Source organism: Salvelinus fontinalis, chromosome 7 (genome assembly GCF_029448725.1).
Source record: "Salvelinus fontinalis isolate EN_2023a chromosome 7, ASM2944872v1, whole genome shotgun sequence".
NCBI lineage: Eukaryota > Metazoa > Chordata > Actinopteri > Salmoniformes > Salmonidae > Salvelinus > Salvelinus fontinalis.
In genome coordinates this window covers 33794344-33866432 of record NC_074671.1, presented here as the reverse complement: position 1 = coordinate 33866432, position 72089 = coordinate 33794344, and the positions used below count along the sequence as shown (strand labels likewise).

At 43.0% G+C, this 72089-nt stretch overlaps 2 protein-coding genes across 5 annotated transcripts; both read left to right on the top strand.

The window, feature by feature from the left end:
* The first annotated feature begins 26591 nt into the window (after nt 1–26591).
* Nucleotides 26592–53662, top strand: maf1b (MAF1 homolog, negative regulator of RNA polymerase III b). 3 transcript variants are annotated; one of them, XR_008760160.1, is made up of 10 exons: nt 26592–27135; nt 28527–28615; nt 35109–35237; nt 35516–35678; nt 36820–36941; nt 37033–37152; nt 37597–37692; nt 37850–37914; nt 50425–50506; nt 52389–53662. XR_008760160.1 is itself a non-coding variant. In XM_055929245.1 (8 exons), the coding sequence occupies exons 2-8, from the start codon at nt 28533–28535 to the stop codon at nt 37872–37874; spliced, it is 738 nt and encodes a 245-aa protein (XP_055785220.1). In that variant the 5' UTR covers nt 26593–27135; nt 28527–28532; the 3' UTR covers nt 37875–39824. The 3 variants fall into 3 exon arrangements, 1 of the variants encoding a protein (XP_055785220.1); XR_008760161.1 differs by having other exon boundaries at nt 50395–50506; XM_055929245.1 differs by lacking the exons at nt 50425–50506; nt 52389–53662 and having other exon boundaries at nt 26593–27135; nt 37850–39824.
* Nucleotides 53663–67697: 14035 nt separating this feature from the next.
* Nucleotides 67698–71787, top strand: si:ch73-174h16.4 (leucine-rich repeat-containing protein 14). 2 transcript variants are annotated; one of them, XM_055929244.1, is made up of 4 exons: nt 67701–67792; nt 68106–68395; nt 68623–69474; nt 69625–71787. In XM_055929244.1, exons 2-4 carry the CDS (start codon nt 68121–68123, stop codon nt 70196–70198), a joined length of 1701 nt encoding a protein of 566 aa, XP_055785219.1. In that variant the 5' UTR covers nt 67701–67792; nt 68106–68120; the 3' UTR covers nt 70199–71787. The 2 variants fall into 2 exon arrangements, with proteins under 2 accessions (XP_055785218.1, XP_055785219.1); XM_055929243.1 differs by having other exon boundaries at nt 67698–68395.
* Nucleotides 71788–72089: the final 302 nt, after the last annotated feature.

Genomic DNA, 72089 nt, shown 5'->3' with positions numbered 1-72089 from the left:
ATGAAACAGTGTTGTTTGATGAAGGAATTGTCTGTATAGTTGTTTGGGCCTTTTCCCCCAGCATTGCCCCAGCCATATCCGCAGCCGTAGGAATAATTAAGTCCTCCACAATAGTATGGGGCTTGCCTGTCCTAGCCACTCATAGCTCACCATATAAGACGCTTCTAGCCCCTTCTTATTAATGGTATCTGTTGCTTTTATACACTACCGTTCAAAAGTTTGGGGTCACTTAGAAATGTCCTTGTTTTTTAAAGAAAAGCAAATGTTTTGTACATTAAACTGGTGTTTTGTGGGTAATATTTAATGAAGCAGCCAGTTGAGGACGTGTGAGGCATCTGTTTCTCAAACTAGATACTCTAATGTACTTGTCCTCTTGCTCAGTTGTGCACCGGGGCCTCCCACTCCTATTTCTATTCTGGTTAGCGCCAGTTTGCGTTGTTCTGTGAAGGGAGTAGTACACAGTGTTGTACAAGATCTTCAGTTTCTTGACAATTTCTCACATGGAATAGCCTTCGTTTCTCATAACAAGAATAGACTAACGAGTTTCAGAAGAAAGGTCTTTGTTTCTGGCTATTTTGAGCCTGTAATCAAACATACAAATGCTGATGCTCCAGATTCTCAACTAGTCTAAAGAAGGCCAGTTTAATTGCTTCTTTAATAAGCACAGCAGTTTTCACCTGTGCTAACATAATTGAAAAGGGTTTTCTAATGATCAATTAGTCTTTTAAAATGATAAACTTGGATTAGCTAGCACAACGTGTGTAACGATCTGGGTGTCGTGGGTGTGAAGTCAGGCGCAGGAAACAGAGAGTTCAAAATGGTGCTCTTTAATGCACAAATGGCGGACATAGGCCACCTCACGAAAACACTGGGTGCCGAAAAACAAACGCCCCAAACACAGGGACTGAAACAGTACAGCAAAACCCACGAACAGGAACAAACACGTTTGTCTCCAACATACACAAATGTTACCACAAACAATCCCGCTCAAAGAAACAGGCGGGCTGGCTGACTAATAAAGCCCTACTAATCACCTACAAACTCATAACAGGTGTAATCAATAAACATACAAGGAGGGGGAGAAAGAAACCGTGGCAGCTAGTAGGCCGGCGACGACGACCGCCAAGCGCCACCCGAACAGGAAGGGGAGCCACCTTCGGTCGGAGTCGTGACAACGTGCCATTGGAACACAGGAGTGATGGTTGCTGATAATGGGCCTCTGTATGCCTATGTAGTTAATTGTCGCTCAAAAAACTCCCCAGGCTTATTTTACAAATTGGCATGTTTTGTTTCTAAATGTCTGCGCAAGAGTGAAGGTGTCATCAAGTTGTGAGAGTACTTTTGCACATATAACACACCGTGACTGAGGAAAGGCACTACTCCCAATATAAGTGAACCCCAAATCAATGTTGTTCTCATCATATTTGCACCTCTTCGATGGTCCAACGTCCCTGTCTGTTGTTCGGTGCTTTCCCGGTTAAGGAGGCAGTAGCTCTTCGGCTGCATCAGATTCACACCTGTCAGTGTCCATACTCGCTGGGCTAACAACAAATGTAGAGTTACTGATGCTAGCATTTGGATGTGTTCATGGAAGCAGAACAACTTGTGTCGTCGACAGGTGCAGGTGTAGTATTGCTGGTAGTAGCAGTACTACCAGTAGAGCGGTTATGTGTCTCTATGGACACGGACCTTACTTTTTTTAACCATTTATACATTTTCGAGAAAATGGAATGAGCAGCAGCTACGTTTGGCTACTTACAGACCGTTAGTGGAATTCCTACGAGAGTGTAACGGTTAATGTGATTGGATGTTAATTATTTGACTAGGCTACCTGCATTTGACATTGTGTTGTTATTTCACTGAACACTAGATAGTTTTATTTTTGGCAGTGAAATGAGGCTACTCAGGCGAGAAAAAAACCTTGTACCCAAGTTTGAGAATACCTGCCCTACAGGGTCAATATCGGTTTGAGTACTGACTAGCAAATCACTTTAAGTAACTGTACTCAGATATATTAAGTGCAATGAGTTTCCTCAAATGTTTTGAGTAATGACAGCACATTGGGGTTTACTGTGTACGAATGATCTAACAATGAATTTAGCCTTAAGACGTTTTTGGACAGTAAGTACATAATTAAGTATGGATGGATGGATGGATGGATGGATGGATGGATGGAAGAAGCGTGCGAGCGAGCGAGAGCGAGCCTAAGTAAGTATATAAGTCAGTGACAGTTGCTGAGCGAGAAACCAAAATGTTGGCTATTTTTTGTTTTTTAAACAACTAATTGACCAATGTCGGTTCAATTATTTGAATTCGATTTCATTAGTTTTTTTTCTGTGAACTCAAAGCTCACATTTGGCAGTTTCTCTAAAGATACAGTGGCTTTAGAAATTAGTTATACCCCTATTCCATATTTTCTTGTGTTAGCCAGAATTCAAAATGGATTATATATATGTTTTTCTCACCCATCTACACACTGTTACCCCATAATGACAAAGTGAAAACGTATTAATACAGAAATAAATAAATATGTAATTTACTTAAATATTCACAGAACCCTTTGCAATGATACTCCAAATTGAGCTCAGGTGCAACTAATTTAATCATCCTTGAGCCACTACAACTTGATTGGAGTCCACCTGTGGCCATTTCAATTGTTTGGACCTGATTTAGAAAGAAACAAATCTGTTTATATAAGGTCCCACAGTGCACGTCAGAGCAGAAACTATACCAAGTCCAAAGAACTGGTTGTAGTGATCTGTGAATGAGGCATATACAGTGCATTTCAAGTCCAGGCTCTGGCTGGGCCACTCAAGGACATTCAGAGACTTGTCCTGAAGCCATTCCTGCATTGTCTTGGCTGTTTGCTTAGGGTCGTTGACCTGTTGGAAGGTGAACCTTCACACCAGTCTGAGGTCCTGAGAACTCTGGAGCAGGTTTTCATCAAGGATCTCTATGTACTTTGCTCCATTCACCTTTCCCTCGATCCTGACTAGTCTCCGAATCTCTGCCGCTGAAAACATCCCAACAGCATGATGCTGCCACCACCATGCTTCACGGTAGGGATGGTGCCAGGTTTCTTCCAGACATGGCACTTGGCATTCAGGCCAAAGAGTTTAATCTTGGTGTCATCAGACCAGAAAATCTTGGTCTGAGAGTCCTGTTGGCACCTTTGTTATCATACTTGAGTAAACGTAAAGATACCTTAATAGAAAATGACTCAAGTAAAAGTGTGTCACCCAGTAAAGTCCTCCTTGAGTAAAAGTCTAAAAGTATTTGGTTTTAAATATACTTAAGAATGAAAAGTAAATGTAATTGCAAAAATATACATAAGTATCAAAGTAAAGTCAAAACAAATCATTTCAAATTCCTTATATTAAGCTAAATGTTTGCACCATGATTTTAAAAGAGACTGTAACAGCGCGGCTAGTGTTCAAAATGATTTAATAAAGAATATAATTGAACACTACAAACAACAAAACAAGAAATGTGAAAACCGAAACAGTCCTATCTGGTGCAGAACACAAAGACAGAAGACAACCACCCACAATCCCCAACACAAAACAAGCCACCTATATATGATTCTCAATCAGGGACAACGATTGACAGCTGCCTCTGATTGAGAACCATATTAGGCTGAACACAGAAACAGACAAACTAGACACACAACATAGAATGCCCACCCAGCTCACGTCCTGACCAGCACTAAAACAAGCAACACACATAAGAACTATGGTCAGGATGTGACAGAGACTCACAATTATCATGGAATCTCTCCATCAAATCAGATAAATATAGGCTAATGGATATTTTGTGTGACGTGGTCTGTCTGCTTTGTTTTACTTGCCCTATTATCAAAACCTTTTTTACACAGTAGACTTTTAGAATTTCACAGCAGATGTAACCGGAGCACACCACATTCGTAGAGACACAAATATCTCGAGCATGAAAGCCTTTTCAAGACTTAAGGGAAAGGGTAAAGTCTTTTGAAGATAAAAATAATGTAATTCTTCCCGATCCCACTTCTTAAGCAGTCACTCTGCTGTCATCCCAGCTTTGTTTATACGTAATCTGCATATTTCAGTTTTGTTGCTGAAACTAAAACCTAGTGGCAACTCTCAATTACCCTCTGAGCATAATTGATGTGAGCATATTTTAGGTGTGTCTTCTAACACTGGGCATTACATGCGGTTAATTATCTGATGGTGAAATTGCTCGTTGTGCGATTTGGTTTCCTGCTCTTGATCATCCTAATTGGAAGTGTTTGATTTGCTGTTTAACATCCAAGGGCAGGCACTCGTCAAAGAGCACTCTCTTCTCCCGAAGTGTGCACTTGCAAAATCCCTATTATGAATTTAACAATAGTGTAAACGCCCTAAATCCACAACGGGAAGTGTGCAAGTGCATATTTGGTGTGAAGTGTGGAGGCAGGTTACAGATGTTAAGATGCACTGTCACTGAAAACTATAATTTATACGGTCATTTCAGGCATTATCAACAGTAAAAGAAAACTCTGAAACATTTTACTGCAAGAGACTGTATAGTGCATTGTGAGAAAATTGCTGTATTTTGAATGGTACTGCAATTTCAAATCAACCGAATACAGTATCCTACCGGATTTCAGGAGCGCCACAAACCGTTTGACCACTGTTGGGTGAATGGTATTGTTTTTTTGGGGTCATTAAAATATTTTGAGACCTGCCTTATAAGAGGCCGTATTGTTGCACCCGTGAGTGAATGCTTTACCAGTTTAACTCGTATGTTTATGGTGCCCTATTAATTTAAAATGTATAGGGAACAGCCCAGACTCCACCTCTTCCCCAACACAAAGACACAAACACGCTATCAACCACTCCACCAGACCAACTAATTAGGGAAGACTCCAAACCTATCTACACCCACTCCTAAAAAAATGAACTAATTGATGGACTGATTGTCCCATTTAAATTTTTGTTATTTAGCAGTCGCTCTTATCCAGAGCGGCTTACAGTTAGTGCATTCATCTTAAGATAGATCGGTGGGACAGCCACATATCAGTGGCATAGCTACGTTATTGAGGAAAAATGTTCTTTCTATCAGTAGAGGCTAGAAGGGGGGGGGGGGTCAACTGCAAGTGCTGGTTAAGCGTTATTTTTATTTTGTTCAAAACATTTTTATGGGGAAGGGTTTAGGTGAAGAGGAAAACTATTATTTAAGATACTGTTTGAAGAGGTAGGGTTTCAGATATTTTCGGAAGATGGGCACGGACTCTGCCTAATTTCAGGGGCAAGCTGGTTCCATCATTGGGGTGCCAGGACAGAGAAGAGCAGAATCGAGTGCTCGGGTTGGGGTCTAGGGTTAGAGCGTTGCCTGAAGGTAGGGAGGGGCGGTTCCTCTTGCTGTTCCGTAGGTAAGCTCCATGGTCTTGCAGTGGACGCGAGCTTTGACTGGAAGCCAGTGGAGTGCGCAGAGAAGCGGGGTGACGTGAGAGAACTCGGGAAGGTTGAAAACCAGGCGGGCTGCTGCATTCTGGATAAGTTGCAGGGGTTTGATGGAACAAGTGGGGAGCCCAGCCAACAGCAAGTTTCAGTAGTCCAGACAGGAGAGGAAAAGTGCCTGGATTAGGACCTGCGCCTCTTCCTGTGTGAGGTAGGGTCGTACTCTGCGGATGTTGTGGAGCATGCACCTGCAGGAGCGGGTCACTGCTTTGACATTTGCAGAGAACAAGAGGGTGTTGTCCAGGGTCACGCCAAGGTTCTTTGGGAGATGACACTTTGCAGTTGTTCCTCCCCAGGCCTTCCCCGGTTTGGAAGAGCAGTTCTGTCTTGTCGAGGTTGAAGTGATGGTCCGACATCTAATTTGAGATATCTACCAGGCACACAGAGATGCATGTCGCCACCTGGGTGTCAGATTGGGGAAGGAGAAAAGTAGTTGAGTGTCATCTGCATAGAAATGACAGGAGAGACCATGTGAGGATATGACGGAGCAGAGGGACATGGTGTATAGAGAGAAAAGGAGAGCCCTGGGGGACACCAGTAGTGTCTGTTCACCCATGACTGTGTGGCCACGCACGCCTGCAACTCAATCATCACGTTTGCAGACGACACAACAGTAGTAGGCCTGACTACCAAAAGAAACTGCTACTAAAGGACGCCAAAAAGAAGAGACTTGCCTGGGCCAAGAAACACAAGCAATGGACACTAGACCGGAGGAGATCTGTCCAATGGTCTGATGAGACCAAATTTGAGATTTTTGGTACCAACCGCCTTGTCTTTCTGAGATGCAGAGTAAGTGAACGGATGATCTCTGCATGTGTGGTTCCCACCGTGAAGCATGGAGGAGGGGGTGTGGTGGTGCTTTGCTGGTGACACTGTCTGTAATTTATTTAGGATTCAAGGCACACTTAACCAGCATGGCTAACACAGCATTCTGCAGCGATACACCATCCCATCTGGTTTGCCCTTAGTGGGACTATCATTTGTTTTTCAACAGGACAATGACCTAATGCACCTTCGGACTGTGTAAGGGCTATTTGATCAGGAAAGTGATGGAGAGCTGCATCAGATGACCTGGCCTCCACAATCACCCAGCCTCAACCCGATTGAGATGGTTTGGGATGAGTTGAACTGCAGAGTGAAGGAAAAGCAGCCTACAAGTGCTCAGCATATGTGGGAACTCCTTCAAGACTGTTGGAAAATCATTCCAGGTGAAGCTAGTTGAGAGAATGCCAAGAGTGTGCAAAGCTGTTATCAAGGCAAAGAGTGGCTAACTTGAAGAATCTAAAATATATGTTGATTTGTTTATTTTTTGGTTACTACATGATTCCATATGTGTTATTTCATAGTTTTGATGTCTTCAATATTATTCTACAATGTAGAAAATCGTAAAAATAAAGAAAATCCTTGAATGAGTAGGTGTGTCCAAACTTTTGACTGGTACTGTATCTAGGAGGATGAGAACCGAGGAGAGAGAGTCAGCTTTGGCAGTGTGGAGAGCCTCTGTTAAACAGAGAAGAGCAGTCTTGGTTATGGTCAAGAAAATCATTCTGAGAGAGAAAGAGAAATTTGATCAGATACAGCACACTCAAGTGTCTTGGAAAGAAAACAAAGAAGAGATACAGGTCTATAGTTTTTGATGTCAGATGAGTCGAGTGTTGGTTTCTTGAGGAGGGGAGTAACTCAGGCCATTTTGAAGTCAGAGGGGATGCAGCCAGTGGTCAGGGATGAGTTGATGAGGGAAGTGAGGAATGAGAAAAGGTCTGGAGAAGGGAGGAGGGGATAGGGTCGAGTGGGCAGGTTGCCAGGTGGCCAGACCTCACTATTCACAGGATGTCATCTGGAGATAGAGGGGAGAAAGAGGTCAAGGTTTAGGGTGGTTCTGTGTGAGTGAGACCAGTGGACTCAATATGCTGAGTGAATGAGTAGCGGATGTCGTCAACCTTTTTTTCAACGTGGTTGACAAAGTTATCCGCAGAGAGAGAGGAGGAAAAGAGTTTCCTAGGGTTAGAGGCAGAAGATTGAAATTTAGAGTGGTAGAAAGTGGCTTTAGCAGCAGATACAGAGGAAGAGAAGATGGAGAGGAGGGAGTGAAAGAATGATAGGTCCTCTGGAAGTTTAGTTTTCCTCCATTTTTGCTGCCTGCAGCCCTGTTCTGCAAGCTTGCAATGAGTCACTAAGCCACAGAGCAGGAGGGGAGGGCCGATCCGTCCGGGAGGAAAGGGGACATAGGACGCGGAAAGGGAGGAGAGTAGGGTCGAAGAGGCAGAATCGGGAGACAGGAGGGACCAGGATTTAGCAGAAGGAGAGATGATAGGAGAGGAGAGAGTAGTGCAGAACTAAAAACATTCATTAATTCCGATTACGGTAGCATTTCTTTTTCCCCAGTATAATACAGTCAATTGTAAGGTATTATACTGTGAGTCATTACACAGTACTTGCTTTGATACATATTTATATTACAGTAGGTGTACTGTAATATTACCGTTTTTTACAATCGCTAAAAGTGGTACTTGAGGCACACTCAGTGAAACCATTAACTCATGTACCTCATCTTTAGACCAAGTCTGCAAAACTGCAAGCACATTATCTGCTTTACACTCAGTTTGCAATCATAAAACACACTTTTTGCAAAACACTAAACACAGTTCTCTACATTAGACACATCATTCAAAACAAACAGGTCTTGTGTTTTGTTTGGAAAACACTGCCATTCAAAATACCACACTCATTTACTGATTACCTACACCCAGTGTCACGTTCTGACCTTAGTTCCTTTTTTATGTCTTTATTTAATTGGGGGGAAAAGGTAGCCCAGCTTAAACAAAAAAGGGGGATCAGGTGCGCGACAGAGGGACTTGAAAAATCCCAAGAACATTCCTTACCCCAGGATACTTAAACTGGTGACTATCTGGGAGAATAAAGAAAAAGGAGAACTCTGTTGCTGCATAAATCTGATAGATTTATTGACAAACAAACAATAATATGCTTAGATTTCGACATGAATCGCCTTCATCAGAGCCTTTAGTAGGAAAAATGTGGGAGGCACCTATATACCCTCGCAGGGGAGTGTCCCACTTGTAATGTCAAACAAACATGCCAATAATGTCAATACTGTCAGGAGTAGCAACTAAACAGGTTATTCAAACAAGAGTATGACCATCGTTCCAGATTCCTACACATACATTCCACTTGAATAACAAAATAGAGAGAAATAAACAAAGAAAAACGTATTTACAAAAAAGATTAGAAAGAGAGCTGTTGATTCAGACCTTTTGGCTTGCCTCAATCTAAGCAGTTGATCCAAAGTGCCTGTCACGCCCTGACCTTAGAGATCTTTTTTATGTCTCTATTTTGGTTGGTCAGGGCGTGAGTTTGGGTGGGCATTCTATGTCTGGTGTTCTATGTTGTCCTTGTTTTGTATTTCTATGTGTTTGGCCTGGTATGGTTCCCAATCAGAGGCAGCTGTCTATCGTTGTCTCTGATTGAGAACCATACTTAGGTAGCCTGTTCCCACCTGTGTTTGTGGGTAGTTGTTTTCTGTTTTGTGTGTTCACCTTCCAGAACTGTTCGTTTGTCGTTTTTGTTGTTTTGTTCGGTGTTCAGTTGTTTAATTAAAATAATGAACACTTACCACGCTGCACCTTGGTCCTCTTCTACTTCTCCCGACGACGTTTGTTACAGTGCCTCTCTCTGTAACCATTTCCTCACTATATTGCCACTTCTGGAGAAAAAATAAACTTTCTCAATTCCCCAGAATTTCAAGGTAGAGGCTGAGCCATGATTGCCAGGTATAGGGCGCAGGTGTAGCAATCGGGAGCACACTGTGCACGACGCAGTTTCTGATATTGCGAACCCTCCTAAAGCCTATCAGGGGAGGATTAGACGCAAAGTCTTTGAGCGATGGTGTAGATTATATAAAATACAGTATATTCATGTGAGATGAGTGATGCAAGATACAGTGCCTTGCAAAGTATTCACCGCCCTTGGCGTTTATTCCTATTTTGTTGCATTACAACCTGTAATTTAAATGTTTTTTATTTGGATTTCATGTAATGGACATACACAAAATAGTCCAAATTGGTGAAGTGAAATGCAAAAAATAACTTGTTTCAAAAAATTCTAAAGAATTTAAAATGGAAAAGTGGTGCGTGCATATGTATTCACCCCCTTTGCTATGAAGCCCCTAAATAAGATCTGGTGCAACCAATTACCTTCAGAAGTCACATAATTAATTAAATAAAGTCCACCTGTGTGCAATCTAAGTGTCACATGATCTGTCACATGATCTCAGTATATATGCACCTGTTCTGAAAGACCCCAGAGTCTGCAACACCACTAAGCAAGCGGGCACCACCAAGCAAGCAGCACCATGAAGATCAAGGAGCTCTCCATTTCATCAGACAACTCCAGAATTTGAGCTAACTTTTCAACTACTTTGTACTTTTTTGCTACTTTGCAACTATTTACCATGTTAGTTAACCCTTCCCATAACCCTAACCTTTTTAGCTAACCCTCCCGATAACCTTAACCTTTTTAACTAACCCTTCCTCTAACCCTTTAACCTAATTCCTGAACAGAACTTTAACCCTAACCTCTAACCCTAAACTAGCATACGTTAGCCAGCTAGCTAACGTTAGCCACCTAGCTAGAATTCATAACATATTATACATTTTTATATTTCATTGTGTGTAAACATTTACAAACATATAAAAGCATTGATAAGCATAATAGCCATTCCAGTTCATTAGCATTTACACATGTTTATACATAATTTTATCATTGATTATTCATGTAGGTTATTATAAAGTGTAATGCAAGGTCTTTGGAGCTAGGTTTCCGACCTTTTGTTACCCCTATTTTCATGGCAGGGATTCATTGACGTGTGTGGGCTGGCCTAGCCCTTGAATGAAGTGCTCTGCAATGATGTTATGTGGGAGTGCTGGAGAGAAAAGATGCATTATGGAGATGCTTGAACTAAGTTGAAAGTCCAGAGATTGATATTGAGTATGAAGAGTAGTAGTTTTGATCTCATGTACAGGTCATTTGAATGTCAAAAATGATCACATATCGTATACCATAAGATGCTGTTAATCTTTTTCCAAACCTTGCTCCATCACATTACCACTAGAGGGTGTGAGAGCACAAGAAAAGGGTAACTGTGTTTAAGACAGAACATAATTAGAAATAACAAAACATACAGTTTACATTTTGATATTTGCATCATTAGTTACAAGTTACATTAGATATAGCTTATGAAGCAAATAGTGTATAAGCAACCAATGTTTTAAAGTGAACAACACCCTCACAACTCCTGAACCTACTCTATCCCTAGTACATTAAATTGTACTGTATTTACTATGAGTTGTCTGTACTGTGCTACATTGTTGTATGAGGCGTTATATGTGCCTCACTAGCCTATCTAGACAAGGGGTGTTACACTACCCCCTCCATCTTGGTAGGCTTAAAACCCTGTCCCCATGCTTCACTGTATGGCAAACGACCCCTACACTCTTAGGGGAAAAAGGTGCTATCTAGAACCTAAAAGGGTTCTTTGGCAGTCCCCGGAAGAGAAAGATTTGAACAACCCTTTTTGGTTCCAGGTAGAACCCTTTTGGTTCCAGGTAGAACCCTTTACACAGAAGGTTGTACATGGAACCCAAAAGAATTCTACCTGGAACCAAAAAGGGGCCTCCAATGGAGACAGCTAAATAACCCTTTTTTCTAAGAATGTAGACTTGTCATTGAAGAAGTGGTTAGAAAGTTTGCTTCCAGGCTAGGTGACCTGGGTTCGAGACCTGAAAGGGGTTTTGCACTGCCTCGAAACGCTACAGTTACAATTAGAGAGGCATGTGTACATGTGTAAGGGACTTACTGAAATGTGGGGACACACTCTCGGGAACGGAGTGGATCGTGTAATGACCTGTGCTTTGGTAGGCTTAGTACGTTTGCCTATGGGCTGGGGTTGTATGATCTCATCTGGGATCAGCTTAAATCTTTGCCACTATGAAGAGGCAACACAGACAAAACTGATTATGCTAGCTAAGTTACCTTATCAAAGCAATATGGCCTGATAATGTGTCCATGCAAAAATGTCTGTATTGTGATAATCAGATTTTATGTAAAGCTCTGTTTGTTCATCAGGATTAGGCACGGAAAACGTTCTAAGAAAGAACACATTTTCAACAACTGTACAGTCAGATTTTAAAAATTTAAACAATCAATTTTGTTGGTCCAAAATTATGGAGTCAAATTGGATAAAAAATCGAACGGGCGTGAGAGCAAGATGAAACATCATTGCGGGAGCAAACACGAGTCGAGAGAGAAGAAATGTGGTTGAGCGAGCAGGGAACAGGTGATGTAAATTTGCGAGTGTGACTTTGAGCAAGCAGAACTGCATTGCCACACGCAGTAAACTAGTCGAAGAGCAGAGATGTTAATTCCACTGAAGAAATACTTACTACATGTCAACACTCAGAAATTACAGGGGGAAATTCTAGCCAATGAACATAGCCTGTAGCAGTCTACTGTAACGCAATTGCTCAGGTTTTTTGGAGCAATCCTGGCTTGACTGCTCTCAAACCAGATTTTTGACCACAGATGATGAAAGGTAGTGATGGCCATTCCGGCTCTTTTCAGTGAGCCGGCTCGTTCGGCTCAGCTCACCAAAAAGAGACGGCTCTTTTGGCTCCCAAACGGCTCTTTTAAAAAATATATGTTTAGAATTTTTTCAAGTCAAACAGTTTGCGAAAGTTTGACCATGGTTGGTGTCAAAACAATTCTAATTAAATTATTAAATGAAATCATACTCTACCTTCATCACAATGTATTTAAAATGCATTGGTTTGTTATGAAAAAGAATGCTATTAAACATTTGCATTTAAAATATAACTTTTTAATGTATATAAACAAAGTGCATATAAATCTAACCATTCAAAGCAAATACAATCTGAACAGCATAATAGAATATTGCACCATATCAAAGAAAAATACACAACAATTTGCAAAACTGCAGCATCCCACAAATTGAAATAAATGTACAAAAAGGATGCTATTACACATGTGCATTTCAAGTAAAACTTTTTTAATGTATATAAACAAAGTGCATATACATGTAACAATTAAAAATGAATACAATCTGAACAACATAATAATAGAATTTTACACCATATCAAAGAAAAATAAATAATGTGCAAAACTGCAGCATCCCACTTAAAACATTAAACTGGTCCCTCTTTTCTCTCTCTTCTTTATTGCCATGTTATAACCAGCAGCACACGGCAATGCTGACTATATTTTTTATATTCTATATTTTCTATATTCTATATATATTTGAATATTCTATATTCAGAAATGCAAGCTGCCTCACTTTTGAGAGGCTGATTCGGTTTCTTCTCTCAGTAATTATTTATCCAGTTTTCTAGAAGACCCTCTCAGAGGGAACAGATGTGGGCTCTATGCAGAATCTTCCTGTCATGACTTTAGTAAGCCGTGGGTAGACAGAGGCCTTGTCCTTCCAAAGATATACAGATCCTCTGAGCTGGTGGATCTGCTGATAGATTCCTTCGTACTGCATCCCCAGTTGCTCTCTTGTCAAAAAGCATCCAAACAGCAGACGTTTGTGGCACTACTGCTGGTGCTTCTGCTCCATCTGATCCCTCTTCTTCCTGTTGCCCTGGTGCCTTAGCCAGCTGATTGCTGGGGCTGTCCCTCCCTGCTGCTGAAGTTATTCTTTGAAGAGCCTCATCAATCGCTCTGGCATCACTGAAGGCTGACTTCTTAAACCTGCGGTCAAGTGCAGCGGTTTCTGATAGCACGCGATTATATTCCATTCTGTGGAACTTTCTGTCCATTGATGAACATAGGGTGTCCATCAACTCTGTCACATGTCCTCTGGTTACATTTGCTTCTCTCTGGTGGCTGGCTGTGATTCGATGCAGAGCCTTACACAGCAGTATCATTTCTGGGGCTGTCACATAGCTGAAAAGAGAGAACAGTAACTTATTAGTGCAGGTTCATGTTTTGTCTACTGATACTACATTCTCATCTACTGCTCATATACATATATAATACTGGATTAAATAATGATGTAGTAATAACTGCTTACTGTACCTCTCTCCACTGATTTCCACAGTGACCTGCTCAAAGGGTTCCAGGACTCTGCACACCTCCTCCACCACCTCTCATTCCTATTGGGTCAGAGCATCAACAGGTGCATTGACAATGGCCAGGGTAGAGATGATGGCCTCCTTAGACTCAAGAAACCACTTCAACATATAACATTTTGAATTCCACCTTGTAGTGCAGTCTTGTTTATGCCTCAGCTCAGGCGTTCCCATCTGGCATTGTGTAGACTTTAGGTTTTTCAGCACCTACTGTGCTCCTGTGGAAGTATTCCACAGCTGCTTTCACTTTGTCCACAGTGGGCTTCATCGCCTTCAGAGCATCTCTTACAATCAGGTTGATTGTGTGGGCAAGACATGGATGATGGGTCCATTTAAACATGTTCATGGCTTTGGTTATGTTAGCTGCATTGTCACTAACACAGCAGACCACTTTTCCATCTACTTGCCATTCTCTGGCCACTCTCAACAGTTCCTCTGCCACGTTCTCTGAGGTGTGTCTGTCGCTGAACTCAAAGCAGTCCAGAACAGCTAGACATCGAAAAATCTTCAATGAAGTGACATGTAAGAAGTGGTTACCCTTGATGTCCAGCAGTCAGTGGTAAGGCAAACTGCAGTAGCTTTTTGGACTCTTTCCCGCACTGAAGCCTGTGTGCTCTCGTACAGTTGTGGAATAAGTGATTTTTGAAAGGGTTTTCCTGCTTGGAATTGTGTACATTGGATTTAGACTATTGCTATCATTTCTAAAACCTCTGTCCTCCACGATCGAAAATGGCTGGAAATCAGTGGCAATCATTTTAGCCAATGCAATATCAATTTGGCCTTGTTTTGCTGCAGACAAAGACTTTGGCATAAACTGGTCCATAGAAGACTGCGTTGCTGTGGGTCGCGGAGTAGGCCTTGTGTGGAGATACTGGCTCCACCACCATCACTAGCAGGCCTGCTAGATTCTCGAAGCTCTGCTACAGCTAGCTTCCCAGTTGGGTGCACAGTTTGCATATAGCGGCATAGGTTGTGCGGAGAACCGGCTTTATATGAGATTTTGTTTTGGCAAATTCTACACTGTGCTCTAACATTGTCTACATTATTAAAATGCATCCAAATGCAACTGTGCTTTCGACTCATTTTCCAGCTGTTGTTTTCACAGCTGTCCTTCCTCTCTCTCCTTGGCTGCTAAGTGTGTGACTGTGAGTGAGTTGGCTCGGCCCTCCCTCACGCATCTTTGGTTCATTGGTTGACACTGCATGTCTGATTGATAGGAACAACAGGTGAGGCTGTTAGTCTGAGCAGACAGTCAGAACGAATGAGTGTGCGCTTGAGCATTTGGGCCTATATTATTTTATTTATTTTTTCATTCTTTGAATTAGTTAATTCTATTCATTTAAATCTTTTGATTATTCATATTTAAATAAATATATATTTTTATAAATAGATTCGGCTCTTCTGATATGCGAGCCGGCTCCCAACGTTCACCTACAAGACCCGGCTCCTAGAGCCGACTCGTTCCCGAACGACCCATCACCAATGAAAGAGGACTGTGAAAGGCAAACGATGGTTAACAATAAAGAGGTGAGTTTGATAGTTTTTCAGTAGAGAAACTAGCCAACCAACTAGCTAGCTAATAAACTATGATTTAAATATTAAAATTGAAGTAGGTAGTTATTTGGTTACTTATGTAATTAAAGAAGGATATTGATGAGGCAAGCTAGGTTAACGTCAGCTAGCTAGGAAGCTAACTAGCTAACATTAGCTAACTAGTTAGCTAGATAGCTAAAATTTAACCCTGTGGTTTGGTTGGTTGGTTTGGTTTCATGTTCTATACTGTCTCTGGTTTATTATAGCTAAGTCAAGGAGGGGTATAGGAGGGGTTTAGTAGAGGAGGAGGACTTGGAAGACCAGTATGACTGGGTGACAGAAGAGGGGAGAGAGGCAGGGTGAGAACAGACAGGGAAGCCCCTTTCTGGGGAAGAGGGCCATGGTCAAGGAGGGGAAGCCAAGAGAGGTCAGCCTCCAAACCAAATAAGAAAAAAGATGCTAACTAGAACCTAAAAGTATTCTTCGGCTGTCCCCATAGGAGAACCCTTTGAAGAACCCTTTTCGGTTCCAGGTAGAACACTTTCGGGTTCCATCTAGAACCCTTTCCACAGATTATTTGATTTATTAGGATCCCCATTAGCCGACACCAGAGGCGACTGCTAGTCTTACTGGGGTCCGACACATAACGAAAAAGACATTACAGCCATTTATCGCCGATACCGATATCCAATATTTTCCTTGCCCCCCAAAAAAACAATACAGATACCGATAACCAATATATATTTTTTTAAATGCAGCCTTTTAAGCATTCTAGTACAGTTAAATGGTTAACACACACACACATGGACACAGCGGTCTAAGGCACTGCATCTCAGTGCAAGATGCGTCACTACAGTCCCTAGTTCGAATCCAGGCTGTATCACATCAGGCCATGATTGGGAGTCCCTGGGGTGGCAGGTGGTTAGAGCGTTGGACTAGTAAACCGAAAGGTTGCAAGATCGAATCCCTGAGATGACAAGGTAGAAATCTGTCATTCTGCCCTTGAGCAAGGCAGTTAACCCACTGTTCCTAGGCCGTCATTGAAAATAAGAATTTGTTTTTAACTGACCTGCCTAGTTAAATAGGTTAAAAAAAAAGAAAAAATAGGGCGGCGCACAATTGGCCCAGCGTCGTCCGGGTTTGGCCAGGGAAAGGACGTCATTGTAAATAAGAATTTGTTCTTAACTGACTTGCCTAGTTAAATAAAGGTTACACACACACCACACTGACCAAAAAGTTATTTTGTTGGCATTTAAGTATGTCCCCATTACCAGTAAAACATAATCAAAACCTATTTCTTTCACTTACTTGCTGTGCTGTTTCTTTGATCATTCGTTTCATTCTCAACCAGGATTTCTATGGAACACCGTTTGGTTGTTTGATTGTCAAAAAAGATACATGTCAAATAGCATTATTTGGCGTTTCAAATAAGCTTGTTGACCAATCATGAACTGAATATGACTGCACGTCACATAATTTAACACGTTCATAAATTGTTTACGTAGTTATTACACATTGATTACACTATCACTCGTATTTCATATGTCACAACGATTCATCGATATGTATGCTATGATGCTGGTAAAGTTGTCGCACCTATAGTGCTGGTCATAATAAAAAGCTAGCTAGCTCATGGATGCAAACAATGTTCTTCCCCAAAAACATAGCAAAACGACATCTGTTTCAGTAGCTATAGTTAGCTAGCTAACTATATAGCTAGGTGTAATCATCTAAAATAACCCTAATTTATAAGACAGTTCTTATTTGATTAATGGTGATCGGACCCATCGATGTGAAGGTAGCCCCAATAAGGATTAACCACAATAGTGGACTTTGCGGACTTTAAAATAAAAGTATGTCATTGACAGTGATGCAAATTAATACAAATTGTAGAATTATGCCATAATTGAATAGATCATGCTAAACGAGGTTGGAATGTTGTTATATAAAATCAACAAAAGACAATAATTTGTTAATTTGACAAAAATCTGTTGAAATCACACTGGATGTATTATACACTGCTAAAAAAAATAAAGGGAACACTTAAACAACACAATGTAACTCCAAGTCAATCACACTTCTGTGAAATCAAACTGTCCACTTAGGAAGCAACACTGATTGACAATAAATTTCACATGCTGTTGTGCAAATGGAATAGACAAAAGATGGAAAGTATAGGCAATTAGCAAGACACCCCCAATAAAGGAGTGGTTCTGCAGGTGGTGACCACAGACCACTTCTCAGTTCCTATGCTTCCTGGCTGATGTTTTGGTCACTTTTGAATGCTGGCGGTGCTTTCACTCTAGTGGTAGCATGAGACGGAGTCTACAACCCACACAAGTGGCTCAGGTAGTGCAGCTCATCCAGGATGGCATATCAATGCGAGCTGTGGCAAGAAGTTTGCTGTGTCTGTCAGCGTAGTGTCCAGAGCATGGAGGCGCTACCAGGAGACAGGCCAGTACACCAGGAGACGTGGAGGAGGCCGTAGGAGGGCAACAACCCAGCAGCAGGACCGCTACCTCCGCTTTTGTGCAAGGAGGAGCAGGTGGAGCACTGCCAGAGCCCTGCAAAATGACCTCCAGCAGGCCACAAATGTGCATGTGTCTGCTCAAACGGTCAGAAACAGACTCCATGAGGGTGGTATGAGGGCCCGACGTCCACAGGTGGGGGTTGTGCTTACAGCCCAACACCGTGCAGGACGTTTGGCATTTGCCAGAGAACACCAAGATTGGCAAATTCGCCACTGGCGCCCTGTGCTCTTCACAGATGAAAGCAGGTTCACACTGAGCACATGTGACAGACGTGACAGAGTCTGGAGACGCCGTGGAGAACGTTCTGCTGCCTGCAACATCCTCCAGCATGACCGGTTTGGCGGTGGGTCAGTCATGGTGTGGGGTGGCATTTCTTTGGGGGGCCTCCATGTGCTCGCCAGAGGTAGCCTGACTGCCATTAGGTACCGAGATGCGATCCTCAGACCCCTTGTGAGACCATATGCTGGTGCGGTTGGCCCTGGGTTCCTCCTAATGCAAGACAATGCTAGACCTCATGTGGCTGGAGTGTGTCAGCAGTTCCTGCAAGAGGAAGGCATTGAGGCTATGGACTGGCCCGCCCGTTCCCCAGACCTGAATCCAATTGAGCACATCTGGGACATCATGTCTCGCTCCATCCACCAACGCCACTTTGCACCACAGACTGTCCAGGAGTTGGCGGATGCTTTAGTCCAGGTCTGGGAGGAGATCCCTCAGGAGACCATCCGCCACCTAATCAGGAGCATGCCCAGGCGTTGTAGGGAGGTCATACAGGCACGTGGAGGCCACACACACTACTGAGCCTCATTTTGACTTGTTTAAAGGACATTACAACAAAGTTGGATCAGCCTGTAGTGTGGTTTTCCACTTTAATTTTGAGTGTGACTCCAAATCCAGACCTCCATGGGTTGATAAACTTGATTTCCATTGATCATTTTTGTGTGATTTTGTTGTCAGCACATTCAACTATGTAAAGAAAAAAGTATTTAATAAGAATATTTCATTCATTCAGATCTAGGATGTGTTATTTTTGTGTTCCTTTTATTTTTTTGAGCAGTGTACTTTAGAATTGCATTGGGGGCATACTTATTTCACTGTACAGCCTTACCTATGGATTGTGGATCAATGACATGGGGTATCAGTCTACTCAGTGACACCCAGAGAACATTAGCGTCATAGTCTATGTGTATTGAACACTATTCCCGAGGAAAAACAACACTGCGTGGATGTTTTGGAGTCTGATAAGTCTGAGGAGGACGTTGGGAAAAAATATTGGGTATTGAGTAGACTGATATCCCATTTCATTGATTCCCAATCCTTAGGTAAAGCTGTACAGTGCAATATGAATGTCAATACACACAATAGGCTGACTGAGGAAGTAATTTCACACCGTCACAGTCCTGCGATAAGAGCTACAATAAGGATTAACCACAATTTTCACAGTTAGTGCAAGACCTGGAGAGGCCTACAAGCCACAGTGTCTCGCACCCACTGTGAAATTTGGTGGAGGATCGGTGATGATCTGGGGGTGCTTCCACCAAATATTGATTTCTGAAGTCTTCCTAAGTTAAAACTTTAGTATTGTGTTGTTTAAAAATGAATATGAACTTATTATCTTTGCATTATTCAAGGTCTGACAACACTGCATATTTTTTGTTATTTTGACCAGTTGCATTTTCTGCAAATAAATGCTCTAAATGGCAATATTTTTATTTGGATTTTGGGAGAAGTGTTGTCAGTAGTTAATAGAATAATATTTTTTTAAACATTTTACCCAAAAACATATCTATAAATACTAAAACCAGAGAAACTGATAATTTTGCGGTAGTCTCTTACTTTTGTATATACAGCTCTAGAAAAATGTATGTGGACACCCCTTCAAATTATTGGATTTGGCTATTTCAGCCACACCCGTTGCTGACAGGTGCATAAAAAACAAAGCCATGCAATCTCCATAGACAAACATTGGCAGTAGAATGGCCTTACTGAAGAGCTCAGTGAATTAACGTGGCACCGTCATAAGATGCTACCTTTCTAATAAGTCAGCTCATAAAAATTCTGCCTTGCTATAGCTGCCCCAGTCAACTGTAAGTGCTGTTATTGTGAAGTGGAAACCTGTAGGAGCAACAACGGCTCAGCCGCCAAGTGGTAGGCCACACAAGCTCACAGAACGGGACTGCCGAGTCCTGAAGCATGTAGTGCGTAAAAATTGTCTGTCCTCGGTTGCAACACTCACTACAGTATGATTACAGTATGATTTCATTAGCCTTATGGGCATTTGCAATGCACACCTTGACATTGTGCACCTGATGCAGAGAATATCTTAACTCACACATTGTTTACATATTGTTGAGCTATATGTTCTCAATTTAAAAAACGATGGAATCCAACTACTTCTGTCAGATACTTTTCTCCCAGAATGTCTGAGTGTCACTTGGAGGTGCCACTGTGATAATGAAGATGGTTTGCCCAAGACTACCTTAACAAGTACATGCTAAATATGTGTTTAAATGGTAAAAGAAAGAAAGAATAGTTAGGTTTTAAGAAATACATTATTCAAAGCAGAGATGACAGACAAAATACTTTTAATTTCACCTGTACAACAATATAGCCTATTATTAAAGTACATTATGTTTACAATATGATAAACAATAGTCTTTTACGTGTTGTTCCAAATTACATTTAATATATTCATACATGTGTACATAAATAAATTACTGTGAAACTGTGTTTCTGTTTAATCAGCACTTATTGCTGCATCCTTCATTCGGTTTAAGGAGGCACTTTTGTAACGACGACAAGGTGAAGGTGCTCACTTCTCAACTGGCACAACAGAATCATACAGATTGACCAAGGCACAGCATATGCCAACCATTTTGTCTAACTGAAGGATGTCTCCTTTCATATCTGGTAAAGGACGAAGTAGTAGAAGTAGAAACTGATTGCTCATCTTCACAGTGGGAATCCAGTCGACATGGGTGTCTTGATAGAGGTCAACTGGTAAACCTACAGTACATAAACAAATTAAAAGCACACCTTATGTTAGAATCACTTCTTCACGTCTCATATACCATCAGGGCTCTTGATTGTTTGGCTGTGTTTAATTTATTCTTTGTCATATAAAGTACCAGTCAAAAGTTTGGACACACCTACTCATTCAAGGGTTTTTCTTTATATTGACAATTTTCTACATTGTAGAATAATAGTGAAGACCGACAACGATGAGACAGCCTATAGAAAGGAGGTCAGAGACCTGACCGTGTGGTGCAAGAACAACAAACTCTCCCTCAACGTGATCAAGACAAAGGAGATGATTGTGGACTACAGGAAAAGGAGGACCGAGCATGCCCCCATTCTCATCTACAGGGCTGTAGTGGAGCAGGTTGAGAGCGTAAAGTTCCTTGGCGTCCACATCACCAACAAACTAACATGGTCCAAGCACACCAAGACAGTCGTGAAGAGGGCACGACAAAACCTATTCCCCGACAGGAGCCTGAAAAGATTTGGCATGGGTCCTCAGATCCTCAAAAGGTTTTACAGCTGCACCATCGAGAGCATCCTGACAGGTTGCATCAATGCCTGGTATGGTGCGTATAGTGCGTACAGCCCAGTACATCACCAGAGCCAAACTGCCTGCCATCCAGGACCTCTATAGTAGGCAGTGTCAGAGGAAAGCCCTGAAAATTGTAAAAGACTCCAGCCACCTTAGTCATAGACTGTTCTCTCTGCTACCGCACGGCAAGCTGTACCGGAGCGCCAAGTCTAGGTCCAAGAGGCTTCTAAACAGCTTCCACCCCCAAGCCATAAGACTCCTGAACCGCTAATCAAATGGCTACCCAGGCTATTTGCATTGCCCCCCTCTCTATGCATAGCCACTTTAATAAAAAACTCTACCTACATTTACACAATTACCTCGACACCGGTGCGGCCGCACATTGACTCTGTACCGGTTCCCCCTGTATATAGCCCTGCTATTGTTATTTACTGCTGCTCTGAAATTATTTGTTATTCTTATCTCTTACTTTTTTTTAAGGGTTTTTCTTAAAGCTGCATTGTCGGTTAAAGGCTTGTAAGTAAACATTTCACTGTAACGTCTACACCTGTTGTATACATGATCATCTGATGATTTATCACTCCAGTGTTAATCTGCTAAATTGTAATTATTCGATTTATTGCCTACCTCATGCCTTTTGCACACATTGTATATAGATTCTCTTTTTCCTACCATGTTATTGACTTGTTTATTGTTTACTCCATGTGTAACTCTGTTGTTGTCTGTTCACACTGCTATGCTTTATCTTGGCCAGGTCGCAGTTGCAAATGAGAACTTGTTCTCAACTAGCCTACCTGGTTAAATAAAGGTGAAATAAAAAAAATTAAAAAAATTCGGCACATGTGACAAATACATTTGATTTGACTAGCGCACTTGCGTCTTTAGGGTGTCTATAGGTTTCCATCCAATTGGCGACAGATTTTCAATGCAAATAAAATAAAGAAATTGCATGAAAACAATATGCACATTTCAGGGTTTCTTTTCGGAAAATTTGGCACCGGACAACGTGACCGGGAAGATTTTATTTACCGGAGATTTGAGGAATTTTACAGACATATCCATATGCATACAGGTCTGACTTGGCGCAGCCAGAGCCATCAATAAACGAGAGATATTTGCCAAATTTGCAACATTTATGTGTATTTAAATACATCCCATAACAAATTACAAAATAACTATTCCTTGTGTTTCCTATTTTATTTATTGGTTTTTAGGCTATTTTCCTAAAACAATAATTGTCCACTCATGGTTCAGCTGTCAGATTTGAGAACTACATGCATCAGGGTATTGCATGCATAGGCCTATAGGCTTACTGTAGGTGTCCACTGTATGAAAATAAAAATATATATTAAAAAATGACCTATATAAAAGGAAGAGAAGTTTAGGCCTAGCCCCAGAGAGATAGAGAGATATGCTGGCGGCATGCTCTGACAGGGACATGCATTTCTTTGTCAGATGGCTCCTGCGTCTGCTACATAGATATATATATGTATCTGAATATTTAGTATAAAGATAATCATTTTATTGTTGGATTATTGGAGTAACTATGGTAAGCCTGAAACATTCTTCCTTACCTCAAGTTCAAATGTCAGAGTCAGTTGGAGCGCCGGTGCACATTACCTTCATATCATATGTTTGCAGTAGCTAAAGCTTAATAATGTGTGGTATGATTGTGTGGTATGATTTTTATGTGTGGTAGTTTATGTGTGGCATGATTGCTAGTTAGCCTATAGTTAGCCTATTGCAGATCTGAACAAACGATCCACCTTCCACTATTGTCACTGTGAATGCTGGACAGAGGGCTGGATAGATGAAAAGTTAGCAGACAGAAAACACTATGAATGCTGGATGGATGAAAAGTTAGCACACAGAAAAGGATAGCGCATAATACCCTGACTACACCGCTCGCGTCGTGTGCGCCAGCATTGCAAAATAAATTTAGACATCTATATTATTCAATTGTTGCACCCACACTGCTCGCGCGCACCAACGAGCGTCTGCAATGCCAAGGGCTAACAGGCTGACTACACCCCTTGCGTTGTGTGCGCCAGCATTGCAAAATAAATTTAGAAATCTATATTATTCAATTATTGCACCCACAATGCTCGCGAGCGTCTGCGTTGCCAATGGCTAAAATAGAAGTCAGTTCTATTTGTGACGCAGATCGTGCCGCAAGTCCTGCCTCTCTCATCTCCTCATTGGTTTATAGAAGCGGGTACCCACGTGCCATCTCCTCATTGGTTATACCCACGTGGGTGACAAAGACGAACGAGGTCAGGGGCGGTAATGCACCTAATTTATGAAAGTTGCCAATCGCAATATAAAGTCAAGAGAAGAAAAAGCTTAGAAGGAGGAGAGATGACTAGAAACGATTTGGTTGACAGTTTTATGTGTGGATTAATTGTCGGAGTAGAGGACCTTGTGCATTTCAGGTAAAATAACATTTACATTTACATTTAAGTCATTTAGCAGACGCTCTTATCCAGAGCGACTTACAAATTGGTGCATTCACCTTATGATATCCAGTGGAACAACCACTTTACAATAGTGCATCTAACTCTTTTAAGGGGGGGGGGTTAGAAGGATTACTTTATCCTATCCTAGGTATTCCTTAAAGAGGTGGGGTTTCAGGTGTCTCCGGAAGGTGGTGATTGACTCCGCTGACCTGGCGTCGTGAGGGAGTTTGTTCCACCATTAGGGTGCCAGAGCAGCGAACAGTTTTGACTGGGCTGAGCGGGAACTGTACTTCCTCAGAGGTAGGGAGGCGAGCAGGCCAGAGGTGGATGAACGCAGTGCCCTTGTTTGGGTGTAGGGCCTGATCAGAGCCTGAAGGTACGGAGGTGCCGTTCCCCTCACAGCTCCGTAGGCAAGCACCATGGTCTTGTAGCGGATGCGAGCTTCAACTGGAAGCCAGTGGAGAGAGCGGAGGTGCGTTGTGACGTGAGAGAACTTGGGAAAGTTGAACACCAGACGGGCTGCGGCGTTCTGGATGAGTTGTAGGGGTTTAATGGCACAGGCAGGGAGCCCAGCCAACAGCGAGTTGCAGTAATCCAGACGGGAGATGACAAGTGCCTGGATTAGGACCTGCGCCGCTTCCTGCGTGAGGCAGGGTCGTACTCTGCGAATGTTGTAGAGCATGAACCTACAGGAACGGGTCACCGCCTTGATGTTAGTTGAGAACGACAGGGTGTTGTCCAGGATCACGCCAAGGTTCTTAGCACTCTGGGAGGAGGACACAATGGAGTTGTCAACCGTGATGGCGAGATCATGGAACGGGCAGTCCTTCCCCGGGAGGAAGAGCAGCTCCGTCTTGCCGAGGTTCAGCTTGAGGTGGTGATCCGTCATCCACACTGATATGTCTGCCAGACATGCAGAGATGCGATTCACCACCTGGTTATCAGAGGGGGGAAAGGAGAAGATTAATTGTGTGTCGTCTGCATAGCAATGATAGGAGAGACCATGTGAGGATATGACAGAGCCAAGTGACTTGGTGTATAGCGAGAATAGGAGAGGGCCTAGAACAGAGCCCTGGGGGACACCAGTGGTGAGAGCACGTGGTGCGGAGACAGATTCTCGCCACGCCACCTGGTAGGAGCGACCTGTCAGGTAGGACGCAATCCAAGCGTGGGCCGCGCCGGAGATGCCCAGCTCGGAGAGGGTGGAGAGGAGGATCTGATGGTTCACAGTATCAAAGGCAGCCGATAGGTCTAGAAGGATGAGAGCAGAGGAGAGAGAGTTAGCTTTAGCAGTGCGGAGCGCCTCCGTGACACAGAGAAGAGCAGTCTCAGTTGAATGACTAGTCTTGAAACCTGACTGATTTGGATCAAGAAGGTCATTCTGAGAGAGATAGCAGGAGAGCTGGCCAAGGACGGCACGTTCAAGAGTTTTGGAGAGAAAAGAAAGAAGGGATACTGGTCTGTAGTTGTTGACATCGGAGGGATCGAGTGTAGGTTTTTTCAGAAGGGGTGCAACTCTCGCTCTCTTGAAGACAGAAGGGACGTAGCCAGCGGTCAAGGATGAGTTGATGAGCGAGATGAGGTAAGGGAGAAGGTCTCCGGAAATGGTCTGGAGAAGAGAGGAGGGGATAGGGTCAAGCGGGCAGGTTGTTGGGCGGCCGGCCGTCACAAGACGCGAGATTTCATCTGGAGAGAGAGGGGAGAAAGAGGTCAAAGCACAGGGTAGGGCAGTGTGAGCAGAACCAGCGGTGTCGTTTGACTTAGCAAGCGAGGATCGGATGTCGTCGACCTTCTTTTCAAAATGGTTAACGAAGTCATCAGCAGAGAGGGAGGAGGGGGAGGAGGATTCAGGAGGGAGGAGAAGGTGGCAAAGAGCTTCCTAGGGTTAGAGGCAGATGCTTGGAATTTAGAGTGGTAGAAATTGGCTTTAGCAGCAGAGACAGAAGAGGAGAATGTAGAGAGGAGGGAGTGAAAGGATGCCAGGTCCGCAGGGAGGCGAGTTTTCCTCCATTTCCGCTCGGCTGCCCGGAGCCCTGTTCTGTGAGCTCGCAATGAGTCGTCGAGCCACGGAGCAGGAGGGGAGGACCGAGCCGGCCTGGAGGATAGGGGACAAACAACTCAATGTTTATATCCCAGGACAAAATAGCTAACAACAGCAAGCTAGCTAAATATGACAAATTACCTAGCTAGCTAAATTGCCATAAATGTTGAATGCTTTTCGACCTGTCCCTAAATTAATGTAATTGGGTCAGAGTTTTTAAAAATATTTTAACCTGTGTGTTGTGATCACGTTTGTTGTGGGGGAGGGGAAATGCACTCCCTCCCCTGTGCCCAATAAATTAAACAAACACACAACCCTCCAAAGAAAAAATTATGTTTGACAACCCTCCCCTACTTTGGACCACCTCTCCCCCGAATAAATTGCGATCTGTCTCTACCAGTGATGAAATGATCGGAGCTGTCCCAATACTGCAAGCTGTGTGGGTTCAGGTCTTGCAGTTTCTTCGCTTTTCTGACAGTTCTTGAGTCTTATTTACTTGGTGTTTCATGATTGCAGGTAATCTGTAAAAATATTTTTTTCCCTGTTGTCATTCCTGCCTTGTTAGAACATACAAATACTGCATAGAAATCGACTATGAATCAACTCGTTTTAGGCATTGTTATCATGCAGTTAAGGGTTGCCACTCCTTTTGTTGTCGGAAGAATTGATGCCTTTGACTTCCAACAGGGCCGTACGTCGCCTGTCAATCTAGAATTATTAAACGACACACCATTTTGACCAATCATAACCATCAGTGTTTTATAACGACATGGCAGTCAGCCATTCAGAGCACTACAAAGCAACACTCAAAATAAGTAGGTGTGGTCTTTGACAATGAAAATGTACATCATGGTTTACAGTGGGCGGGAGTTAAATACAGTGGATTTATTACGTTTTCATCGACGCTGTTGTGTGGTTTGCCTTCAAATTATCAGTATTGCTAATCAAAAATTACACTGTGACTTTGCGAAGTAGACAGAAGCAGTGCAAGGGATCAAGTCGCTTTGAAAAGGAGACTTGATCTGACAGAAACTGTAACTAGCAAGCTAACGTTAGCTTATCTCGGTCAACGTAAATCTGTCCAAAAGGGATGCCGCTGCAATCCAAGTCAGAAGGATTCAGGGGTTCTTTGGACTTGATGTCGTCTCATTTAATCGGCATAAGAAGTTTTTCGATAAAAGCTTTAACGATAAATCAATCTCGAACGAGTATCTTTTTAAATTGCTGAAGTTTAGGAACTAACTGCTTTGACACAGTCAGTGCTTGCTAGCTAACTTGCATAACAACAACAAATCTGTGGCGCGTCCTCGCCCGTTTAGAGAAACATCATCAGTGAAATTGGTAAAGACATTTCAGTTTCACAAAGAGCGTCGACGTTATCTTTGGTAAGAAGAATGTTTATGTGAAATATGTAGATTAGCTAGCTACTGTAGCCAACTACCTAGCAAGCAGAGGTTTAGTGGGGGAGGGGTCAGCTAGACAGAAAGGGGTTGGTCGTTTTGTTTACTTATCACATTTCCCCACGGCGTGCCCCCATGGAATTAGAATACTTAAGGATCTTTGGTTGCCCCCCTATGCTTATTAAATTGGCCAGTGGAATCAAACACTAAACAGTGCAATGTAACTAACTAATTTATTTCGGGGTGCAGCTACTGTATCTATAGCATTGAGCTTGGAGACTGTCCACCAGCCTGGTATCATAGACTAGACGTAACATAGTAAACGAAATCTGGGAAATCTAAAGTTAGTATGGTATTTTAAGTTTGGTATAGTTTTATGAGAGATGGATACTGAAGTAGAGTGGTTAGTCGGGGTGGATGGGTTGACATAATGCGAAGGTCTAGCAACCCAAAGGTTGCTATTTCCAATCTCATCACAGACAACTTTAGCAACTTTTAAACAACTTACTACTTTTTTAGCTACTTCATAACTACTTAGCAAATTTAGCAAACATTTAACCACCTAGCTAGAATTCGTAACATATTGTACATTTTGCAAATTCATAACATAATATGAATTGTAATTCATATCATATGAAATGGGTGATGGATTCCACAAACTGACAGTGGTGGAAAAAGTACCCAATTGTCATACTTGAGTAAAAGTAAAGATACCTTAATAGAAAATGACTCAAGTAAAAGTGAAGGTCACCCAGTAAAATTCTACTTGAGTAAAAGTTTTTTTTAAGTTTCGGTTTTAAATATACTTGCGTATCAAAAGTAAAAGTACAAATAATTTCAAAATACTTATATTAAGCAAACCAGATGGCACAATTTTCTTTTTGATTTATGGATTGCCAGGGGCACACTCCAGCACTCAGACTTAATTTACAAACAAAGCATTTGTGTTTAATGAGTGCCAGATCAGATGCAGTAGGGATGACCAGGGATTTTTATAAGTGTGAATTAGACCATTTTCCTGTCCTGCTAAGCATTCACAATGCTATAAGTACTTTTGGGTGTCAGAGAAAATGTATGGAGTAAAAAGTACATAATTTTCTTCAGGAATGTAGTGAAGTGAAAGTAAAACTCATCAAAAATATGAATAGTAAAGATATCCAAAAAAACGACTTTAAAAAAAAAATATTTTTACTTCAGTACTTTACACCACTGCAAACTAATACATACCTTACGAAAAGTAACATATTTTACTAAATACAGAATAATAGAAAAACATGTATTGCATACGCCCTGTTTTCCCACTAAGGAAGCCGTGAAAAAGTATTCTTGAATGTCTGATGGACTGTCTATTTTAACATTTCCCTTTCCTCTCACAGGCAGCAATGAAACTGTTAGAGAACAGCAGTTTTGAAGCCCTGAGCTCTCAACTCTGTGTTGAAACGGGAGAGTCTCGCATCCTTGGAAGGTAATTACCATAACCGCACTAGACCAGTATCATTAGTCGATCAAATTACCTCATATCTAATCACTTGTCACAACGTGTTTTGTAAAGCCTGTGTTACTGTTGCATGACTAACACATACAGTACCATTCAAAAGTTTGGACGCACCTACTCATTCAAGGGTTTTTCTTTATTATTTACTACATTGTAGAATAATAGTGAAGACATCAACTATGAAATAACACATGGGATCATGTAGTAACCAAAAAAGTGTTAAACAAATCAAAGTATATTTTATATTTGAGATTCTTCAAAGTAGCGACCCTTTGCCTTGATGACAGCTTTGCACACTTGTCACTCTCTCAACCAGCTTCATAAGGTAGTCACCTGGAATGCATTTCAATTAACAGCCTTAAGTTAATTTGTGGAATTTCTTTCCTTTACTGCGTTTGAGACAATCAGTTGTGGCAAGATAGGGGTTGGTATACAGAAGATAGCCCTATTTGGTAAATGACCAAGTCCATATAATGGCAAGAACAGCTCAAATAAACAAAGAGAAACGACAGTCCATCATTACTTTAAGACATGAAGGTCATGAAAAAATTTGAAAATGTAAATTACTTTTAAAGTTTCTTCAAGTGCAGTCACAAAAACCATCAAGCGCTATGATGAAACTGGCTATCATGAGGACCGCCACAGGAAAGGAAGACCCAGAGTCACCGCTGCTTCAAAGGATAAGTTCATTAGAGTTACCAGCCTCAGAAATTGCTGCCCAAATAAATGCTTCAGAGTTCAAGTAACAGACACATCTCAACATCAACTGCGTGAATCGGGCCTTCGTGGTAAAATTGCTGCAAAGAAACCACTACTAAAGGACACCAATAAGAAAAAGAGACTTGCTTGGGCCAAGAAACACGAGCAATGGACATTCGATCGGTGAAAATCTGTCCTTTGGTCTGATCACACGGTCTGTGATTTATTTAGAATTCAAGGCACACTTAACCAGCATGGCTACCACAGCATTCTGCAGCAATACGCAATCCCATCTGGTTTGCCCTTAGTCCCACTATCATTTGTTTTTCAACAGAACAATGACCCAATACACCTCCAGGCTGTGTAAGGGCTATTTGACCAATAAGGAGAGTGATGGAGTGCTGCTTCAGATGACTTGGCCTCCACATTCACCTGACCTCAACCCAATTGAGATGGTTTGGGATGAGTTGTAACGCAGAGTGAATGAAAAGCAGCCGACAAATGCTCAACGTATTTGGGAACTCCTTCAAGACTGTTGGAAAAGCATTCCAGGTGACGCTATGAAAGCCAACTGACACTTACTCCTGGAGGTGCTGACCTGTTGCACCCTCTACAACCACTGTGATTATTATTATTTGACCCTGTGGGTCATCTATGAAGTTTTGAATATCTTGGCCATGTAGTGTTATAATCTCCACCCGGCACAGCCAGAAGAGGACTGGTCACCTCTCAGAGCCTTGGTCCCTTTCTAGGTTTCTTCCTAGGTTCCTGCCTTTCTAATGAGTTTTTCCTAGCCACCGTGCTTCTACATCTGCATTGCTTGCTGTTTGGGGTTTAGGCAACCCTGTTGTTTCTGTGTAGCACTTTGACATCGGCTGACGTAGAAAGGGCTTTATAAATACATTTGATTGATTGAAGCTGGTTGAGAGAATGCCAAGAGTGTGCAAAGCTGTCATCAAGGCGAAGGGTAGCTACTTCGACGGATATAAAATATATAAATATTTCGTTTAACACTTTTGGTTGCTACATAATTCCATGTGTTATTTCATAGTTTGTCTTTACTAATATTCTACAAAGTAAAAAAATTAAAACTCTTGAATGAGTAGGTGTCACAAACTTTTGAATGGGACTGTAGGTTCAAGTTTTTAACCGTGACTAAATGCGCTGTCCTTTAGTAGGCCTGTGTGTGAACCGCAGGTGCATGGTGACAGATGGAACTGTAGGCTGCTACTACTACAGGATCAGCTGTTCATGGACCATAACAACACACCCCTCGCCCTACCTCCTCTGTGGATGGTGCATGCATTCTGTGCCTCTCTTCAGGGGTGTATTTCTTATTGGGTTAATAGGCTCTATTTTTAAAAGGCAAGCGTAACACTTTGAGGCTCTCTGGGAGCATCAACAAAACCATACAGCCTATGAAGGGTAAAGTCAAAGCTGAGGACACTGCATATGTAAAAACAGAGGTAAACAACAAATTGTCAGAATTATATGGTCAACTGAACTCCCACAGAGGTGTGTCTCTGTGCTAAAAATGTGGTGTAGGCTACCTAAAAAGTACCTGAGCAGGACCAGATGAGGCAATATTGGGTTTTATGCAATAGGATTGCCATAGGAATTGAGCCCTAATCCCCATCAAGCACTGTAGTGATTACTGGTAATATGGACAATTTTGCTAAGGAGGTGTAATCGCTCACAAAAAGTATTGATCCCTTAGGATGGTGGATGAGTGTAGTGTTACGCAACGGGGGTAGATTTACTCAACTGCAGCAGGCATTGAGGTAACAGTAGGAGCAGTGATTTTACAAAGGACTGTAGGTTGTGGAACCAGTGGGAACGGTGGTGGTGATCCCTTTCATGGTTCTGACCGATGGGGCAGTCTGACCCAGGACAGGGTGTCCTCTAACAGGCCTTTGTGGCTATTTTTATACTGTAATGGAGAGTGCTATGGAGCATACACACACTCACAGCTGGGCACTGATTGTGTTTAGCCTGCTGCTTACTGGATTAGTATGGCCCATGATGGCAGCAGAGGCCAAGCTGGCACAATTTGACTGAGGCTGATCCTTTCCACCCCCCCCCCCCAAAAAGCCAAAGTCTGCAATTAATCAGAAATTCAACTGTACCCATAATGATACAAAACAGAGCATGCAGTCACATGTTTGAGGTTCACATTCTATCATAGTTTTCCATAGAATGACTGTTTCTGGATAAAATGTTATATTTAACAGGAAGTCTGTTACAAATAGGTCTACACAAGCAACTATCCTATATAGCAGGGGTGGGCAGACTTTTTGGCTCGAGGGCCACATCGGGATTTTGAAATTTGCATTTTTTGGGGGGACCAATTGTTTGTTAAAATCAAAATCAGGGTTTTCCCTTTTCACAATGCAGAAAGACTGCATTTAATCAGTGGACGCCACTTGTTTTTATTAAAACACACCTGTCATTGTTTTCTTTACTGAAGTAGAGGTTTATTATTATTGTTAAAGGCACTGCATAGGTGTAAACATTTTGTGAGATATCACTTGTGTAGCAGAAATGTGCAGAAAGTAGTTTTGAATGCATTTTCTTGAAGGGAAACCATAAGTCTTGAACCTTTTTGGCAACATAGTGATATTCTTATACTTAACAATGAGGAATTAAACTACAAAATTGTAGTCTTCTCCCATTTTTTTTTAAACCATTGCCCCCACCCACAAGGTGTATAAATAAGATGGATACAAAACAAAAACGTGTAGATAATAAATTGTGTAATTAGCACATGTAGGACACTATGCAAGTGTGTGTGTGCATGGACTTTGCAGATGTATTTCTCACATGTGCAGCATATAGTATTTGTTTTACAGTCCTTCTTTGGGGGGCAGAATTGGCATCTCCTCCTCTTGCCTGCTGCAGCCTCAGGTGGATCAGGACAAGATTCCGCCCCCTGAACAGCTTTCACAAGCACTGCAGAGGCTGCTGTGCGGGGGAGGCGCTCCCGTCTTTGAATGTGTGGGGTTACAAGTGCCTTTCCCAGCTGCTCTAGGAACACCCTCTTTTTCCACTTATCAGGCATCCAGGTAGGGTTGATCTTGTTCCATATCACGAAGGCATTGTATGAGGACACATCAATGATGTTATGGAAGATGAGCAGGGGCCAGCAGAAAGTCATCCTCCTGCAGCTGTAAGTTCCAATCACCTTGTCCAGTTGTCCAGGTTGTCCATGCCTCCTTTGTTGTGGTTGTAGTCCAGGATGATGGCTGGCTTCCTGTCCTCACGATCATTTATCTCAGCCGTTTTGTGCAGTGTGCTCAGGAGGACCACATTCTTCTTCCTATTTGGGAGGTAAGAAACTAGAGTGGTGGTGGGGGTGAAGGCAAACTTTGAGGTCTCTCTCCCCCTTGAGAGGAGTGCAGGGTGGAGCTCAGACTTGTTCTTTCTAACTGTGCCAACCATGGTGACCTTCCTCTTCAGGAGCTGCTGGCTGACTTCATAAGAAGTGAAGAAATTGTCACACGTGACATTCCGCCCCCTCAGTCCATCTGTCACATTAAGCACAACCCGTATCCCCTGGTTCTTCTCCGGGCCTCCACTGGTTGGCTTCCCTGTGTGAACTTGCATCTTCCAATCGTAGCTGGATTGTGCATCACAGCCCACCCATATCTTGATGCCATACTTTGCTGGCTTGCTGGGCATATACTTCTGGAAAGGACAGCAACCTTTGGACAAAAGAGATAACAATCAGTAATTGGTATCAATGTCACAAAACAATCACAAGTCAATGATTTTACAGCAATACATAAAATGAACAGTGAAAATCACATTTCAGATATGAAAATAAAAATGTACCTCTGAATGGAACCAGTTGCTCATCCACTGTTACTTCAGGCCCAGCGTTGTAGAGGTATGGCAGACGCTCCACCCACTTCTCCCAGACTTCTCTTATGGCCGCCAGTTTCTCTCACATTTTGCAGGTCTTGACTCGCGGTTATCAAATTCTAGCATTCTTAAGAAAGTGTGAAAGACTTTCAGTAGCATCTTGGCACGGAAAATCGCCCTTCCACTCTCTGCATCCCAGAGTCTACATGTAGCCTCACCTCGGGACTTATACACACCCGCAAAGATTAGCAGCTCTATGTAGGCACGCAGGTCAACCTCATCCATCCTTTTCCAGTTGTCTCCATATTTACGGAAAACCTCAAATTTGTAATCTCCAGGAAGATTTTTTTCGATGGCTGGTGTGATGAACTTCTAGAATGTTGAGGCGATGTCCTGGGCATGGGCAACTGCATGTCTTGGGCACTGAAACGTGCACTTATGACTTCAGCAAAGAGAACATTTTATAGCCTCTGACTGCATTCCCATTAGTAAACAATGTTTTCAATAAATGTTTATTTTGTCCGAACTTGAGTCTTTTTTTTTTTCGTGGAGGGGAGATGCTGCACATGCACAATAAAGTGTTCGTGTGCTACTGATTGAACTCAGACAAAACAATCTCAATTTCTGTGTGTGTTTTTGTGGTGTGTAAATGATTTTATAACTGGCGGGTCAAAATTACCCTAAGACAATCTTTGTACCCCAGTGGTGTACAGCTTTCATGGAAATATGAACAAAGGTGATGTTTCACTTTTTCTAATGTTGGGGTCACGCTAGGAAAAGTTAAATTAATTAATGGGATTTTCTTTGCTGTTAAACATAGTGGCGGGTCATTTTTTACCCTTAAGACACCAACGGTTATGCTAAAGTGTACTGCTAACGTTAGCTGGCTGGCTCCTTAGCGGAGGTTATTATTCTTTTCCCAGAGCTGTTTGCTTTTCTAGTTAGAGCCTAATGTTAGGCATTTTTGTTTAACTAGCTAACGTTAGCTGGCTGACTTGTGACGTGTGTGTGTACAACACCCATTGAATATGGCCGGTGTCAGTAAATGTCTGCAAAAAAGTGTAATGAAATTGTTGCCAGTAGAGCTGGTTAGACTGTTTTATGTTATCCAGAGGTGAACAAATCATCGGCCAGTGCGTCTTGTGTGCGTGCCGAGAGCGAAACGAGATGGGTGGGGCTAATGCTTTAGAGGGTGTGATCGATGCGGAATGGGTGTAGACAAAGAGCTCTTCACTAGATGCCAAAACATTCAAAGGCCATTTTCTCAAAAGTGAGTTTACAAGTTGATCAACTTTCAAGGCAGAATTACTTCCTCACTGTTCCTCAAATGTAGTATATGACATACCATTTTGTAGCTCATTCTCTACTTTGATGCTATGTATAAAAAAAAATATATATATACTAAAAAAAATACCATTTCACATTTTGCTACATAAGACCTACTCAATTCAGGTGGTGAGTCCCATTTGTCTGTTAATGGAAACTAGGGCAGTCATGTGACACCCACCCACCTGACCTTTTCTCCTTCCTATAATTAGACTGGGCCACAGTGTGTCTCTGAGCTAGAGTTTGAGTTGCACAACCTCTTCTCTTGTAGAACTAAGGTTGGGGGGAAAATAAACATGACCAGACCCTGCACGACTCCCTCAACCTAGTGCCAGTCCATCCACATCCCTCAAATAGAACTCAATGAAGCAGACAACCGAGACTTGTTCAAAGCAATAAACACAAAGAAACATACAACGTGGGAGGGTCAGTAGATGAGATACTGTACGGTTTGTATTATTGAATTAGGGACATGATTAGTTTGAGACAATACCCATGTCCTCCAGTCATTAGATTAAAGGAATTCCACTTTTAATACAATGCCAACAGTTTAACTCAGGGTTTTGTCTCGCTTTAGGATCGAGAGCTACTCCTGCAAGATGGCTGGTGATGACAAGCACATGTTTAAGCAGTTCTGCCAGGAAGGGGAACCACATGTCCTAGAGGCCCTCTCGCCCCCCCAGTCCAGCGCCACCAGCCCACCCCAGTAAGTACCACAGCCACACAATGTTTGCATAACACAGGTCTGATCACTAGGAACGAAACGGATACCAATGGGGGAGGGACTACCTGTTTTTGTTTTCCCATTGTGAAACATTTTCCTACAGTGTGCACTAATGAATACTACTCTGTATATACTGGTGTTGTATCACACTATCAGTCTTATGTGGCACATGAATGGAAAATAATATTTTACTTCCCAACCAAATAACTCCACTCTCCCTCCCTTGCGCTCTCTACTTATCGCCATTGTTTTTGGCACAGACTGGGGAAGAGCAGTGAGGATGGTGAGAACCCTCTGACTGACAAGTGTTGCAGGAAGACGTTGTTCTACCTCATCACCACGCTCAACGAGTCATTCAGGCCCGACTACGACTTCAGTGCAGCTCGGGGCCACGAGTTCAGCCGGGAGCCCAGCCTCAACTGGGTCAGTAGCACTACCTCTGTTCCTCTCATGATTAGACCACGTTGGGATGACTTTAAACCAGCCCAATTAAAACGGCCGTTCAAGCCTAATTTCAGAATTGCTCACATACTCCTATACAGATGCTCTGAATCATTCCATGCAAGTCCCGGGAGCACATTGTTACTAAGCCATACGCATAAGGGGGAGATAGTGAATTTTCTACAAGGGGCTTATGGAATATCACAGGCTGTAAGATGGAGGTGTCAAGCTCAATTCCTGGGCCGTGTGTCTGCTGGTTCCTTTTCTATCACCTTTCAGTTTGTCTGAGACCTCGACAACCAAGTGACTTATCAATAACCTTTAATTATAACCTAACTAATAAATAATCTTAGTTGATCAATCAAGTACAACGGAGGCCCTTCAGGAATTGAGTTTGACACCGCTGCTGTGAAGGCCTTTGCAGACTGTACGATTCTAGCCGTAGGCTCTGGCAAAGTTGTGTGTCAGATTTGTTTTGCCTTTGTCGTGTAGTGTGTGGCTAGTGTTACGAGCCGATCCCGGTGACTGACCAATAGGAACACAAGAGTATGCACACAATAATACGATTATTGTGTATAGTCAAATTTGTATAATAGTTTGAAACTTTTACATGCTGTGCAAGAATAATGATTTCCCTAATAATAATCTTGTTTAGGCTACTTGATGTGATTTTGAGGAATGCACAAAATCGCCAGTCAAAATAAAACCTTCTACCACAGCGACCATGTTACTTTGGGGAAGCCTATTTGATTCTGAGTTTGGACAAATAAAGTTTATGAGCTTTTTGTGAGATGATGTATTCTTTGTTTTTCCAAACTCACTTCACTCGCGCATAAGCATAGAGTGAGGCCTTCGCTGCTGGTGTCGGCACATGCACAGGGGAGATACACCGCTGCAGTTGACAGCCTATGTCTGCTGACGTAGCCTCGCAAGCCAATTGCAGACCTGAAGAAAGCCGTACGATCTGGCCGGGTTGATAATCAAGATTTTAATTTGGTGACGTCGCACAGTGACGTGATAATCGTAGAAGTCTGAATCCGACGTACAGCGAAGGCCTTAAGAGGTCTATTCATCTGTAAGGAGAATGAGACGTTGTAGTGATTGTGTGCCGTGCCTCCGCCAGGTGGCGAATGCAGTAAACGGCAGCCTGTACTCATCAGTTGGAGTGGAGTTCAACTCCCTGGGGCCAGAGCTGTGGAACTTCATCGACCAGGAAATTAGCCTGCAGGAATGTGACATATACAGGTGTGTGTGAAGGTACATGTACACTATGTTTTCTGATTCTTGTTTGCTACCAGTATATGAAGTATATTTATATGTCCCTCTTTGTCCTCAGCTACAACCCTGACCTGGACTCCGACCCCTTTGGGGAGGAAGGCAGCCTCTGGTCCTTCAACTACTTCTTCTACAACAAGAGGCTGAAGAGGATTGTGTTCTTCACCTGTCGTTCCGTCAGGTGAGCAGACACAGCAGACCTCACTCTGTCTCCATGCAATCTTCGACAAAACATATGAGTTTGTTAGTTCTACAGCCAGTATGAAATAGTTGGTGGCCTGTGGATGAATTTCTATGGTCCATGTATGTTATAAAATCAGAAAATCTGTCTCGCGTTGCTGGTATGAATTGCTCCCACCAAACCAGCATATTCTACTGGTTCTGGGGGGTGGCTTTCACTACACAGCAGGAGTTGATTGGGCTTGATGTGCCGAGGCAGCTTGTACACAACCCAAAGCCTGTCTGGTCTCATGTGGTATGGGAGTGTAATCCATTACCAGGAGGACGAAAGGCTAGGGAAGGGGACCGAACAGATCAACTCCAAAAGCAATCTGTCAACCAGAGAAAACCGATGTACCGGTATGTTTGAATAAGGAGTCATGATATTTCTGCTTTATTTCCAAAGTGTCCTGAGTGGGTACGGCCGCGGTTGTCTTGACAATGAGTTGGACATGGAGCTGAATGATGATGATGAGGAGATAGAGGGATTCACTGAGGACAGGTGGGATTGTGTTACCATAATGTTACTACCGGCTTATACTCTAGTGCACAAATGGGACTCAGTCTTGCATATATACTTTTATCAGTGCATGGGGTTGTATGTGTGTTTTGTCTAGATAGACATGATTGACACTACCTTGTTCCCTCCTTGTCTGCAGGTTCCCCAAAGCTCTCTGTGTCTAACGCTCTCCCGATGGAAGACGAGCCCATGCAGGCCAAATATGTAGGCCTATACATCCTCCCCGTTTGTTTTCTTTTCATCAGTTTTTTTCCCTTTTTCTCAATGTTTTGTAGAGCCTGACCCAGAAAGGCATTTGCGCATTTATTTAGAGGAAGGATATCCCCGACAAGTGCATGTTTCACATCAGCTGGATCAAAACCATACCGTGAAGGACATTTTTGAAATGCCCATGGTATCTAGCCTCCCTTTTCCTATGATCTTTATCCTCCATCATTGTCCCTGACTTAAGAACTGACCCTATGCCTGGTCATTTAATGGAAGGACCTTCCTCTGAACCGCAAGGCCTTTCGAACAACATCCTCGACTCCAAACCAGCCTCTGCTTGGACGCTGGACTCTGATAGGAACCGTCCCAAGACCCATTGGACTGGTCTTGGAGGTTTATGGTCAAGAGAGACCATGGACTGCTAACCCTGACAAGCACATTTTCTCTTATTGAAGATCCCAGCAAATGTCAGTGGAGATGATTAAGTCCACAGTTCAACGCTAATTCACTAATGAAAGGGGAGGGGCTAATTACATCAACGTGTAGGTCCAATCTCACGCTGCCACACTAGGTAAAGGGTGGTACAACGAGAGCCAATCCGATTGAGTATCCAGCTGATTTCCATTTGTGACTGCTTCCTCCTAGGCGTGGCTTTTATGTTCGACAGTGACGTTACTGTGAGAACTGAACTTTCATAGCACTGTTTTGAAACATGCGGCATTAGTAGTGGAACCTTGTAATATGTTATGTTGAATCTACTGCAAAAATAATCTTATCTACTGCACACGACCTTCTGTGGATGTGAAATTGAGATGGCACTGCCAAAGAGCAATACAACATATCACTTTCATGAGATTCACGTCTATCAATAACCATATTCCCTCTGCATAATGTTTCCTCAATCATGTCGTAAAACCTGTACCCATATTCCACTGCTACAATCGAACGCATCCATTTATGCTCTGTTAAACTTGAAAGGCTTTGGTTTTAAGAGCAACTGAATGTAATGAATGCGGGCAGCAAAGTCAGTGGTATTTCCAGTAATTGTTAATGTTCTACAGTATTTTTAGATCAAAATACCTTATGTTCAGTACCTGTTTTGATTAAACTGTGAATGAAGGCCTCCCCGGTGGCGCAGTGGTCGAGGGCACTGCAGCGCTAGCTGTGCCACCAGAGACTCTGGGTTCGCGCCCAGGCTCTGTCGCAGCCGGCCGCGACCGGGAGGTCCGTGGGGCGACGCACAATTGGCCTAGCAACGTCCGGGTTAGGGAGGGTTTGGCCGGTAGGGACATCCTTGTCCCATCGCGCACCAGCGACTCCTGTGGCGGGCCGGGCACAGTGCACGCTAGCCAAGGTCGCCAGGTGCACAGTGTTTCTTCCGACACGTTGGTGCGGCTGGCTTCCGAGTTGGATGCACGCTGAGTTAAAGAAGCAGTGCGGCTTGGTTGGGTTGTGTTTCGGAGGACGCATGGCTTTTGACCTTCGTCTCTCCCGAGCACGTACGGGAGTTGTAGCGATGAGACAAGATAGTAACTACTAACAATTGGATACCACGAAATTGGGGGGGGAAAGGGGGGTAAAATTAAATAAAAATAATAAAAAAACTGAATGAAGTTGTTTGAACCAAAATGTCTTGTCAGAGAGGAGTGGACACAGGCAACATAATTACTAATTAAAATGGTTTGAACAGTAATGACTTGTGATACAAGATGAGAGAATGTGTCTTTACACTTATGAAAAGGTATAACTAAAATTGTTCCTATGGACATTGAGTGGAGCCTGACCTTTGCATCAAAAACACTTGCACATATTACTACAAGACATTGGTTACATTTTAACAACTTAATGAATGTGGAAACTACAACTATTAAAATAAGTCATAAATAGCTGACTTCAGTCAAATCATAGCAGGGTGAGACAATCTTTGTAGACAGTGTTCATCAGTCTGTTCCAGGTGATTCAGTATCTAGGTCTGGTTTACTCAGAGAAAGGTAGAGAACTCGTATCCCCCCTGATTATAGCGTCTGCACACGGGCAGTGCTATTGAGCCTTCTCCATTTTGAAGTAGTCAATTTCTTTTTCCTTCGCTGAGTTGGTAAACAAGCTGAAAAGGTATATACTGCCATATGGAGCATTTGAACAGGTATAAAGCCAAGGTTTGAGATTTACTGCCAGTTGATCCCTCCTGATGAGCTGAATGGAATAATGTAACCAATTTGTAAGTCGCTCTGGATAAGAGCGTCTGCTAAATGACTTAAATGTAAATGTAAATGTATGTAATCCTTCCTTAAACCATGGAAAGTCCCACCCAGTTGACTACTTAAAAAAATGGTGAAAGTCCTCAATGGCAGTGCCCATGCTAAAACAGGCTTTTAGGCACTAGAGTCCTCTATCATTCTCCATGGGTTTAGTGAGCTCTTTATGGCAATAGTCACATGATGATCCACCTCCACGCTGTCTCTTGGGGTAGGCCCAGCAATGCTCAAACCATTTTATTCAATCAGGAAAGAGGCAGAGAACAAAGGCCTCAAAACAATGGTAAACTTTCATAAAATGATTGGAATGGCACAAGAAATAATTATCACCAGTGATTTACCTTTTAAGTGTTCTTAAAATTGGTAAATGTCACCTTGATCTTGGAGACTGGAGCAAAAGCAGGTAGGATCAGTGAAGAAAAGGACCAGGGCCAGAAAGTCCAGAAACAGGACTATGGGAAGGGGACACCAAACCAGGCAAGTAGAGGTTGACTTAAGACAGCTGGATGATAAATAGAGGGGCTCAGGACCCCTCATGCAGTGGGGATGAAGCAGCAAACAGAAACATGCACTCACTGCACACGTACGCAAGGGCGTTCTCCTTCCGCCCTCTGTGACCTGAATGAAGCCAATGCAGCTGCTAAGGCACAGGTGTAAAACTCATTCCACTGAAGGCTGAGTGTCTGCTGGTTTTTGCTCTGCCCTTGATTGATAAATTAAGGTCACTAATTAGTAAGGAACTCCCCACACCTTGTTGTCTAGGGCTTAATTGAAAGGATAAACCAAAAATCTGCAGACAGAAGGCCTAGGCAATTCCAGTCCTCGTGGGCCTGATTGGTGTTACACTTTTCCCCCATCCCTAGCAAACAGCTGATTTAGACTAATTGCATTCTATAATGAAGATCATGATTAGTTGATTATTGGAGTCAGGTGTGTTAGCTAGGGCAAAAGTGTGACAACAGTCAGGCCCCGATGACTAGAGTTGCCCAGGCCTGCTGACTAGACCCTCCGTGGAATGCGTTTGATACCCCTGCGCTAAGGGCACAAGTAGCTCACTACACATTAACACAAGGATGGAAGGCTCCAGTTTTCTGCTCCTTCCTCCCTGTGTGAACTTAGTGAAGCCAATGCAAGCGCTAAAGGCACAAGTAGCTCACTATACATCAACACATTGAAAGAAGTCTCCAAGTTGCTGCTCGTTCCCCCCTGTGTGACCTGAGTGAAGCCAATGCAACCTCTAAGGCAGGGTTTTCCAACCCTCAACTCTGGCCCCCCCCCCCCCCCCCCCAGACGTTTCACATTTTGAGTTTTAAACCTAAACTGGCACACCTGATTCAATTTGTCAACTAATCATCAAGTCTTTGACTAATTTACTAATTAATCAGGTGTGCCAGTTTAGCGTTAAAACTCAAACGTGAAACGTTTGAGGGGGGCAAGGAGTGGGTTAGGCTCTGAGGGACCGCACACACTGAATGTGGATCTCCCTTCATTTGCCATTTGTTCAGTGCTGTGTGGTTTAGGGATCACCCACTGGTGGATGTCTGATTGCTACATTTTTGCTGTAGAATTGGTTTGCGCTTCCTTTGCAAATTACAGCCAGCACTCTTTTCAGAGGTGCTAAGTACTCTCACCTCTGAGCCTTAAGGGCACAAATAGCTCACTACACATCAACGCAGTGAAAAAAAAGGCTCCAAGTTGCTTCTCCTTCCTAGTTAGCAAAGGTTAGCTAACTACCTGTGCGTAATCATCCAGCAGAATTCATGTATCCAAAAAAGCTAAACAAATTGCATGACAAACATACTTTCTCCCTTGTTGACGTTTTTGCCCTACTACACGTTGTTTCTTTCACTGCTATTTTCATGTCTGAAATTTGCACATTGGCCGCCTTCTCGACACTGCTCTGCGCACTGTAACATGATATCTTCTTGTTTGGTATGGCGGTCCGCAAACAAATATTGTATTGGCTGTGTGTCAGCCAACTATTCTGTAGTATGAATTCATTACACTTTGTGAAACATTGCCCTACCAACTAACCTCACCACTATTCCACTACTTTGGCCCTGTCTGATCCTACTCCAGGCCAGCAGCCTGGGAGGAGGGGACACTATCTTTCGAAACATCTTGCAACTATTCTGCAGTAAAATCTCATACACCCAAGTACTTCTCTGCAGCTGCCACCACAACATCTATCCTCTATGATTTACGTTCCATTCCTGCAGTACAATTGACACCATGGCTATGAACGCCCCCCCACCAAAAACAACTTTGAAGCACATGTTATCTCTATTGGCCTCGGCCTACTCACATAGATCCTCTTAGGATTCCTCACCCTGGACCCATCTTCCTCTACTACTTTCTTCACTGCCTCAGCACACGACACCTTCTGCACTACTCTGATCCTGGCAACCTCAACCTGCCTGTCTCTCACCGGACACCTCTAATATTCAGCACTTACAGTTTACACACACAACTTTTCCCACTGATACTACACTTTCCTTTGTCTCATGTCCTCCTGCACACTTCTCACATCTAGGAATCTCCCCCCAACACACTGCTGACACATGACCATAAGCTTGACACCTAAAACACTGTAATGGATTTGGGACAAAAGCTCTCATGGGATAACTGACACAGCCTAACATGACTTTATCTGGTAAAGACTCTGCATCAAAATTCAGTAGTACAGACCGGGTCTTCTCTGTTTCACCACGGTCTGGGATGCACCAAATTGTGGGAGTCACAGACACCGTGAATGTTCAACTTCAGTTGATCCTCCTCAACACTTAACGCCACTCCAGGTATCCCTCCTTTCAATGGCGCTCGAGGTCGTTGTTAGTTCTAGTGTGATGGACAGATCTCGACATGATGCCTTAATTCCTGGTATAAATATATAATAGCACCAATGCATCCCATCCAAAAGTTAGAATATTCCTCAACAGTGAAAGCCTTGCAAGGTTACATGATGGAACAAGAGTTTGTCTTATGACCTTTTTAAGTGCATTTATAAACCATTATTCAACCAAGCTTAATAGGCTTAGAGTTTGACAAGCACAAATTACTATTATACAATTTTAACAATAACTGTTTATCAATGTGTACATTTTTTTATTTATTGATGGTTAAAGTAAATTAACCCATTGTCAAATGCACCATTAAAAGCAGTCGACTCTACGGAGACCACAGTATAGGCTAGTAAACAGCTAAGCTACACACAATAAAAGCTAGCTACATACAACAAAAGCAGTAGTCGGCGCTACTGGGTCCACAGGCAGTACAGCCTAGGCTACTATAGAACACACAATTTTGTAGACGGTGTTAGTAACATTATCTAAAAAGACCGATACACACAATAAAAGCTAAAGTGCGCGATACTGAGATCACATGCCGCCTAATAGTAGACAGCGAAAGGCCCAGTAGTAGACAGCTAAAGGCCCAGTAGTAGACAGCTAAAGGCCCAGTAGTAGACAGCTAAAGGCCCAGTAGTAGACAGCTAAAGGCCCAGTAGTAGACAGCTAAAGGCCTAGTAGTAGACAGCTAAAGGCCTAGTAGTAGACAGCTGGCATAATGTAAGTTACAATAAAACCAGTAGTCCGCGCCCCTGAGACCACAGAGTGAGTAAGATTTCCAAAGTACACTGCTCAAATAAATAAATAAAGGGAACACTTAAACAACACAACGTAACTCCAAGTCAATCACACTTCTGTGAAATCAAACTGTCCCCTTAGGAAGCAACACTGATTGACAATACATTTAACATGCTGTTGTGCAAATGGAATAGACAAAAGGTGGAAATTATAGGCAATTAGCAAGACACCCCCAAAAAAGGAGTGATTCTGCAAGTGGTGACCACAGACCACTTCTCAGTTCCTATGCTTCCTGGCTGATGTTTTGGTCACTTTTGAATGCTGGCGGTGCTCTCACTCTAGTGGTAGCATGGAATGGAGTCTACAACCCACACAAGTGGCTCAGGTAGTGCAGTTCATCCAGGATGGCACATCAATGCGAGCTGTGGCAAAAAGGTGTGCTGTGCCTGTCAGCGTAGTGTCCAGAGCATGGAGGCGCTACCAGGAGACAGGCCAGTACATCAGGAGACGTGGAGGAGGCCGTAGGAGGGCAACAACCCAGCAGCAGGCAAATTTGACAATCTTGGTGTTCTCTGGCAAATGCCAAACGTCCTGCACGGTGTTGGGCTGTAAGCACAACCCCCACCTGTGGACGTCGGGCCCTCATACCACCCTCATGGAGTCTGTTTCTGACCGTTTGAGCAGACACATGCACATTTGTGGCCTGCTGGAGGTCATTTTGCAGGGCTCTGGCAGTGCACCTCCTTGCACAAAGGCGGAGGTAGCGGTCCTGCTGCTGGGTTGTTGCCCTCCTACGGCCTCCTCCACGTCTCCTGATGTACTGGCCTGTCTCCTGGTAGCGCCTCCATGCTCTGGACACTACGCTGACAGACACAGCACACCTTTTTGCCACAGCTCGCATTGATGTGCCATCCTGGATGAACTGCACTACCTGAGCCACTTGTGTGGGTTGTAGACTCCATTCCATGCTACCACTAGAGTGAGAGCACCGTCAGCATTCAAAAGTGACCAAAACATCAGCCAGGAAGCATAGGAACTGAGAAGTGGTCTGTGGTCACCACCTGCAGAACCATTCCTTTTTTGGGGGTGTCTTACTAATTGCCTATAAATTCCACCTTTTGTCTATTCCATTTGCACAACAGCATGTGAAATTTATTGTCAATCAGTGTTGCTACCTAAGTGGACAGTTTGATTTCACAGAAGTGTGATTGACTTGGAGTTACATTGTGTTGTTTAAGTGTTCCCTTTATTTTTTTGAGCAGTGTATATTACATATCATAGCAAATAACTTAGAGCAGAATGTCCTACCAGACAAATCCCACATTTGCTCATGGCTAGATTGGCTGAGAGATAGTAGGCTTACTGACTGACTTGGTGATACAGACAAGACTTTAAGGTCACCTCTTCAGTGTCTCTCTTCAGTGACACCGTAGCCATATCATCCTCACTTGTGGTCTAAGAGAGCTTCATGTCTGATCCTAAAAGAGACCGAATGTGTGCTGTTGTTTTTTGGGGGGACTTTGGAACAAACATCACAGCTTGCTTTATAAACACTCACTGTTTGAATATTATGCTACAAGTGTCAGTGGAAGGTCTAGTCCTATTGGATGGAGATGGAATCATGACCCTGAGTTGCCATAAGAGTTAACATGACAACGACCAAAGTAGCCACCCTTTGCCTTGATGACAGCTTTGCACAATCTTGGCATTCTCTCAACCAGCTTCACCTGGAATGCTTTTCCTACAGTCTTGAAGGAGTTCCCACATATGCTGTGTACTTGTTGGCTGCTTTTTCTTCACTCTGCAGTCTAACTCATCCCAAACCATCTCAATTGGGTAGTGATCGGGTGATTGTGGAGGCCAGGTCATCTGATGCAGCACAACAGCCTAATGACCAAACAATTGACCAGTCGACTAATTAGGATCAGCCCTACTACATTCCACCCAAAGGACTGGATCCTAATTTGCCTTTAACTGGAAGCCAAGAGAGATTAAGACACATTCAGTTGACATTTATATGGATAGAGCAATGAAGATCTAATCTGGCAGCCCTGTTATGAGCGAGTTGGAGCTTTTTATTTAATGTATTTTATTGCCGCAGATATTTTGCTGCATATGACTGGACAGTACTCTATGTGTGATAGAACCAAAGCTTTGATCACCCAATTCAGAGTGGTGGATGTCACATACCCAGAATTGTTTTTCTTGTCATGGCAATGCCCGTAAAAAAATGTAAGGAAAGCTGCACACTCTAGGAGCTCAGATGTAACATTGGTTATTAAATTATTCCGACAGCCAAGCTCTCTTCATCAGGGTTTGACAGCTTATTCAATTATTGCATCTGAGCTCTACTTATCCGTTTCAAGTTTACTCCTCTAGCCAATACCTCGCCTAAACAGGTGTGTGTTTCTTCCGCCTCCAGAATGGCAATGCCTTTACCCATTTTAATTACAATGTTATCTACAGTGCATTCAGAAAGTATTCAGACCCCTTGACTTTTTCCACATTTTGTTGTTACAGCCTTATTCTAAAATGGATTCAATAGTTTTTATCCGCTCATTAATCTACACACAATACCCCATAATGAAAAAGCAAAAACAGGTTATTAGAAATGTTTGTATCAAAAATAAACAGAAATATCACATTTACATAAGTATTCAGACCCCTCAGTACTTTTGTTGATGCACCTTCGGCAGCGATTACAGCCTCGAGTCTTCTTGGGTATGACGCTACAAGCTTGGCACACATGTATTTGAGGAGTTTCTCACATTCTTCTCTGCGGATCCTCTCAAGCCATGTCAGGTTGGATGGGGAGTGTCGCTGCAACGCTATTTCAGGTCTCTCCAGAGATGTTCAATCGGGTTCAAGTCCGGGCTCTGGCTGAGCCACTCAAGGACATGAGACTTGTCCTGAAGCCCATCCCACGTTGTCTTGGCTGTGTGCTTAGGGTCATTGTCCTGTTGGAAGGTGAACCTTCACCCCAGTCTGAGGTCCTGAGCAGGTTTTCATCAAGAATCTCTGTACTTTGCTCTGTTCATCTTTCCCTTGATCTTGACTAGTCTCCCAGTCCCTGCCGCTGAAAAACATCCCCATAGCATGATGTGGCAGGTAGCCTCGTGGTTAGAGCGTTGGGCCAGTAACCAAAAGGTTGCTAGATTGAATACCCGAGCTAGTAAAAATCTGTCGTTCTTCCCCTGAACAAGGCAGTTAACCCACTGTTCCTAGGCCATCATTGTAAATAAGAATTTGTTCTTAACTGACTTGCCTAGTTTAAATAAAGGATAAATAAATGCTGCCACCACCGTGCTTCACCGTAGGGATGCTTGCCAGGTTTCCTCCAGATGTGATGCTTAGCTTTCAGGCCAAATAGTTCAATCTTGGTTTCATCAGACCAAAGAATCTTGTTTCTCATGGTCTGAGAGTCATTTAGGAGCCTTTTGACAAACTCCAAGCGGGCTGTCGGAAGCCACTCCTCAGTAAAAGGCAGACGTTTGGCCACTCCACCATAAAGGCCTCATTGGTGGAGAGCTCTGGAGCTCTGTCAAAGTAACCATTGGGTTCTTGGTCACCTCCCTGACCAAAGACCTTTTCGCCAATTGTTCAATTTGGCCGGGCAGCCAGCTCTAGGAAGAGTCTTGGTTGTTCCAAACTTCTTCCATTTAAGAATGATGGAGGCCATTGTGATCTTGGGGACCTTCAATGCTGCAGAAATGTTTTGGTACCTTTCCCAGATCTGTTCCTCGACACAATCCTGTCTCGGCGCTCTACGGACAATTCCTTCGACCTCATGGCTTGATTTTTGCTCTGACATGCACTTTCAACTGTGGGACCTTATATAGACAGGTGTGTACCTTTCCAAATCATGTCCGATCCATTTAATTTACCACAGGTGGACTCCAATCTTCAATCAAGTTGAAGAAACATCTCAAGGATGATCAATGAAAACAGGATGCACCTGAGCTTAATTTCTAGTCTCATAGCAAGGGGTCTGAGTACAAGCATTTCCAAAACCCTGTTTTCGCTTTGTCATAATGGGGTATATTGTGTAGATTTGATGAGGATTTTTATTGATTTAATCCATTTTAGAATAAGGCTGTAACGCAACAAAATGTGGAAAAGGCGAAAGGGTCTGAATAGTTTACAAATGCAATACATTATGTTCAAACCAGGATAGAGGTGTGTCTAACATGACATCATCGACAATTTTATTTGAGGATCACCAGCAAGCATATATCTTGGACCAAATAAAATACAATTTGTTTTATAAATATTCAACATCAATTTGTTCATGTTAACCCACTCAGACACTGTTCTTAGTTATTTGCTCAGTACATCTGTTAAATCATTATATACTGATGCAGTGCTACACATTGTTGAGTCATCAGCAGACATAACCACTCTTGCTTTATTCATTACTGAGAGTAAAGATGGAGTAGAGGAGTCGGCCTCTACTCCATCTTTCGGCCTCTACTCCATTTGGAAGCTGCCTTGAGGGACGCCACAATGTAAACCTTTGCTGTCTGAAAAGGTACCTTTAGATCTTTTTAGCACCTTTTCCTAGATAGATGCAGTAGCTTTCCATGCAGGATAGAGCAACAGACATAAAATCATAACATTTTAGTTTACTTGGCAACAGTTCATGATCAATTACATCAAAAGCAGCACTAAAGTCTAACAACACTACACCCACCAACTTCCTGTCATCCATACACGCCAATTATCTGTCATTTGCGCTAAGGCCATACTGGTAGAATACCATTCTCTGTATGCATGCTGGAAACTTCTTATCAGACCATTACATGAGAAATAATCCTGGATTTGCACAGATGCACTTTTTTCCAATAATTTACTTTATTGTAAACTATTAGGACCAGTGAAGGCATATTTTTTTTCCATAGGTAGTGGAATGACCTTTGACTCTTTCCATATTTCTGGGCACACCCCACACATCAAGCACCTATTACAGATATGGCAACTTGGGGTGAAGATGTGGTTTAACGCTAATCAATTTGCCGTCAAGATTAGGCTACCATAATATCAGATCGTGAAATGTGCCTTCCTAGACATTTTTTACATTTTTATTAGATGGCCTTCAAAAAAAATCAGGAATGGGGTGGGGCCTCTGTAAAAAATCAACTTGGACCAGATTGACGCGCTCGCCCCACTATTTATAATTTATTTTTGTATTATTTTGTAACTTAGGTGAAGGAAAAACATTGTTTTGAGCTCCAAAAGCAGTAGTAGCATTATGCAAATCAGGGAACAAAATTAAACAATATGGTTCAATTGCAGACCGCAATCCGTGGCGTTTCTTGATAAGGGTGTTCCTTGTATTTTTTGACTGTGTTTGGATGGCACGTGATGCAAAACTAATTTAGCAGAATGAGCATTTAGCATTTTGTAACACCATGAAACCGCACTAATAAACTTGCCATTTACTCTAGTCCAACACCGCAAAATCATATTAAATAGCCTACAACAAACATAATAGACTGTAAAAAGAGTCAATTACAGAGTTAACAGTAATACAGTTTGCTGAACATTACATTGTTCTGCAGGGCCCGAGAGCATAGATTTAGGAAAATGCTGAGAAACTGCTGCTTCAATAGAAATATCTGATCAGGCCTCTCGAGTGGCACAGCCCAACACTAACACACCTGATTCAACATATCAACCTCTCATCCTCATCAATACTTTACTTAGCTGTATCAGGTGTGTTCATGCTGATACACTGTATGTAATTTACAAAGCTTGCACACTCTATATCTCTCCAGGACCAGGGTTGGCCACCCCTGGCTTGGGGAGTACTACTCTGTACTATCAAATCATATGTTATTTGTCACATGTGCTGAATACAACAGGTGTAGACCTTACAGGGAAATGCTTACTTACAAACACTTAACCAACAATGCAGTTTTAAGAAAATACCTTAAGAGATAAGAATAACAAATAGCAACCGTAAAATAACAATAGCGGGGCTATATGTAGGGGGTACCGGTACAGTCAATGTGCGGGGCACCGGTGTCGAGGTAATTGAGGTAATATATACATGTAGAGTTATTAAAATGACTATGCATAGATAATAACAGAGAATAGCAGCAGTGAAGAAGGGGGGGGAGGGGCAATGCAAATAGTCTGGGTAGCCATTTGATTAGATGTTCAGGAGTCTTATGGCTTGGGGGTAGAAGCTGTTAAGAAGCCTCTTGGACCTAGACTTGGCGCTCCGGTACTGCTTGACATGCGGAAGCAGAGAGAACAGTCTATGACCAGGGTGGCTGGAGTCTTTTACAATTTTTAGGGCCTTCCTCTGACACCACCTGGTACAGAGGTCCTGGATGGCAGGGAGCTTGGCCCCGGTGATATACTGGGCCGTACGCACTACCCTCTGTAGTGCCTTGCGGTCAGAGGACGGGCAGTTGCCATATCAGGCAGTGATGCAACACGCTTTATGACTGTTTGTATGTATTACGTTTCTCTGACCGAGATGCTATTGTTGCACTTTGACAAGATAAACTTAATAACAGACACCAGACTGCAAGTAATAACACCATCATAGACTACTATTGCCGTTCCCTTTTCCAATTTGTCTCTCTTCCTCTCCTTCTCTTCCTCTTTCTCTGACTCCCTCTCTCCGTGAGGATACTGATTGAACCACTGTGAAACGGAAGCATCTGTATGAACTGAACGACTGAAAGATTGTCATACAGTTTGACGTGATTGGACTGAAGCAGTAATGTTGGCTGAGACTTGGTGAGTGCATTTTTCCTGCTCCCTACGTCACCACGAATCTCTGAATGAACTAGTCATAACTCATAACTAGTGCTTATAACTGGTGTTTATATATTTATTTTTTATTTTATTGAACCTTTATTTAACTAGGCAAATCAGTTAAGAACAAATTCTTATTTACAATGAAGGCCTAGCAAAAGGCGAAAGCCCTCCTGCGGGGACGGGAGCTGGGATTAAAAATATAGGACAAAACACACATCACGACAAGAGAGACAACACAACACTACATAAAGAGAGACCTAAGACGACAACATAGCATGGCAGCAACACATGACAACACAGCATGGTAGCAACACAACATGACAACAACATGGTAGCAACACAACATGGCAGCAGCACAACCTGGTAGCAGCACAAAACAGGGTACAAACATTGTTGGGTACAGACAACAGCACAAAGAGCAAGAAGGTAGAGACAGCAATACATCACATAAAGCAGCCACAGCTGTCAGCAAGTGTCCATGATTGAGTCTTTGAATTAAGAGATTGAGATAAAACTGTCCAGTTTGAGTGTTTGTTGCAGCTTGTTGCAGTCGCTAGCTGCAGCGAACTGTAAAGAGGAATGACCCAGGGATGTGTTTGCAGGGATGTGTCTGACAATTCATCTTGATGGTTGTAAAGTCGTCTCAAATAAAACTGTGAAGGACCTCGGCGTTACTCTTGACCCTGATCTCTCTTTTGACGAACACATCAAGACTGTTTCAAGGACAGCTTTTTTCCATCTACGTAACATTGCAAAAATCAGAAATTTTCTGTCCAAAAATGATGCAGAAAAATGTATCCATGCATTTGTTACTTCTAGGTTAGACTACTGCAATGCTCTACTTTCCGGCTAACCGGATAAAGCACTAAATAAACTTCAGTTAGTGCTAAATACGGCTGCTAGAATCCTGACTAGAACCAAGAAATTTGATCATATTACTCCAGTGCTAGCTTCCCTACACTGGCTTCCTGTTAAGGCAAGGGCTGATTTCAAGGTTTTACTGTTAACCTATAAAGCGTTACATGGGCTTGCTCCTACCTATCTTTCCGAGTTGGTCCTGCCGTTACATACCAATACGTACGCTACGGTCACAAGACGCAGGCCTCCTAATTGTCCCTAGAATTTCTAAGCAAACAGCGGGAGGCAGGGCTTTCTCCTATAGATCTCCATTTTTATGGAACAGTCTGCCTACCCATGTGAGAGACGCAGACTCGGTCTCAACCTTTAAGTCTTTACTGAAGACTTATCTCTTCAGTAGGTCATATGATTGAGTGTAGCCTGGCCCAGGAGTGTGAAGGTGAACAGAAAGGCTCTGGAGCAACGAACCGCCCTTGCTGTCTCTGCCTGGCCGGTTCCCCTCTCTCCACTGGGATTCTCTGCCTCTAACCCTGTTACAGGGGCTGAGTCACTGGCTTACTGGTGCTCTTTCATGCCAACCCTGGGAGGGGTGCGTCACTTGAGTGGGTTGAGTTACTGACGTGATCTTCCTGTCTGGGTTGGCGCCCCCCCTTGGTTTGTGCTGTGGTGGAGATCTTTGTTGGCTATACTCGGCCTTGTCTCAGGATTATAAGTTGGTGGTTGAAGATATCCCTCCAGTGGTGCGGGGGCTGTGCTTTGGCAAAGTGGGTGGGGTTATATCCTTCCTATTTGGCCCTGTCCGGGGGTATTTTCGGATGGGGCCACAGTGTCTCCTGACCGCTCCTGTCTCAGCCTCCAGTATTTATGCTGCAGTAGTTTGTGTCGGGGGGATAGGGTCAGTTGGTTATACCTGGAGCACTTCTCCTGTCTTATCCAGTGTCCTGTGTGAATTTAAGTATGCTTTCTCTAATTCTCTCGTTCTCTCTTTCTTTCTCTCTCTGAGAACCTGAGCCCTAGGACCATACGTCAGGACTACCGGGCATGACGACTCCCTGCTGCCCCCAGTCCGCCTGGCCTTGCTGCTATTCCAGTTTCAACGGTTCTGCCTGCGGTTACGGAACCCCTACCTGTCCCAGACCTGCTGTTTTCAACTCTTAATGATCGGCTATGAAAAGCCAACAGATTTATTCCTGATTAATATTTGACCATGCTTGTCATTTATGAACATTTTGAAAATCTTGGCTCTCTAATTTTCTCCTTCTCTCTTTCTTTCTCTCGGAGGACCTGAGCCCTGGGACCATACGTCGGGACTGCCGGGCGTGGTGGCTCCTTGCTGTCCCCAGTCCGCCTGGCCTTGGTGCTGTTCCGGTTTCAGCTGTTCTGCCTGCGGTTATGGAACCGCCACCTGTCCCAGACCTGTTGTTTTTCAACTCTTAATGATCGGCTATGAAAAGCCAACTGAATATTATTCATGATTATTATTTGACCATGCTTGTCACTTATGAACATTTTTGAACATCTTGGCATAGTTCTGTTATAATCTCCACCCGGCACAGCCAGAAGAGGACTGGCCACCCCTCATAGCCTGGTTCCTCTCTAGGTTTCTTCCTAGGTTTTGGCCTTTCTAGGGAGTTTTTCCTAGCCACCGTGCTTCTACACCTGCATTCTAGCTGTTTGGGGTTTTAGGCTGGGTCTCTGTACAGCACTTCGAGATATTAGCTGATGTATGAAGGGCTATATAAAATAAATTTGATTGATTGATTGATTGATTGATTTGCTTTGAGGACCTTTAACAGAATGTGACTGGCAGAACAGGTTTTGTATGTGGAGGATGAGGGATGCAGTAGATATCTCAGATAGGGGGGAGTGAGGCCTAAGAGGGTTTTATAAATAAGCATCAACCAGTGGGTCTTGCGACAGGTATACAGAGATGACCAGTTTACAGAGGAGTATAGAGTGCAGTGATGTGTCCTATAAGGAGCATTGGTGGAAAATCTGATGGCCAAATGTTAAAGAACATCTAGCCGCTCGAGAGCACCCTTACCTGCCGATCTATAAATTACCTCTCCGTAATCTAGCATGGGTAGGATGGTCATCTGAATCAGGGTTAGTTTGGCAGCTGGGGTGAAAGAGGCGCGATTACGATAGAGGAAACCAAGTCTAGATTTAACTTTAGACAAACATTGGCAGTTTGGATAGCTGACATTTGTCAGTGTTAGACTGTGGGAATGCTTTCAACTTTGAATGGTCGTTCAATAAACTTTATTACTCTTTTTATCCTGTAGACTCAATGACTGTGTGTGTCCTAAATTGAGGCCAGGTACATAGTCTCTTCTCTACAGACGTCCCCATGTCGAACTTGTTGTTCTCACAGATGAAGATACATGGCAACTTCCACAGAGCCGCCATGTTGAAAGACTCAAAGATCTGGCCCTGACTGAATGTAATTTATAACTGCTTAATTTAATGAAGCATTTATGAAGTTACATTCTTGAAAAATCTATGTCTACAGTATATATATCAATGATTTTACAGTCCACAAATTGGTCGTACCAGTCCAAGGTTGTCTCTTTTTAAATAAACACGGTAAAATAGCTTTAGGCCTACACGTCATCATATTATGTAAAGTGGTCACATACCTCCATATCTCACCACTGTTTTATTGTGACTCTGTAAATGAGTCACAATAGTTGGATAGTCTGCAAAAGATTTCTTCTCACAAAATTTGAGGCTGCACAATGCTGTGTTTCGACACTGTGCACAGCTTCAGGATCTGTGCCCGACTTTATTACCATGTGCTGCCGAGTGAGGGATGTAAACATTATCACTAAATGCACATATCACAGCACTGTCAGAATGATGCATACAACAAATAACCTACATGACCAAAAGTATGTGGAACATCTCATTCAAAAATCATGAGCATTAATATGGAATTGGTCCCCCTTTCATGCTTAAACAGCTTCCACTCTTCTGGGAAGGCTTTCCACTAGATGTTGGAACATTGCTGCCGGGACTTGCTTCCATTCAGCCACAAGAGCATTAGTGAGGTCGGGCATTGATGTTGGGAGCGATTAGGCCTGGCTTGCAATCAGCTTTCCAATTCATCCCAAAGGTGTTCGATGGGTTTGAGGTCAGGGCTCTGTGCAGACCAGTCTCTTTGTGCACAGGGGCATTGTCATGCTGAAACTGGGAAGGGCCTTCCCCAAACTGTTGCCACAAAGTTGGAAGCACAGAATTGTCTAGAATGTCATTGTGTGCTGTAGCATTAAGATGTCCTTTTACTGGAACTAAGGAGTCTAGCCCAAACCATGAAAAACAGCTCCAGACCATTATTCTTCCTCCACCAAACTTTACAGTTGGCACTATGCATTGGGGCAGGTAGTGTTGTCCTGGCAGCCTGCAAACTCAGATTCGTCCATTGGACTGCCAGATGGTGAAGCGTGATTCATCACTCCAAAAAACGCGTTTCCACTGCCCCGGAACTTTACACCACTCCAGCCGACGCTTGGCATTGTGCATGGTGATCTTAGGCTTGTGTGCAGCTGCTCGGCCAAGGAAACCCATTTCATGAAGCTCCCGATGAACAGTTCTTGTGCTGACGTTGCTCCCAGAGGCAGTTTGGAACTCGGTAGTGAGTGTTGCAACTGAGGACAGGCACTTCAGGAATCGGCGGTCCCGTTCTGTAAGCTTGTTTGGCCTACCACTTCGCGGCTGCGCTGTTGTTGCTCCTAGATGTTTCCACTTCACAATAACAGCACTTACAGTTGACCAGGGCAGCTCTAGCAGGGCAGAAATGTTATGAACTGTCTTGTTGGAAAGGTGGCATCCTATGACGGTGCCACGTTGAAAGTCACTGAGCCATTGATCATCCTTGAGATGTTTCTACAACTTGATTGGAGTTCACCTGTGGTAAATTCAAATGATTGGACATTATTTGGAAAGGCACACACCTGTCTATATAAGGTCCCACAGTTGACAATGCATGTCAGAGCAAAAACCAAGCCATGAGGTCGAAGGAATTGTCCGTAGAGCTCCGAGACAAGATTGTATTGAGGCACAGATCTGGGGAAGGGTAGCAAAACATTTCTGCAACATTCAAGGTCCCCAAGAACACAGTGGCCTCCATCATTCTTAAATGGAACAAGTTTGGAACCATCAAGACTCTTCCTAGAGCTGGCCACCCGGCCATACTGAGCAATCAGGAGAGAAAGGCCTTGGTCAGGGAAGTGACCAAGAACACGATGGTCACTTTGACAGAGCTCCAGATTTCGGACAGAGCTCCAGATCTCTGCAGCAGTCCACCAATCACGCCTTTATGGTAGAGTGGTCAGACGGAAGCCACTCATCAGTAAAAGGCATATGACAGCCCGCTTGGAGTTTGCCAAAAGGCACCTAAAGGACTCTCAGACCATGAGAAACAAGTTTCTCTGGTCTGAATGCCAAACATCACTGAAACCTGGCACCACCCCTACAGTGAAGCATGGTGGTGGCAGTATCACGCTTCAGGGATGTTTTTTCATCGGCAGGGACTGGGAGACTAGTCAGGATCGAGGGAAAGAATTCCTTACCAGTTGGAAGATTCAAAAATGCAGGCTGATTGGATGTATTAAGTCCTTTAGAGAAAAGTATTATCTCTTTGTTGGGCCCATCTTGTTCTTCCTTCAGCTCCTTGGTTACTTCTGCATGTACGGAGTATTCCTCTTTCAACTCGGTGAAGCACTCATTTCGTTCTGGGCCTCTCTCATATTTTTCTATGTTATTTCATTCATGAGTCTCATTCCATTAGAGTCCATTCTCCACTCTCTGGCTCCAGAGCGCATTTATTAAGGTTTCCAGATGCTCAATCTTAGCATAAAGTACTGTGAAGGAAATGTCACTTTGTGCATCTTGGCAGTCATGACCACCTCTTTTTAGACTATTTGGCAGAATTCCCAGAATATGTTCTTTGAGTTAAGATAAGAGATGGTGCAGGACACACGCGGGAACCAACCCTATGAACAATGCCTATATAATGTGTCTGTAACCAGTATATAAGGGAACTAAACAGGACTGCCCCGTTAGAGCTCCTGACAGACGTTCACTATGGTGCATCAAGTTTGTTGGAACCTCTCCAGCACGCTGATAATTAACAATGATTCATTGAAGATTGACTTTGAGTGTCCCTGTGTAAGTATTTCCACGACATTACCCTAATGTCCCATGCCTCTCTGACGTTGAAGATGTCTCCATTATTCTGGGCCATCATATTTTCGATCTTCTGCAGGAGCTCAGCAACCTGTGTGCTGTCCTCTTCCACCAACTTGTTGTTGAAGTCATGGTATCTGTTCCCAAACTTCTCCAGGAGCCCCTGGAATGCATCTCCTGCCCCCTGAAGGTAGTCCTCGATCCTCCTCTGACAACTCAGTAGGTTAGCACGGGTGAACAACAGAATGGTGTGTCTCCAGATCCTCTCACCAAACAGCCTCTCTAATCGCCTAGAGGCACACTGGTTCCACTCTGGGTCCAGACACACTTGTACAACCAGCAGGAGGGCATGGGGACCAGCCTTGAGGCTGTTCCAGCCAACACTGTGACCTGCTACATTCAGGATACTATTACTAGTAGTAAGAGTGGCATCTTCAGGCGAGAGGGGGTCCCAGCCGGGAGTGTCCACCACTGTGACAGGTCTGCAAATGACAACCCCCTTCCTCTGCTTGTGGCTCTCTGTGTTTGTTGTGGCATCAAATATTTGTTTCCCCAGGATGATGTTGCCAGCTGAGCTTTTGCCAGTCGACTGTTCACCAAACAAAATTATTTCCAACTCCGACATATTGCCAACTCATACGTGGTATTCTGAAGAAAGGTTACACAAATCCACATGAGCAATTGTAGGCTACAAAACAGACGTTGGTAGTTTTTTGCTTGTTTGATGCAAAGTCATCACAATGAATGTGTATGTATTTTATTTAGTTCTAAAGTAATCATATTATACAGTTGAAATATATGGCATAACGCAAAGGTATAAAGTCTAAACATGGCAAACAACAGTGGTAACCTCCCAATGGCAGCCAATTCATATTGTCCCACAATATCTTCCAATCACTCTAATCTGCGGTTGAATAACAATTATAGTCAAATTATATTAAACGACAACACCCTCATAAAAATGCCTTTAAAAACTATTAGGCCCTTTTAGTAGCTCTAAAGTAGTCTGGCTGACACCAGCTCTTGTCGCGTCTGCCAGGCTAGCTTTACATACAGGTCTGTGCCGAATATTGTAGGGTAATGGGATAGGACAAATTAAAATACCCTGAAAAAAATTGAATCTTGCAAACCTGTCCTTTTAGTTTTCAGCCTCCCAGAAGTAGACAATTGAAAGGATTTACCCACACGGCAAAATGGCAGACGGAGCAACAATTGTTTGTTTTACTTTGATCTAATAGGCTATGAATGACAGCAATGGAGCTGGAAAGAACACAAATAAAATCTGGGACCAGGCAAGGCTACTAGGCCCTTTAAAAGGCCACTTTAAGTGTGGAACGTCTATCTGTGTAGTATAATATATAATATGAAAAGTATGCCATGACATGGTAATGACACATTTTACTTATTGCTAAATTAATCTTTGGTAATAACAAATTGTAATGACTAATTACAATAATAATAGTGACAATAATAATAATAATACATATTATTATTAGAAAACGACTTCACACGTTGTCATAATATTTAATATTGTACATGAATATAATGATAGACATTTTATAACACTATAATATTAGCAAATTAATAACACTTGCATTAAAACCACAAGAGACATTCACTCATATTCATTCTCCACCCTTATAGATATAAAGGCGCCAGAGGGGATGGCTGCCATTTTACATGCTCCTAACCAACTGTGCTGTTTCGTAGGTTTTTTCATGTTGTTGTAAAAAAATAAGTTACACTTATTTTGTCCTCGCTACTGTTATTTTACTGTTGCTCGTTAATTATTTGTTATATTTCTTTTTCTTTTTTTTTCTTAAGCCTGCATTGTTGGTTAAGGGCTTGTAATTAAGCATTTCACTGTAAGGTCTACGCTGGTTGTATTCGCCGCATGTGAAAAAATAACTTTTGATTTGATTTTTATCAATAAAGTCTGCACTGGGCTTGCTATCCCTGTGCTTGCACAAAAGGACATCCCGGTTGTTTACCCCAGGGACAGGGGTTATGGGGACTAAACTGGGCCAGTGGTTGATAAATTAAGTACAATGGTATGTCTTCAATCTGCTCTTTTGCAAAATAAGAAAGCCACATTGGCCGTATGGCCTATTTATACTGCCATCTTGTGGTAGGGTGTGTATTAACAAAGTTAACTATTTTCACTGTAGTGTCCAAAACGTCTTTCAAACTGTCAAGCATTCCCTTAGCAGCAAGAGCCTCTCGGTGGATGCTACAGTGTACTCAAGTGGCGTCGGGAGCAACTACTTGCACACGCGTTACCACTGCACTATGTCTCCCTGTCATGTATTTGACATTGTGTTGGTATTTTGCTGAACACTAGATGGTTTAATTAGATTTTTGGCAGTGAAACGAGGCTTCTCAGGCGGAAAAAAACTCACCCAAATGTATAGCCTCGTTGGAAAATATAAATGGACTGTTTGAAAATGTGAAGAAGAAACTTTATTTTTTTAATATATTTTTTTGAAATGTCAATCACATTTTTATTTGGCGTACCCCCGACGTCATTGTGTGTACCCCAGTTTGGGAAGACCTGCACTAGATGACTGACATTGGGTGCTGTTTTTAAGCTACTGCACCACCATCTTGGCACTTCTCCACAATTATAAAAATATATATTTTGGAAGCTATTAAAATGCATTTATTATTGTCTACACTTGTTTTTGGCACGTTTATTCCATTACAGACACCTTAATGCATACTTTGAAATGTTATCATGTGATCTAAACATTTATTTTTTAATGTCAACTGCCCCTTAGAACCCACTTCTCTGGTCTATGTGGCATCAATATGAGTCATAAACATAAATTCTAGTGTCAAAATTGACTGCAAAGTATAAGTAGGATAATTTTGGTCATGAAGTCAGTCTTGTCCAAAACAGAGTTTTGTAAGTGAGTTCATCACGATTTAATGAGGGTTGGGTTTGGATTATGATCATGCCCACTAACACGAGAGAAGCAGCTGTGCTGAATGCACTCTATCAGCTGCACGTGCTCTATCCAATCATAGCAGCCAGAACCTTCAGATCGTGAGACAGACATACCCATTACGCAGCGCCTCAGACTTGTTTACATAACTTGTCAATATTCCAAAATCCATTTGTGAGCATCTTGTGTCCCTCTGGACCTCTTTTGTAACACGATTCGCTATGAAACACTACCAGACAGACACACTCTGGTAATAGATATAGTGAGAAACTTGTAAAAAAATTAAATAAAAAAAAGACGGCGCCAAAGCACAGCACACACATCGCCACTCGCCAATGACTTGATATGCTGAATGTAGCCTGGCTGCTCAATGTGCCTGCTAGCTACTACTTTCTAGCTTAATTGACAAATAATTGTGATACTTTAGCTAGGTAGCAAGTGATTTTGTGCACAGATAAAGTGTGTAACATTTGCTTTATTCACAATAGTTTGACAGCTTGTCACACCCTGAATAGTTTCACCTGTCCTCGTTATTGTCTCCACCCCCTCCAGGTGTCGCTTGTTTTCCCTGTGTATTTATCCCTGTGTTTCCTGTCTCTCTCTGACAGTTTGTGTTGTATGTCCAAGCCTACCAGTGGTTTTTCTTGTTTTCTTGCTTTGTCTTTTCTCTTTTTTCTAGTCCTGCCGGTTTTGACCCTTGCCTGTTCTGGACTCCATTCCTGCCTGCCTGACCATTCTGCCTGCCCTGACCTCGAGCCTGCCTGCCACTCTGTACCTCCTGGACTCTGATCTGGTTATGACCTTTTGCCTGTCCACGACCATTCTCTTGCCTATCCCCTTTGGATTTATTAAACATCTTAAACTCCAACCATCTGCCTCCTGTGTCTGCATTTGGGTCTCGCCTAGTGTCATGATACAGCTTGCAGATGATGAAGTTGTAGACATGTTATTGTTCTCAGAAATCAGTCCTGAGTGTGCAGGGACTTTTCTGACTTGATAGACTGACTAGTTTTCCATGCACATTTTTTAACTTGTGAAATACTGCACCAAACACCTTAGCTAGATGTAAAATTGAGCAACTAAGATCTCCTCTGCAGAAATGTCGAAATTAATTACAGACTTCTTGATTTTGCTTAGATCAATTCTGATGATTTTTAGGAAGTGTATGAGGCTGTTGTTGCTACGGTGACTCAGGAGGGACAAACAGTACCTGTTAGGGTACAATCACAGATAGAACAATGAGTTAGATTTTTCACCGTATAAATCTGAATGGGTGATGAGAGGAAGCACAGTGACCAGCAGTGGGAGAAGATGGAGTGAGATGGATTTTGGCCAACATCCTGCAAATTTTCTCATTGATGAAACATTTAATCTCAATACAGTTTTCTGTTCCCAAAATTAGAATATGTTACAAACGGAGTGGACTTTTGTAGACTTTATTTGGAATACAAGGGCGAACTGAGTTATTGCACACGCTCACTTCACAGCTTAGGCGTTCCCTAACGGAAATATGCAAATACATGCTAGAAGGCACCAACAAGATCTCACTAGCTCGTGCGTGGCTCTGCCTACCTCCTTGCTTCTTCTTCCTAGGCCCCCAGTGTCTGGTCTGGAGCGTGAAGTCTCTGTTAGTCAGCTACTGCTTAGCAATGGTGACAAAAGCCCTGGGAACTCATTTATAACAATTGCATACATTTTATACTAAATATCTGCATGCACTATTTCTGAACAGACTGTGGATGCACAAAAATTTGGAGATTTATACCCATATTTCCTGTTATGAATCAGACCTGTGATAAAACTGTGCTTGAATGAACGAGCTTTATAACTCCACCTGAATAATGCCCATCATTCACTTTTATGGTTATGATAATGCCCTTATTTGCTGTACAACGCACTTGGAAAGTATTCAGACCCTCCCCCCTTTTTCCACATTTTGTTATGTTACAGCCTTATTCTGAAATGCATTAAAAATTACTTTTATTCTCATCAACCTACACACAATACCCCATAACAATTAAGCAAAAACAGGTTTTTAGAAATGTTTGCAAATGTATTACAAATTAAAAACAGAAATACCTTATTTACATAATTATTCAGACCCTTTGCTATGAGACTTAAAATGGAGGCCCGGTGCATCCTGATTCCATTGATCATCCTTGAGATGTTTATACAACTTGATTGGAATCCACCTGTGGTAAATTCAATTGATTGAACATGATTTGGAAAGGCACACACCTGTCTATATAACGTCCCACAGTTGACAGTGCATGAGCAAAAACCAATCCATGAGGGCAAAGGACGTAGAGCTCAGAGACAGGATTGTGTCGAGGAACAGATGTGGGGAAGGATACCAAAACATTTCTTCAGCATTGAAGGTCCCCAAGAACACAGTGGCCTCCATGATTCTTAAATGGAAGAAGTTTGGAACCACCAAGTCTCTTCCTATAGCTGGCTGCCTGCCTAAACTGAGCAATCTGGGGAGAAGGTCACTCTGACAGAGCTCCAGAGTTCCTCTGTGGAGATGGGAAAACCTTCAAGAAAGACAACCATCTCTGCAGCACTCCACCAATCAGGCCTTTATGGTAGAGTGGCCAGACGGAAGCCACTCATCAGTAAAAGGCACATCACAGCCCGCTTGGAGTTTGCCAAAAGGCACCTAAAGACTCTTAGACCATGAGAAAACAAGATCATTTGGTCTGATGAAACCAAGATTGAACTCTTTGGCCTGAATGCCAAGTGTCACGTCTGGAGGAAACCTGGCACCATCCCTACGGTGAAACATGGTGGTAGCAGTATCATGCTGTGGGGGTGTTTTTCAGCGGCAGGGACAAGGAGACTAGTCAGGATCGAGGGAAAGATGAACAGAGCAAAGTACAGAGAGATTATTGATGAAAACCTGCTCCAGAGTGCTCAGGACCTCAGACTGGGGCAAAGGTTCACCTTCCAACAGGACAACGACCTCAAGCACACAGCCAAGACAACACAGGACTGGCTTCGGGACAAGTCTCTGAATGTTCTTGTGTGGCCCAGCTAGAGCCCGGACTTGAACCCGATCGAATATCTCTGGAGAGACCTGAAAATAGCTGTGTAGCAAGGCTCCCTATCCAACCTGACAGAGCTTGAGAGGATCTACAGAGAAGAATGGGAGAAACTCCCCAAATACAGGTGTGCCAGGCTTGTAGCGTCATCCCCAAGAAGACTAGAGGCTGTAATCGCTGCCAAAGGTGCTTGAACAAAGTACTCAGTAAAGGGTCTGAATACTTATGTAAATGTTATATTTCAGTTTTTTTGTTCTTTTTGCAAAAATAACATATCTGTTTTTGCTTTGTCATTGTGAGGTATTGTGTGTAGATTGATGAGGGGGGGGGGGGGGGGGGATGAATTAATCAATTTTAGAATAAGGCTGGAAAAAGTCAAGGGGTCTGAAAACTTTCCGAATGCACTGTATACTTGGAAAGTATTGGAATTAGGCCAAGACAGTTTATCTAAAGGAAATATCAATGGCGAACTTCGTGAAATGTTTTAGGAGGTGTTGGCAGACTGCAAAAAAAGAAAGCAAAGCACTGACATTAGCTGTAGATGACTGTTTCTGAAACACAAAAACAGTTGCAAATTGTTGTGGACCTGTATACAGATCTGAATTCAGTTTGAATTCAGTAATATTTGCATTTACTTTCTCCTAAATCTCCATCTGCTGCACTGCCCACGAATTCTGAAACATTGTCTCCTCTGGGGGGAAAAAAGAGAACTACAGTGGGCTTACTTATTACAGTGGTAGCCTACACACTTGAATTCAAAATATCAACTTTCTGTTCACTTTTCAAATGCATAGAACAAAAAAGTGAAATTATAATAGCCTATCTAATAGGCCCAATTAAATGAGAGTAATTACAGGACTAGTAAAGGCTCTGTGAACTACTTTTGAGACCCATAATTATTTTCAAAGTAATTAAAATACATTTATATATTTTTTTGAAAGGGGGGTGCTGCAGGACTCTCAGCACCCTTACTTTCTGTGGCTGTGGAAGTGGGTCCAATTAAATGAGAGATGGGACAAATGGTAGCCTATCCTAAGTTGTTGTAGGCCTATAGGCTATTTTGTGACTATGAAACCAAGTCAGTTCTAATTAAACAAATCCAATCAAATCAGATCCAATTTTATTGGTCACATTGGTACTACGCAGTAGTACATAACAATTCACAACAACACACAAATCTAAAAGTAAAATAATGGAATTAAGAAATATATAAATATTAGGACGAGCAATGTCAGAGTGGCATTGACTAAAATACAGTAGAATACAAAAGAATACAGTAAAAATCAACTCAAACTTTGTCACATGCGCCGAATACAACAAGTTTAGACCTTAACTGCTTACTTACAAGCCCTTAACCAACAGTGCAGTTCAAGAAGAGTTAAGAAAATATTTACCAAATAATCTAAAGTAAAAAATAAAAAATGTAAATAATAAAAAGTAACAGAATAACATAGCAATAAAATAACGAGGCTATATACAGCGGGTACCGGTACCGAGTCAAGTATGCGGGGGTACAGGTTAGTTGAGGTAATTTGTACATGTAGGTAGGGGTGAAGATAATAGATAGATAATAAATAGCGAGTAGCAGCAGTGTACAAAACAAATGGGGCGGGTGAGGTGGGGGAGTCAATGTAATATTCTGGTGGCCATTTGATTAATTGTTCAGCAGTCTTATGGCTTGGGGGTAGAAGCTATTAAGGAACCTTTTGGTCCTAGACTTGGCGCTCCGGTACCACTTGCCGTGCGGTAACAGAGAAAACAGTCTATGGTTTGGATGACTGGAGTCTCGGACAATTTTATGGTCTTTCCTCTGACACCGCCTATTATATAGGTCCTGGATGGCAGGAAGCTTGGCCTCAGTGATGTACTGGGCCATACGCACTACCCTCTGTAGCGCCAAATGCCGAGCAGTTGCCATACCAGGCGGTGATGCAACCGGTCAGGATGCTCTCTATGGTGCAGCTGTAGAAATATTTTTAGGGTCTGGGGACCCATACCAAATCTTTTCAGTCTCCTGAGGGGGAAAAGGTGTTGTCGTGCCCTCTTCACGACTGTCTTGGTGTGTTTGGACCCTGACAGTTCGTTGGTGATGTGGACACCAAGGAACTTGAAACTCTCGACCCGCTCCACTACAGCCCTGTCGATGTTAATGGGGGCCTGTTCGGCCCGCCTTTTCCTGTAGTCCACGACCAGCTCCTTTGTCTTGCTCACAAAGAGGGAAAGGTTGTTGTCCTGGCACCACACTGCCAGTTCTCTGACCTCCTCCCTATAGGCTGTCTCATCGTTGTCGGTGATCAGGCTAACCACTGTTGTGTCGTCAGCAAACTTAATGATAGTGTTGGAGTCGTGTTTGGCCACGCAGTCGTGTGTGAACAGTGAGTAGAGGGGGGGATTAAGTACACACCCTTGAAGATCAGCGGGGCGGACGTGTTGTTGCCTACCCTTACCACATGGGGGCGGCCCGTCAGGAAGTCCAGGATCCAGTTGAAGAGGGAGGTGTTCAGTCCCAGGGTCCTTTGCTTAATGATGGGCACAATGGTGTTGAACGCTGAGCTATAGTCAATGAACAACATTCAGGCGTAGGTATTCCTTTTGTCCAGGTGGGAAAGGGCAGTGTGCAGTGCTGTGGATCTATTGGGGTGGTAAGCAAATTTAAGTGGCTCTAGGGTGTCCGTTAAGGTAGCAGTAATATGATCGTTAACTAGCCTCTCAAAGCACTTCATGATGACAGAAGTGAGGGCTATGGGGGCGATTAGTCATTTAGTTCAGTTACCTTTGCTATCTTGGGTACAGGAACATTGGAGGACATCTTGAAGCAATTGGGGACTGCAGACTGGAATGAGGAGAAATTGAATATGTCTGTAAACACTCCAGCCAGCTGGTCTGCACAAGTGAGAACTCGGAAATCCCCCCCCCCCCCCCCCCAGATAATCCTGAATGAATCGTTAATAATGATGAGTGAGAAAGTCAAGAGACGCACAAATATCATACCCCTCCAAAAATGCTGCCCACCCCTGTTATTGTCATAGTGAGATGTTAGCATGTCTTGGGGGTATATTTGTGTGTCTAACTTTCTCACTCAACATTATTCACGATTCATTCAGGATTATCCATAATTATGGTAGCATACACTTTCATGTAGAAGTGTTTAGAAACATATTCTTAAAAGTGGCTCCAAAATGACACAACACATTATTTACCATTAATTTCTATTGGGCACAAAATAATCTGAAACACAACCAAAACAAACAGCAAATGCATCCAACCAATTTGTAGAGTCACAAACTTGATGTATTGATTGTGTGCAATGCATATAGGACCAAATACTTAACCTATTACTACATTAATACACATACAACCCTTACACAAAAAGATTGCAGTTTTGAAATGGCAGTAAAAGTACAGTAACGGCAGTCGACTGTGGTATTTTAGACGCAGTAATTGCAGAATAACTGCAGTTATACTGCACTGTAACTGCAGTTACGCAGCAAAACTAATGCAGTAAAAAACAGTGTTCATTTGGATGCAGTATCTCAGACTGGCCAATAAAAAGAAAAGATTAAGATGGGCAAAAGAACACAGACACTGGACAGAGATATGGCTTTTTCTTTGCAACTCTGCCTAGAAGGCCTGCATCCCGGAGTCGCCTCTTCACTGATGACGTTGAGACTGGTGTTTTGCGGGGTACTATTTAATGAAGCTACCAGTTGAGGACTTGTGAGGCGTCTGTTTCTCAAACTAGACACTCTAATGTACTTGTCCTCTTGCTCAGTTGTGCAACGGGGCCTCCCACTCCTCTTTCTATTCTGGTTAGAGCCATTTTGCGCGGTTTGGTGAGGTGAGTATTACACAGTGTTGTACAAGATCTTCAGTTTCTTGCCAATTTTTCTCATGGAATAGCCTTCATTTCTCAAACAAGTGTAGATTGACGAGTTTCAAAAGAAAATTCTTTGTTTCTGACCATTTTGAGCCTCTAATCGAGCTCACAAATCCTAATGCTCCAGATACTCAACTAGTCTAAAGGCCAGTTGTATTGCTTCTTTAATTAGAACAACAGTTTTCAACTGTGCTAGCATAATTGCAAAAGGGTTTTCTAATGATCAATTAGCCTTTTAAAATTATAAACTTGGATTAGCTAACACAACGTGCCATTGGAACACAGGAGTGATGGTTGCTGATAATGGGCCTCTGTACCCATATATACATATTCCATTAAAAATCTGCCGTTTCCAGCTACAATAGTCATTTACAACATTAACGTCTACACTGTATTTCTGATCAATTTGATGATATTTTAATGGACAAAAAAATTGTTTTTCTTTCAAAAACAATGGCATTTCTAAGTGACCCCAAACATTTAAACAGTAGTGTAATTTACAAACAAAGCACTTGTGTTTAGTGAGTCCTCCAGATCAGAGGCAGTAGGGATGAGGAGGGATGTTCTCTTTATAAGTGCGTGAATTGGACCATTTTCCTGTCAAAATGTGACAAGTACTTTTTTGTGTCAGGGAAAATGTATGGAGTACATTATTTCCTTTAGGAATGTAGTGAAGTAAAAGTTTGAAAAAATATAAATAGTAAAGTAAAGTACAGATACGCCAAAAAACACCTTAAGTAGTACTTGAAAGTATTTTTACTTAAGTACTTTACACCACTGCTGTAGACAACTGGGAACTCTGGAAACAAACTAGATCAAATCACAACGCCAGTGATCTGTAGGTCGATAAGTCGAAGCTTTAGAAAGATGGACGAAATTTCCGACTTGGAATTCCGAGTTGGATGACCGTTCAAAATATTTTTCTCAGTCAGGGCTCGTTTTTTTTAGAGTTTCTGTATGTCCTGAATGCACTGAAATCGGAAGTCGAGGATTTCCGAGTTCCCAGTTTGTTGTTTTGAATACGGCATAGCCGCCCTACATTCGTGCATTTGCTATTTCCTGTTATCAACACTGTATGCACAAATATAAATATACTATAATAATTAGGCTACACATTTCTGTCACTATTGAATTAAACTGTTATTTTATAAAGCGAGCCGTTTACCATCTTTGGTGACAATGAATGCTAAATAAAATAATATCTAAACGGGGCGCGTATCGATAACGTCATCATATAGAACGTCATCAGTAAGTAACCGCAAACGCCATAATAAACGACTCGGAGTAGGCAATCCATCGGTCCTATCTGTGGCATGTCATGCTAACATGATGTGCAACACTATCTTTTTGACCCGAGGTATTTCCAGCGATCGTTGAATACTTTCTGGATGTTTATTATCTAGATATCGGTTTTACATATAAAGTATATTTTTAGTTGCGTATGCTATCAAACGATCTACTCGCGACCTTTGCTTAATATCTACAGTACTGTAGCTGACGTTAGTGCTACCAGAAAATGTTCACTGGCATATAAGATAGCTAGACAGCTAAATAGATAGTCATCAAAGTCGCAAAATATACATATCGCGTTTAATTCTCTCCGGAAAGTTAATAACGGTCGTTATTCTTTGCTTATTTACTTTAAACAATTGGGGATAATCTATCAACAGCTCAAAACAAGAGTGATGGTGCTTCCCTTGGTGAATCTTTGTGCCAAAGAGGTTGTGAGTGATCACAGTTCCTCTCCGGGTTGGCTTGGTTGTGTACCCAGGGAACTGTACAGACCGCTTCTGGAGGCTGCCTTCAGCAACTGCCGCCCGCTGGCTGTCGGGGAATTGGTGCAGCGATGGCCCGAGCGGACTCTGCGGGCTGGCGGCCGGAGGCAGGGGCAGAGTCCTCCAAATCGACTCTGTGTCCAGGCTCTCTTGCTCGCGGTGGTCAGAGGGTTGTCGGACAAAAGGTAACACACAATCAATCTTTGTTAGTTTACTTCTCTGAAACAACATTATCCATCGATGTTACTGAGGTTTTGAATAATGGAAACAAAATCATTTTTAATAGTAAGATCAATCGACAACTTCACAGCCTACAATCTACCAATGTCATAGAGGTAGCTCACATCTAAGATGGTAGACATCCATGGGCAACAGACAATCTTTGTCCATGTAATCAATATTCTATTCCTAGGTGTGCTCTCCAGGTGCTGGACCTATGTGGGCTGCAGTGTGAGGAGGGAGGAGTGGGAGACCCAATGGGTGGTTGGTCACTGACCGTGGCCCTCAGCACCATGGTTGTACAGGCCAGGGCTGCAGCTCAGAGGTCCCTCGGGAGAGAGGGGGAACGGGAAAGGAAGAGAGTGCTGGCCATGGAAAGGGAGAGAGACGTGGTCAAACGAGAAAGAGGAGGAGGGTTAGAGGAAGGAGAGGGAGGTGGGCTGCTGGTGGAGTCGGTGAGAAAAGAGAAAGAGGAGACATCGGGGTGTCTGCGGGAGGACCAGCAGGTGAAGGGGGTGAGGAGGAGGATGGAGATGGAGAGGAGAAAGGAGAGTGCAGCAGTGGCTGGTCTGGCAGGCGGCAAAGTGGGCGAGGGGGAGGCAGACTCTAAGGTAGACAGCGAGGTGGTGGTGTGTGTGAGGGCCGACCTCTTTGTGAACGCCCGCTCCTGGGAGCGTGTGCGCGCAGCCCTGGGTACGACAGGCCCCCTCAAGTTACAGTGCAGGTATGTCCGTGTGGAGGAGCTCTCCGTCTCCAGCATCGGATCTCTGCTAGACCTCCTACCCCGTCATGTCCTCCTGGGGGTGGACATCCGCTACAGCTGCCTGGGGGTGGCCGGCCTGGCTCTCCTCCTCCCTCAGCTCTCCATGTTCCCCATGCTGAGCTCCTTGCGCCTGCACTATTGCAACCTGGACATCCGCAGAGACATGGCCGGCCAGGAGGGGGCAATGAAGGAGATGTCCCAGGGGCTGGGGAAGCTCAGTCAGCTGCGCCGCCTCAGCCTCACTGCCCTCCGGCTGCCTGGACACCTCCGCATGCTGCTCAGGTAGGACAAGCTCTCCATTGTCTCTAGCATGTGGTCTGTAAAGATGAAGGTTGTGTGTGCATATTCTTATGAACAGCTTGAACTGTGTCTCATGTATTTGTTCCCTCTCCCACTTGTTCCCCATCCTCCTACTTGTTCCCCGTTCCCTAGCTCTTTCCCTCAGCCGCTGGAGGTGCTGGAGCTTCCCTACCTGAGCCTGACCCCCGCCGACCTCTCCTATCTATCCTGCAGCCCGCACGCCTCCTCGCTGCAGCAACTGGACCTGAGTGAGAACAGGCTGGATGAGTTGGCCTTGCCCTCGGTGCGTCGCCTCTTCTCCCAGGCGTCCAGCTGCCTCATGCAACTTTCCCTGAGCGGCTGTGGCCTCACCGACGGCCTGTTGGCGGCAATGCTCCCGTCGCTCAGCTGCTGCCGGGGCCTGAAGAGCCTGGGCCTCGCCTTGAACCCGCTCTCCCTGGCCGGGCTCCTGGACCTGGTGAGGATGGCGGTCAGGATGCCCTCCCTCCGACAGCTTCTGTACCCCAATCCCCTGGAGGACTACCAGCCTGGGCTGCCCCCCATGCCCTCCAGTGCCCAGCTGCTGGACTGGCCCTTGGATGAGCTGGTGGAGGTCCACGAGGCCACCAGTCTCCAACTGGACAGGGTGGTGATGGAGAGTGGCCGCTCGGACCTGATCCTGACCTGCGACCTTCTCAACTACAATAAAGACTTGGTGGAGCAGTGAGGTCATTGGAAGATTGACCCCCTCCAGTTTTAAAACCACATGACTGTACACGTGCCTGCCTACTGTCAATCATTCATAATAATTTGTCCGAAATTGTCAATGTTTTTATACCTCAGTATTGTTGGCAAGGCTTTTTAAATGTAGAACAGAGGCTGGTGAGGGGAGGACAGCTCATAGTAATGGCTGGAATGGAATAAATGGAACAGCATGTGTTTGAAACCGTTCTATTGATTCTGTTCCATTCATTTCTATGAGCCCGGAATCCGGTTTTAAAGTCCCACCAGCCACTACAGGTAGAATAATTCCGATTACACTATTCAGTCATCTAGATTTGTGTTACGAACTGATTATTCAACCGTTTCAGAGGAGCATTAGGATCTTACAGAAAAACATACTTCAACGGGTGTATACTAACAAGCCAACTCAAATACTGTGTACTTATTTACTTATACAGTTGTCGGATACACTGTAGATCCATTTGTAACAAATGCCAGGTTATTGTATATTCTCAAAGTATAAGAAGGGGTAACAGTTCGGATAGAGAGAGATCATCAGCCCAGTCCCAATCCTACTGAGCTAAGGTTACAGCTTTTACCCTATCGTCATGTGCCTTCCTGTCTGCCACCAGTGCCCGTGCAAGTCTGTTGTCCAGAAATGGCAGATGGCTGAATGGTGGTTACACAGAACCCGATTATCCCTATCTCGTTTGTTTTTGGAAAACATTTAATCGTGTGATATGTTAACAGCTTATTGGAAATACAGCGATCTGATTATGAGAGCATTAGTCTTGTTTGTGTGCGGAAGGTGTCGGCTTTATACGTGCGTTTAAAGCTTTATATGAATTGCGACGAGGTGGATATTTCTCATGAAAATTATATATATTTTCTATGGCATTATCTTCTCTGCTGAAGAAGTTTCTTCAGGGATAGATGGACATTTACTGGGGGGGAGGGGCTGGTCCAACTCAAGGTGTCATAAAAAAAATGCATCCCCCTCCCCAACATAAAAAATATTTTCACAAGACCCTCCCCTTGCACTGTAAAGTAAATGTAATAGCCTCCTCCCTCATAGAATTGACTCAAAATAATGTTTATGACCAAAACTAACAATAACTGTAGCGACCCTGTGTTTATAAACGTGGATATCGACTTTGTTACTTCAGCATGCTTTTGTAGCACAGTCGCTGTCACGCAGGGCTACGGGCCAGAAGGCTAATGGGTTCGCCGACCATCACAGACGAGCTCACTCTCCCTGCCTGTTTCATTACACTACGATCAGAGCCGGTTGCAGTCGATGCTTAGCTAGGGGGAAATCAGATGTTCAACATTTTGATGCCGTATTTTTAATTATATAAAATACATGCATTGAATTTTCCACCTACAGGTGTCTGTGCCAATGCACCACACAACCAATAAACAAAGCATACTGACTTTGTGCACTTCAATAGCATGGTTTGTGTTTTCAACACAATGAATAGACTCAATTTTGACAAACAGAAATACATCCCTCCCTACCTTGTAGGCTTACCCAGTATCGAAGGCTTGACTTGACAATCTCTGAATGTCATTAAACTTTTTGGTGTTTTGTAACAGATGTCTCTTTCCATTCATCAATTGGCTGCTGCTCAGTTTGGATTGATTGATTTTTGTCAGTAAAAGAAATACATATATACACAAAGATTTTTTTAAAGTGACCGGGATTGCACAATAAAGTCAGGGACTTATTTCCATTGTGGTGCATATTTTTTACATACAGTTGAAGTCGGAAGTTTACATACACTTAGGTTGGAATCATTCAAACTAGTTTTTCAACCAATCCACACATTTCTTGTTAACAAACTATAGTTTTGACAAGTCGGCATGACACAAGTCATTTTACAGACAGATTATTT

Excerpts from the sequence above, each read along its gene's own strand:
- maf1b (XM_055929245.1), top strand. The coding sequence starts at position 28,533 with ATGAAACTGTTAGAGAACAGCAGTTTTGAAGCCCTGAGCTCTCAACTC. Across the intron at positions 28,616-35,108 it reads GAGTCTCGCATCCTTGGAAG|GATCGAGAGCTACTCCTGCA; the intron begins GTAATTACCATA and ends GTCTCGCTTTAG. Across the intron at positions 37,693-37,849 it reads GAGGGATTCACTGAGGACAG|GTTCCCCAAAGCTCTCTGTG; the intron begins GTGGGATTGTGT and ends CCTTGTCTGCAG.
- si:ch73-174h16.4 (XM_055929243.1), top strand. The coding sequence starts at position 68,121 with ATGGTGCTTCCCTTGGTGAATCTTTGTGCCAAAGAGGTTGTGAGTGAT. Across the intron at positions 68,396-68,622 it reads AGAGGGTTGTCGGACAAAAG|GTGTGCTCTCCAGGTGCTGG; the intron begins GTAACACACAAT and ends TTCTATTCCTAG. Across the intron at positions 69,475-69,624 it reads CACCTCCGCATGCTGCTCAG|CTCTTTCCCTCAGCCGCTGG; the intron begins GTAGGACAAGCT and ends CCCGTTCCCTAG.